The sequence below is a fragment of the Miniopterus schreibersii genome (assembly GCF_964146895.1).
Source record: "Miniopterus schreibersii genome assembly, chromosome: X".
Classification (NCBI taxonomy): domain Eukaryota; kingdom Metazoa; phylum Chordata; class Mammalia; order Chiroptera; family Miniopteridae; genus Miniopterus; species Miniopterus schreibersii.
In genome coordinates, this window is record NC_138104.1 from 6,777,364 (window position 1) to 6,838,311 (window position 60,948).

The 60,948-nt window shown below is 39.1% G+C and overlaps 1 protein-coding gene across 2 annotated transcripts; it reads right to left on the minus strand.

Annotated features, from left to right (window-relative positions):
* Nucleotides 1-7,990: 7,990 nt before the first annotated feature.
* SLC9A6 (solute carrier family 9 member A6) lies at nt 7,991-57,988 on the minus strand. Of its 2 annotated transcripts, XM_081125629.1 has the most exons (17): nt 57,568-57,988; nt 48,760-48,959; nt 47,315-47,392; nt 46,960-47,036; nt 46,542-46,654; nt 43,978-44,083; nt 37,437-37,578; nt 35,562-35,667; nt 35,184-35,272; nt 32,075-32,188; nt 28,582-28,693; nt 27,494-27,647; nt 23,080-23,169; nt 21,891-21,921; nt 19,811-19,890; nt 14,130-14,235; nt 7,993-10,709 (listed from the first exon to the last, which is right to left on the minus strand). In XM_081125629.1, the coding sequence occupies exons 1-17, from the start codon at nt 57,893-57,895 to the stop codon at nt 10,437-10,439; spliced, it is 2,199 nt and encodes a 732-aa protein (XP_080981755.1). In that variant the 5' UTR covers nt 57,896-57,988; the 3' UTR covers nt 7,993-10,436. The 2 variants fall into 2 exon arrangements, with proteins under 2 accessions (XP_080981754.1, XP_080981755.1); XM_081125628.1 differs by lacking the exon at nt 23,080-23,169 and having other exon boundaries at nt 7,991-10,709.
* Between the last annotated feature and the right edge of the window lie 2,960 nt (nt 57,989-60,948).

Here is a 60,948-nt window from a genome sequence, read left to right on the forward strand (position 1 = left end):
TTTATTTACTATAGATTGTATCATTGTAAGTACTAATATTAGATGCTATAAAATTGAGGTAGAAACTGAGGCTACCCTGTTGTTTTTTCTTTAGGTTAAAAACAACAAGAAAAAGTTCTATAATATATCAGAGCTTTGGAAAGGAAGTGGGCAACTACCTCAATACAATAGGTCTCCCCTAAACCTGCTTTTGCTATTCCCTTACTGTCACTATTAGTCAGTGATGTCTCCATATTCCTGGATGCAATGGATGCTCTTCTTTCTTTGTATTACTTCGTCTTTTACTGATTTTGACAGTACTGACCATTCCTTTCTTATGAACAGTCTTTTCTTCCCTTGATATCTGTAACACCAGCCTCTTCTTTCCCACCAACCTCTCTAGTTATTCCTTCTGTCTCCTTTTATTCTACTTTCCATTTAAATGTCACTGGTTTTGCTTGGCTTTTTTTCTAGGACTCTTTCTATTATACACTTTCTCTTGATGATCTCATCCACTGCCAAAATCAGGACCTCTCTCTTGTGCTTCAGGCTTATATACATAACTTATCCTTTAAGGCTCAATTAAACACCACCTTCTTCAGGAACCATAGAATAAATAATTCACCTAATTACAAGTCTGTCTCTACCACTAGACTGTGAGTTCCTTAAGGGCAGGTGCCATGCCTTATTCACCTATGAATTTCCAGTACCTAGGGCAGGCATTCAGAGTTTGTTTAATGAATAAATAATTAGTAAAATCAAGTAGTCTCCTAGGAAAGGTAGAGGTTTGAATCCCATTGCAGATATTCCTACCAATTGTTCAGAAAGAGTAGAGCTCAGTTGCAGATAGTATAGTGTAATGAGAGCAAAGTTGCTGGCTCCATCATTACACAGACCAACCAGCTTTGTCCTGGATCATAACCATAGGCCAACTGTGAACTCTGGCCAGTCATCTTGAAAAGGTGATGTTGGTCCAGAGGAGTGGGTGCAAACACAGAATCACTAACCCAAATGGTGATAGCATCTAGCCAGCCCCAGCAAGTAATCTTCCTCTCTCATTGGTGTCTTCACCTGAACTCTGTAGGGTGAGACTGATGTCAGTTCAAGAAAACTTTGGGGAGAGGGGGAGAAGAAATCTCCTTCCTTAGTGTTCCTAGGGGCTACAGATCTAACACCACCAGCTCCTGGGAAAGACTATGGTGAACCAATAAAATTTTCTTTACAAGTGGAGGGTGTACTTTGTGAGGTTCTGAGTTGAATATACATTTTTAAGTCAGTACATGAGTCCCACAATTTCTCAGTGGAGAAATAAAATTCTTCTGAGGAATGAATGTAATCATGGGTTAATATAAAAGCAATTTTAAGAAATACCTATCAGGACTAATATTATATTTTAAAGAAATGATCTACCTCTCTGAGAATCATCTTTCCCTCAAGGTAGTTCTAAAGTGACTTTTCCCAACGATTCCAGAGGCAAGGAAGACTTCATTTTGGAAACATTGGCTGGTGAGCTGGTGACTCACACCTCAGATGAATTAATAAAAGTTAAGAAAACAAAAACCAGATGTTTCCTTCATCATAATATAGGCGTGTATGATTTCTTTTGTCAGTTACACTGTCAATTGCTGATTTCCTTCTATTGAGGCAAAAATCAATTTTTTAAAAGTTTGTATCCCTGTATATTTGATTAACTTTGTTCCGACAGTTGCTATTTGGCTCAAAGGTCCACAAAGACTGCAGCCCAGGTGCTGACTGTTTCAGCAAGCTAATGGCACGCGGTGTTTGGGAACAGCAGACCAGAAGGCTCTGGATGCTACATTGGATTTGCTAGAGAACTCTTGCAACAGCCTTTGGGGAAAAGCACAGAGTGAAGCAGTCTCCTTGCTCACACGTAATCCTCCCCAGAACCAGGATGGGTCTGGCTAACTAGCCATGGCTTCCTTTCCAGATCCGGTATTCATTCCTTGGCCCTCTACCCTCCTGGAAAATGCTAAGGACTGCATTTTAGAGATCCCACAACATATATTTTCATTCTTCCGGCTAGACCAGTGGAGGATACATAGAAATCCAGAGTGATGCACTTTTAAAAAATTCCTAATAACACCACCCATCCTTCCCTGAGAACTTTGGAAGCTTTCTGCTTTTTTTTAAGGAAGGAAAATTTATTTTTTCCTCCATCCATTGTACTTTGGTTGAAGCACTTCTTTTCCCCAGACACCACCCGTACCAGAAAGCTCCAGATGTTCCTAGATTAAAATGGAAGAATGGATTACAAGTCCTGGTGTTTTTCAAACTTGCATCCTCTCCCAACTTTCTTGTTTGAGGCACTTAGTTCCCTTCTCCCACCCCTCTTTTCCCCATTGGGCTACATTTGCTCTTACCTATGTGATCCAGAGGCAAATTTAGATTTGTACCTTTACTGCTATATGTCTTAACTTCTTTGTCATAAAAGTTATTTTCTAAAATCATAGTTACTACCATTCCACCCACCCACTTGCCCAACCCAGATTTCTGGGAATCATTGTAAATGGCCCCCTATCAATCCTTCACTAGGTTTAATCTCCAAGTTCTGTTGAGTTGGAGTAAATGTCTCTTGCATCTATTCCCTCTTCTCCATCTCCATTGACATTTCTCTAGTCCAGGCCACCACACTCTCTCAGGCCAAGTCTTCTAACCATCATCTGTGTCCAATCTTGCCCCTATCTGGATAATCCATCTTTCTCACTGCAGCCACAATGAGAGTGATCTTTCTAGAACCCAAATTGATAATTGCTCCCATGCACTGTAACTCCCTGGTAATGCAGTGGGCATGACAGCCTGGGAAAATGTCTTACACCAGTACGTAATGAGGAAGTGTTAGTTACAGCTCGGCTGAATTCAGAGAAATGGCAGGGCTTCTCCAGCCTCCTCATCCTTCCCCAGGTTGTATGTTTATCATCTGGGCTTTCCTTCATTGTGGTGCCATGTTGTCTCTGTGCTTGCTAGTCTTCCCCACTGGACTGTGGACTCTGGATCTTGTTCAATTTTGTATCTGCAGCACCATTCACAGTACCCGACACAGAGCAGGCACTCACAACTGCATACTAACTGAGACACCTCTCCCTCCAAGTCAGTGTGTCAGTAACCTACTGCCCCTATAACAAATCACCACAAACTCAATGGCTGAAAACAACACCCACTTGTCATCTAGTTCTGTAGGTCACAAGTGTGACACAGATCTCATTGGACTAAAGCCAAAGTGTCAGCAGGCCTGTGTTCCTTCTGGAGGGTCTAAGGGAGAACCCCTTTTCCTTGCCTTTTCCAGCTTCTAGGGACCACCTTCCTCTATCTTCAAAGCCCGGAATGTAGCATCTCTCTGACCCTGCCTCTGTTGTCACATTTCTTTCTCTGAACACAGCCAGGAAAGTGTTGAGGGCCTGCGTGATTAGATTGAGCTCACCTGGATAATCTAGGAACATCTCCCCATCTCAAAATCTGCTGATTAGCAACCTTAATTCTATCTACAACTTTAATTCCCTTTGCCGTGTAACCTAACACATTCACAGGTTCCAGGGATTAGGGTGGGGGCATTTTTAGGGGCTATTATTCTGCCAACCATAAGCCACAATTGGGGAGGGACCTGAATTCCAAACAGCAACCCTTTCTAATGGGTTTCATACAATTGAAATATTTTTTACCTAATTGGCTACAGTCACCTTTAGATCAAAACCATGATTTAGTCACCTCTGTGTCCCCAGTGCCTGGCGCAGGGCACACAGCCCATGTAAAGTACTCAGGGTCTGTGACCGTAAGTTAGTAAAGATTAGTTGGCTGGAATGTTTAAATAGCAACCCCTTGGTACCACTTAGAAAATGGAACTTTGACTGTTGAGGTTTCAAGAAGGTGTTTAAAAGAACAATTTGGTAGCACGATCAGGGGTCCAATTGTCATTATCTTGCAATCTCATACTAAACAAGCTCTAAGATGGAAAAAATAGGCATCTTCTGTTATCTGACAGAGGGTCTTCCACATTTTTCAAATGAAAACAACAGCTCACATGCTTTTTGCCTGGTCCACATGGGAACACAGCTGTATAGGAAATTCAAATGAACAAAAGAAACAAAATCATGCAATACAGCCTCATGACTCCCAAAGCAACCAAGAATTGAATAGTTCTCAAGCAATTTTTGTAGGATTAGTATTTAAAAACACAGCGAACCACTTCAGTTCCAACAAATCTGGAGAAATTAAACCTTGTTTCCAAGAAGTGCTCACAGAGCCTTCCCTGCACTTTCCCATCACTACAAAAGAAATAACAAGCACAACTCAGCTGCATCTCTTTAGTGGGTCCCAGTGCCCATCAGACAGCACCACGTGGAAAATGAGCAGGCCCAGTGTCCAGCCAGGACACCAAGGGCAGGCCTCCCAGGCAGCAATTGCAGTAAGGGTGCATGGTGAAGGAGAGGGGCTCTTTCAACTCAGCAGACAGAATTGGCCAGAAACTGTCAGGTCTCATGGAGTTCAGGCTGCAGCCATGGCAGCCCCAGCTAAGCCAGTTCTCAGAGTTCAGTCTCTGCCATGGCAACTGCTTGGGACACCTCCAACTTGCTGAACTGGAGATTCTGAAGGAAAGCAGCCCAGAGTAGAAGCATGGTGTGAAAAGTTTTCCATATTTTATTCATCTAGCACCTCATCAGCAAGACATTACAGAATCCTCAACCTCAGTTGCAAGAGACTTCTGAATCCTGGTCAAAATGCTTCAATGTATAGCACTTCATCTGATCCCCCGAACAGGCCTGGCAGCTACTTGGGGCTGGAATCATAACCCAGTACCTACCACAGTGCTGGCACATGACAGTAGCTCAAGAAATGTTTACTGAATCAATGAACTGTCATCATTTTTTAGAGGAAGAAACAGGCTCAGAGGCGTTTAAGTGGCTTCCTAAGAGCTCCCAGTGGCAGACAGGTCTGGGACTCTGGCTTCTATCACTTCTATGCTACCATGCTGACCTTTGAAATCCAACTCAATAAAGGCCAGGAGGATATTTCACTCCTTTTCAACAAACATTCATTGAGTATGTACCCTAAAGCAGACCTTTCCACGACTCTTCCCCTGTTCTCTGCCTGCCTGGCTCCTTCGAGCCTTGGTTCTATTTTTTTTTTTTAATATGTTTTTATTGATTTCAAAGAGAGGAAGGGAGAGGGAGAGGTAGAAACATCAATGATGGGAGTGAATCATTGATCAGCTGCCTCCTGTATGCCCCCTACTGGGGATCGAACCTGCAACCAGGGCATGTGCCATGATCGGGAATCGAAATCTTCTGGATCATAGGTTGATGTTCAACAGCTGAGCCACACTGGCTGGGCAAGCCTTGGTTCTAAAGTTGAGCAAAGCCGCCCACAAGCCCTCCCACACACACCTTGCCCCCACCTCCAACACCCACTACCCTCTATCACATTTCCTGTTTGTTACTTCTTCCAATCTGATTATTTTATGTATATTTGTTTATTTATAGTCAGCCTTCCCTGACTGGAATGTAAGCTCCATGAGGGCAGGGGCCTAGTCCATTTTCTGGTGGTAGCCCACCATTAGATGAGGGGGAAGTGGCCACTGAAATGGAAAGCCAATGTAGATGTTCATAAAAATGTCTAGATCAACAATGGTCTTCTGGTGTGTGTCCAGAAGGAAGGGAATGGGGTTGTAAGCCTGGGGGTGGACTTGGAAAAGACATACAAGCTTCTTTTTTCAAAGTTCTGAAGGGTGTTACACAGAGGGGGGGTGTGGAGTTGCCTGAGAGGTGCAGTGGGAGAGGGCTGAAGAGAAGTTGAGGGGCAGGTACTACGTCCTGTTTTCCACACTAACATGCAAGTGCTATGAGGGGAGCCTGTATGTATTTATTCCTCACTATATGTATATAGCACAGTATTTGGTGTGTTGGTCACTCAATAACTATTTGATCAAAGGTTTTATGGAAGATCAAGTGTAGGTGGAGAGCTGTCACTGTTCACTCTGCCTGGCATGCTCCTTATCCTCACCCCCTTCATCTGGTTGACCCTTTGCTTATTCTTCAGGGCTAAGCTAAAATACCACTTCGTCAGGAAAATCTTCCTTCTTCCCCTACCACTAGGCCATAGTCCCCTCTCACAGCCTCCTCTAGTTTTCCACCATAGCCTTATGGTTATTGTATTAAATGTTATTTGCTGATTATTTAAGATAGATATTTCCCTACAGAAGGCAATCAGTCTTTCTTGCATGAATGATTCCTAATAACCTGAGAAAGCTGTTGGCATTTCCTGTAGACTACACTCTGTGAGAGAAAGGACTATTGTTGTTTGCTGCTGTATCCATTGTGTGTGGCACAAAGTAAGCATTCAACTATTTCTTGAATAAATTAACTTTATAACTAAGAAAGTGCAAAGGCAACTGGCCAATGTTACACAATAAGCAAGTAGCAGTCTGGATTTGAACCCAGGTTTGTGTAGCTCCAAAGCCTGGGGTTTTTCTACTACACCAAACTATGTGGTCACAGTCATTGTTCAGGACAACAAACTCTGCCCTAAGACATGGGCCCCTTGGTGAAGATGTTGAAGGGTGGAGTGTGAAGGCACAATGCTAGTCAGATTGCCTACCCACAGGCTTAGAGACAGTCATGACAGTAAGAATTTGAGAAACTTGCCAACCAGGGGAACTCGTATCTGCAGCCAACAGTGCAACAAGTGGAGGAACAGAGCTGGGACTTCATGCCCTACCCCGGTCTGATAACATACAGGTGGTGGGCAGCAGGATAGAAGCTTGTAGCTCCTTCATCATCCTTCCAGGTATACTTGAGATGGGTTAGCCCGGATCCTGCCACTGAAGCCAGTAGAGTAGTGGTTAACAGTTTAATGTTTGTTTTTTTGTGTTTTTTAAAAATATTGATTTCAGAGAGAGGAAGGGAAAGGGAGATAGAAACATCAATGATGAGAGAGAATCATTGACTGGCTGCCTCCTGCATGCCCCCCCACTGGGGATTGAGCCAGAAACCCAGTCATGATGCTCAACCACTGAGCCACACCAGCTGGGTGTGGTTAACAGTGTAGACTTTGGAGTCGAGACTGGGTTTGAGTCCTTGCTCTTTCACATACTAGCAGTGTGACAACTTCTCTGAACCTGTTTCCTAATCTTTGAAATGAGAATAGAATATCCCCCAAAGCATCAAGATTAAATCAATATGTAGATTTAAAAATACCTCATATATACATTGCTTTATCTAAGAGGGGCTCAGAAAAGGGGAACTACTGTTGTTATCATTTCCAATTTATTTCAAGCCTCATACCTCATGCTGCATCATGTGTGGGGGTACTTCCTATGAAGGACTTTCTGATTAAGTCAAAACATCTATACTTTCAACCTCCTTATGCTCCTGTATTGAGTCAGGTTAACAAATGTGTTGCTCAAATCTAATGTAGAGTTTGATTTAACACAGGGATTTAGTTGAGAAAAGAACCTGTGGTGTGTAGGTCCAGCACTTGCGTCTCTCACAGGACCATGAGCAAGGAAGCTGGAGTGGATGGCAACAAAACACAGAAACAGTGTGGTTGGTGCCATTACTAGAATAGACAAAGCTGCTGTCAGCAAACTTTACCCTGCAAACCTTCTCATGCACAAAAAGAAAGACCTAGATTTAACTTGGAAAAGGAAGTATTTGTGTGATAATGCTTTCAGCCAAATTTGGAACTGCCTTTCTACCGAACTGGATACAGAATGTACTCTCCCCATAGAATGGAACTAACATTTTCATGACATTACCCATTACTGAGCTAACAGGCTACCAACCAGTGCAACAGGATTCAACTGCTCTGAGTCATGTTTCATAAATGGACCAATTGTCACCATAAGTAAATACAGTCAGTCTCACATATAAGCACCAAAAATCTGCTGCCCCATAACTTGCGTTCTGTTAGCTTCGTGTTTGTTTCTTTTTAAAACACCTTTCTTCTTCCTTTTCCACTAGGTATATAGGTAGAAAAATAAATGTGACTTAAACACGGTGAGTGGTTATTTGCAAGGCTACAATTTTTTTAATGACAGATTTTCCTACAAAGAAACCACTATAACATTTGTCCAAGTACTCCAAAGGAAAACAAAAATACATAAAGATTAAAGTCTATTATTGTAACATCACATTGCCAAACACGGACAACTAGGATAAAATGCCAAGGAACCTTAAAAAAAGAACTTTAGAAGATGCAACATTCAAGTCATTCAAACGTGTAGGGTTCACAGAGAACAGAAAAGCAAGTCCGAGAGCAGCTCTACTTGTGCGTGATGGCAACTCAGACTGTACTTCATCTCAGTTCATTCAGGTGTCTAAACCCAACAGATGTATGAGCAGAGTTCGTTTTTTTCCTTCTTTGCTTGGAGATGTGCACACAGATTAGAGGAGAGGAGAATCTTCCAGATGCTGATGTGAGCACAGCAGGCTTGGTTCCCCTTTGATAATATACAAAGGCTGATTTAGTTGACTCAAGCATTAGCAGTTTCTCTACGAAAAAGTCTTATGCATGCTGAAACAGACAAGTTACCGAATTTGTCATGCTAACTATTTACAGTCACTTTCATAAAGTGAACTCGGTAACCCGACAATAAAAAAGGTAGTTGTTAATTTCTTGTATAACCTTTTACAACGTGAATAACGTCATGGGTAAATGACACTGAAGTTCACAGCCCCTCAAGCATACATTAACAAGAAATTTTTGACTGCATGAGAGGCACACATCATATAAAACGCACACTGCACAGAGTTCCTGCATAGCAGGAAAGTCACTACCACTACATAACAAATGGCTCTGCCAACAGTTAGAGCTGCCACTCGAGTGTACAACAGTAGGATTCCCTTAAAATCTCAAGGAGTATTTACAATAGCACAGATACCTTTGGGAGAATAAATATATATTTTTTGGAAAGATTTTTTGTTGGAAAATTTGAACATCATGTAAATAAATCAATTTTTGAACTGGGTAAAATTTAAGGCAATGCTACTCAGACCTGAGGGGGGAAAACCCACAGAAGTTTCTCTTTCCTTCTGAAATGTTAACAGGTCAGAATGAACATAAGAAAGTATCCCCCTTCTGAGCATTCAATGAACCTTTAGGTGTTTTCAGCATCACAAAATAGCATTCAAATTTCATACTCTGAATATGAAATGGGAAATCGTTATGTACTCTTCCTTGAAAACTATAAAGAACAAAACCACATGGCAGCTTAGTTTCATATTACAAATTCACATGAAAATAAAGACAACTACACCAGCACACAGAGGAGGCACCGCCCTTACAGTGGGCTCTCCAGAGCACTGAATTTCTCCTATGACCAACTTCGGTGTAGTGTACAAAGATCATGAATTCATAAATTAACTTTTGACATCAACTACAGACTAACAAATGACAACTACACACAAAAATTTTCAAAAATTTTACATTTTGCTCCTGTTTGTCTGCTAAAGAGCAGTGATTTAAATCGATATAAAAACTTCTGACCACAAAGCTTGTTATACAGATCAAGTACAGAAATCAACAAGTAAGCAGCAATTGAGTTTCTTATTTAAACTTATCTGGTATAGAATATTTACATATTTGGGAAGAGAGACTTGCAAACCACCTTTCTCTTTACTCCCCTCTTGCCCTCTGCCCCCTTGCAGCCCGCCCAGCCCCTCCAAATCAAAATCAAGGGCCCTGAACTGTATAACCTATACTTTGGCTAAGCTGGCTGGATGTATCTCCTTCTATGGTCTTGGTCTGGAAGAAAAGAGACCAAGTCTTAGAAGTCATCTGCAGCCTTCTTTTCCCAACAGCAATATACTGTAGTCAAGGAATCAGTTCTTTCATAGCAAGGGGGAAAAGGGAGCCACACATCACTCCCCAACCTGAATGGGACAAGATTAGAACACCATCAGCCTCTTGCAACACAACAGGCCACCAGAGCAAAAGGAAAGAAAAGGTCAGGACAAAGGCAGCAGCAATCAACATAAGTTTCCCAACAAAGGAACCTCTCCTCCCTGGGCTCCCCCAGAAATAACATTCCTTCTTTCTTCTCCCCCTCCCCTCCCACAAAACAAAATTAATTCACATCACAAGATGCTCCTGTTAAGTGTCAGGTAAATATAAGAAAGAGTAAATTTGTCACTTTTTATATTTTAACTGAGTAAATTTGTCACTTTTTATATTTTAACTGAGACATAAAGTTAACGGAACACACAACATCACTGTGAAAATAAACTTCTCAAACAGATCCAGTCTACACAGTGCAGCCAATAAAACATAAAAGAAGAGTTTGTTCATAATCTGCCTTGTACATATTTATATTCTTTCAATGCCATATAAATAGAATTTATATAGCTTCAACATTCAGACATGCACTGGGAATTTTTAGGTAGTACGAATCTCTTCACAATCACATGTGCAAATTTTACAAATCACTAAGTGAGTATTAGTTAAGTTTAGGCTGGACTGTGTCTCGTATTATCTAACAAATTTAATGGGGGTTCAGAATCATCCATAGGAAGAACCAGGCGTGTTCCCCGAATGACCAGTTCGTGGTCCCCAAATGCAAGCTCCCGATCCAAGGCATCCTCAGAACTGTTTCCCATAAATCTCCTTGGGGCACCAGATGTTGCTGATTCAATGTTCACAGTAGAATCCCCATAGGTTAGACTAATATCACCATCATTGAGAATAAGATCGGAGTCATCATCTTTCAATTGTTCCTGGTTCTAAAAGCAAATAAAATAAGTTGTAGGAATCATTACAGAATTCAAGAAACATTTCCAATAGCAGAATTTTCAAGGACTCCCTATTTAAACCCCTCAGGGGTAGCCCACTGCCCTTAAGAAAAACTCTAAAGCCCTTACCTTGGCCTAAAAGACATTACTGACGTGGGCCTTCAGCTTCATCTCCCACCACAGTCTACTTCCCCAGCCCCAGCGGCCCCACTGTCTGCAACTACACTAAGCGGCTGACAGCTGCTTAAATCTCTCAAGGTTTTTCTTACCTCCTGTCCCCTCTGCTTTCCTTCCATGATGAGCACCTAGTTATCACTGAGGTCTCAGCTTAAAGTCCCTTTCTCCCAGAAGTCTTCCTGGATCTTCTAAGGCTAGCTGAGGTGGCCCTCCTGGGTTCTCCCCTAGCATCCTGTACTTAGCCCTCTCCCTAGAGAGGCACTCACCCTCGTATCATAACTGCATGGACACTGGTCTGCTCTGCACTCTTTCCCCCACAAGACTAAGTCCCTTCTATGCTCTAGTTCAATAACCTAACAGTTTGGGGCACACAGAAAATTCACTAAATGTAAGTTCAATTGATTATTGAATGGATTTATGTATATGAAGCTTTTACTTCTGTATTAACAATACCTAGAAATACAGTATCCCCCAAATATATTGAACCCTCCCTGCATACTTGTCTACCAGATTGATGAACTTTGCTTCTAATGGAAATTTTGTGGCCCAGGGTATAATTAAATAAAATTCCTCAAAAGGGAAAAGAAGTCAAGATTATATAGTGCCATTTTGGTAAAAAATATGTGTGCACAAAAAAGTCTGGAAGGGCATTCAATAAAATGTCAGCTCTGCATGCTAGGGTTGCTAGTAATTTTTATTTTCTTCTTTATGTTTCTGTACTATTTCAAATTTTATAACAAACACACATTACTTTTAAAGATAAGAAAGTAATTTTTTAATGTACAGAGTAAGAATCATTCTAACCACTCATATTGATCAAGAAAAAAACAACAACAACCAACTATGTGACTAATACTCCTTGAGGGAAGTAGAACTAATAGAGACATCTTATATCCAGCTCTCCAATACTATGTGTATTTGAAAATTTTAAATTTGTGTAAGATAGTCAAATAGACTGAGGAGACTAGACAAAATAAAATAAATTTAATTTGCTGTTGCTAGAAATTTGCCTAAATACTCAAAGACAAAGACATATGAATTAAAAACAAACCCATAACCACCAACCAGCCATAATTCCTTCTTGCCTAAACTATTTAAAGCACTAAGCCTAACTAGTGTCTATCACTTAATTCAGCAATGCTCAGAGCAAAGTTCTGTGGAACTTTCAAATGTTAGCAGGGTCTCTTCAGCACCTTCTAATATCTTCATTAAGTTTGAGGTTTGGGGATGTATCTATCAAATTTTAAAATGCATACATGCCTTTTGATCCAGCAATTTAAGCTTTAAAATCTACTCTATATACCTATATATACTTGGGTAAATTTATATGCAAAAGGATATCCACCATAAACACTGCTTGTAATTTTTTAAAAAAAGAAAAGGAAACAACTTAAAGGTCTATCCATAGGAGACTGATTAAATCAATCTTGGTGTAGCCACACAATGGAGCACTATGCAGCCATGAATAAAGAGAAGGTACAGGATCTCATGTACTCACAGAAAGGTAGCCATGACATATTATTAAGCGAAAAAAAGCAAGTAGCAGAACAATATACTGATCATGATCTTATTTGTATAAAACAATAACAAACAGTTATATGTACACATATAAGTTTGTGAAGATAAAATATATCAGGAAGTATCCATAATAAACCCTTAATAAAGACTTCCTCTGAGGGATTTGGGTGGGAAAAGCAGGGCAACTTTCATTTCTCACTTTGTACATTTCATACTGTTTGAAAATTCTTATAAAAAGGGGAAATTTGGACACACACACAGAGAACACCAAGTGAAGACAAAGACAGAGACCTGTGTGATGCATCTATAAGTCAAGGAATGCCAAAGCTTGGCAGCAAACCACCACAAGCTAGGAAACTAGGAGAGGTATGGAGCAGCCCTTGGAAGGAACCAACCCTGCCAATACCTTGACCTCAGACTTCTAGCCTCCAGACCTGTGAGACAATACATTTCTGTTGTTAAACCATTCAGTTGTGCTACTCTGTTATAGTAGCACTAGGAAACTAATCCCACAATGTTGTATTTTGCTTTATTCCACAGGACACACAGTCCTTGTGGAACTCTCCTGGCTTTTGGTGATGACCGAGTGGGTCTCTGGAATCCAAGAGCCTCACCTCACTGATTCACTGACAGAGCTGGCTGACCCCTCTGCCCAGAGCCACATGGGCTCACAGGGCACAGAGAGAATGGAGACTGTGCTTGAGAGGGGGCTTGGGGAATGTGGGAGGGAGAGAAGAGACAACATGGGGTGTTCCGCCACCACACTCCTCCAGCACAATCTGTCAGAAATGACACTCATGACTCAATGTAACACAAAGCTGTACGGTACTCTGCCCTGACCCAGGTGCCATCCTCACTGAGTCTACGCTTCCCCATGCATTCTCTGTGGGGTCTGCGCTAACACACTACAGAGACGGTCATAGGGAACTGGGGGAGTGCATGTCTGCACTGCTTCACCACAGCCTCGCCTCTCTATTAGAGCTGCTGCATCAGAGTGGTCAAAACCGGTGGGTTTTGTTAACATGGGCACTTTATTTGATGCCAAAGGTTATTTCTGAAGGGTTGGGTTAGAAGCAAACATTTTTTAGAAAGAACTTAAAAACATAATGTTCACATTTTAAAATAAAGGCTGGTAGCATTTGTCATTTTTTTCTTTGTTGCACTACTTGCCAAATCAGCAATCATACGTTGGTAGCTGAGAAAAAAATATGGCATCTAGGTTATATCTAGATATGCTCACACCTCCCAGCCATGTGGAACAGAGGTAGAAAAAGCTTTTCTAATATTCAAAAGATGGTAAGTGTGAAATAAAAGACCATCTGTTGCACTTTAGGGGCATCAAAGATTGTTTTATTAATCCCCTCAATATGACTGTGACAACTCGAATTTATAGGTTAACACACACATTTGCCACTGATCTCAGGCCACATACTGCAAATAAATGAAAACCAGCATGGAAATAGTATTTACTAAAATCACCAACAGTAAGATGAAGTACCATTCTAGATGTTACCAAATGATGTTTCAAAGGCTACACATTATATAGATTTCAGTTTATTTTCTGGCTGGGCAAAATATGCTTATATTCCCTCTCATGGGTTTTATACCTTAAAGGCAAGCAAAACAAAACAAAACAAAACAAAACTAGTAACCCAACCACAGAGCAGATAAATTTAATTTAATAAAGAACTTAGGTTTTGGATAAAACCCACTTACTTCATAAGCCTGGGGGCTTGTTAGGCATCTGGCGATGGGTCCACAGCAGGCAGGGAGTGTTGTTGTGAGAGGAGGCCCACTGTGCGTCAGCAGAGGCTTCAGATAGCTGTGCTGGTTAAGGAAGAGCTGCATTCCTTTCTTCGCAAATTTAAAAGAACAACTCATTTCATAACAGCCGCCGTCACAGTGCACCAACCATTTCAGAGGATAGCAAAGGGCTTTCACATATGTAGTCTCATTTCCTCACCACATTATGTCAGTGAGATAGCAAAGGGAGCTTTTATTATTATCATCTCCATATCGCAGGTATGGAAACTGAGGCTCAGAGAGGCCCATGATCTGCCTAAAGTGACACAATGAAGTGAACGAAGCACCAATACTTAAGCCCAGGTTGGTATGATTCCAAATCCTGCACCCTTTCCATCATATCGCTTTTCTTTTCTGATTTTACTAAAACCAAAAGGAAGACAAAAGTACTCTCAGCACCAAAGGAGACACAAAGGAAATAAAAATGGTTAATAGTCAGAAAAGAGACTAAATATCCCAGTAGTAGAATATAGTAATAAAAAGGGTTTGAATCACTTATTGCAGACTCAGCTGGCCTCTTGAATGAGTTGAAACTTCAGTATCAAAGGAAATTCAACTCTAAAAACATTTTTAAAACAATTATGAATCACGAGTTCCTATCATAGACCCTTATTTCACTATTTGTTTATTCTCCAAAAAATAAAAACAAAAACAGATATGATAATATACAGGGGTAGGCAAAAGTAGGTTTATAGTTGTAAGTATGGGAAACAGTTTATTCATTAGTGTATTATTTATGTGTATTACAACTGTAAACCTACTTTTGCCCACCACTGTACATGATACTTGGAAGGAAAAAAGGAGGAACTCACAAGAAAAGTAGGGAAAGGGAAAAAGACACACATATTCCTCACTTTCTAAAATTATAACCTCAGGTTATTCTCAATTAAAAATGAGGAAGTCAGAAAAAAATGTCATGAATTCCCATATTTATAAATTCTAAGTCAAGACTGAAGTACTCTATATAAATGCACTTATGCACTTTATAAAACATCTGGTCACACAAAACCACTGAAAACCTGTAATGATGAATTCTACTAGTACACTGAGTACAGAAACTACCAGGTTTCGGTCTAGTGGTACTTAAAAAGGCAGTATTAAGGCTAACAAGTCTTGGTGTTTAACTCTATATGAACAAATTCCTTAAAAACCAAAACTTACCAAACACTGACAAAAGAAAATCTGAATCGTCCTATCTGTATCTATTAAGGAAATTAAAAACCTTATACAAAACACTTCAGGCCCAGGTGGCATCACGGGTAAAATCTTCCCAGCACCTAAGGAAGAACTAACACCAATCATCCAGAAAATGGAAAAAGAGAAAAATCTCTTCTCGTTTTAAAAAGCCAGCATAATCTTGTTATAGAAACCTGCTGAGACATTACAAGAAAAAAGTCACAAGCCAGTATCTCTCATGAAAATAGACACAAAATATTAGCAAATTAAACCCAGTGACACCAAGTGGGATTTGTTCTAGCAATGCAAGACTGGTTTAATATTAAAAAACCCAATGAAAATCACACGGTAACAGATTATAGGAGAAAAAAAGAAATACACGATCACCTCGATGCAGAAAAAGCATCTGATAATATTCAATATCTGTTCTTGATTTTTTTAAAAACTCTCAGCAGACTAGAAATAGAGGGAATATTCTAAAGTTGAAAAGGATATTTCAAAAACCTCCAGCTAACATCATACTTAATAATAAAGTGTTGAAAAATTTCCCCCCAAGGTTAGGAATAAGACAAAAAGGCCCACGATTATCACTTATATTCAACATTGTATTGGAGAGGTCTGTCTAGACAGCGTAATAAAACATAGAAAAGAAATACAAGGTATTGAAGATGAAAAAATAAAACATTAGCCCGGCCGGGTGTGGCTCAGCGGTTGAGCGTCAACCTAGGATCCAGGCGATCCGGGTTCGATTCCCAGTCAAAAAGAATCTACAATTAGAACTAATAAGTGAACTTAACCAGACTGCTGGATACAAGTTCAATTATCTAAAAATCCAATTGTATACTGAAAATACAACAAACAAGTAGAAAATAAAAACCATTTGAAATAGCATCAAAAATTTAGGGATAAATCTAATGAAAGATGTGCAAAACCTATTATTGAAAACTATAAAACATTAATGTGAGAAATTAAAGAAGGTCTAAATAAATGAAGGTTCATGGATTGGAAGAGACAATATAGTGAAAATGTCAGTTCTCTCCAAATTCATCTACAGATTTAATACAAACCCAATTAAATTGCCAGTGCATTTTTTGGTGAGTGTGTGTATATGAAAATTATAAGCTGCTTCTAAAATTTAGACAAAAATGCAACAGACTTAAAATAGCCAAGGCAATACTAAAGAATAACAAACCTAGAGGATTTCCCCTCTTGGAAAGCAACACTTGTAAAAAGTACAATTAGCACGGCCAGTGTGGCTCGGTGGTTAAGCATTGCCCCATGAACCAAGAAGTCACCGGTCGATTCCTGGTCCGGGCACATGCCCAGGTTTTGGGCTTGATCCCCAGTGAGGGGCATGCAGGAGGTAGCTGATCAATGATGTTTCTCCTCTCATTGATGTTTCTATCTATCCCTCTCCCTTCCTCTCTCTCTAAAAATCAATAAAAACATAAATTAAAAAAAAAATACAATAATTAAGAGAGATTGGTATTGATGTAATAATAGACAAATAGAAAAGAGAATCCAGAAACAGCCCCCACTTATATGGTCCAGTGATTTACAACAAAGGCTCCACTGCAATTCAGTGAGTTAAGGGTGGTATTTTCAATAAATGGTGCTGGGTCAATTGAACACCAATATACAAAAAAGTAGGTCTTGACCCATACCTCACACCGTACACAAATTCAAATGTGATAGCTAAAACAACCACATCATACTTTTAAAAGAAAACAAGAAAATATCTTTATGACTTTGGGATACAAAAGATTTCTTAAGATACAAAAAGCACTAACCATAAAAGAAAAGACTGATAAAATAAACTTCATTAAAATGAATTCCTGCCTGGCCAGTGTGGCTCAGTGGTTGAGCATTGACCTATGACCCAGGAGGTCCAGGTTTGATTCCCAGTCAGGGCACATGCCCGGGTTGTGGGCTCGATCCCCAGGAGGGAACGTGCAGAAAGCAGCTGATGAATGACTCTCTCATCACTGATGTTTCTATCACTCTCTCTCCCTCCCCTTCCTCTCTCTAAAATCAATAAAGATATATATATTTTTTAAAATGAAGAATTTCTCTTCCTCAAAAGACAGGATTAAGAACATGAAAAGGTGAGTTACATATTTGGAAAAGATATTCACAATACATATAACCAACAAAGAACCCAATTCAGGAACACAGAAAGAAATTTGAATCAGTTAGACAAGACAATTCACATAATGGGCAAAAGAACTGAACAGACACACTTCATAAAAGAGGATATCAAAATGGCCAATATGAAAGGATGCTTGACCTCACTTGTTATCAGAGAAATGCAAACTAAACCACTTGAGATATCACTACACACCCATAGGAATGGCTAAAAGTTAAAAGGCTGACAAATACCATGTTTTGGTGGAGGTGTGGGATAACTGGAATTCCCTTAACTTGCTGATGGGCATGTAAATTGGTTACAACCACTCTGGAAAGCTGGCTGGCACTATCTATTAAAGTTAAATATACATCTGCCCTAAATTCCACTCTTAGGTGTCTAACTAAAGACAACTGAGTGCCTGTATTTACCAAAAGATGTATACACAAATGTTTAGCTTTATTTGTAATAGCCTAAAGCTGGAAACAAACCAAATGTTTAGCCATAGTAGATGGTTGGGGAAAAACACAACGTGTAGTATATTCATACTACAGAACAGTACTCAACAAAGGAAAAAAAAATGAATTACTAGTACAGACAACAATATGGATAAACTATACAATGTTGAGTGAAAGAAGCAAGACAAAATAATACACATAATTCCATCTATATGATGAGAAAAAGCAGGTAAAACTAATCCATGTTGCTAGAAATCAGAATAGTGATTGCCCTTTTAGGGGTGGATGGGGAAGTCATTACTGACTACAAGGGAACACAGGGCACCTTCTGGGGTGCTGAAAATGTTTTATATACTTTCTATGGGTGGCAGGCACACAGGTATATACACAGATCAAAATTTATTAAGCTATACACTTAAGATTTATGTACATTACTGTATTTAAGTTGTATCTCAATTATAACAAACAATCTGGCTATACGAAGGAACTGAAATATAGAATGATGAATCATTAATTCTACCAGGGCACTAGGTTTTAAAATTACCAGGTCTTAGTCCAGTAGTACTTAATAGGGTAATATTGAGTCAAACAAGTCTTGGTGTTTAGTTCTATAATGCTCTCCAGAAAAAAAGCTATTATTCTACTCTTTCTCTATATTAGAATCGTTTAATTGTTTGTATATTATGCAGAAAATGTACAGAACATTTTATGCAGGAAACACTAAAAAATTTTTGTTAAATGAGAGGAATGAAAAAGCCTAAAGAGATGTAGAAGTGGCTTATAGCCAAAATGCTGATAATGGAGTCAAAAGGAATGACATAATCATTAAACAATTTTAAAGAGCCAGGATCTCTCTCCCTAATGAGAGTCTTAATACCATAGATATGCATGCATTCTTGTTTCCATACAGTAATTTGAGTATTGTGAAAAGTGAACATAAAAATCTAGTCAACAGAATATAGTAAGTAGTATAGTCTAGTGATTAGTGTTGAATGCATTTTTCTTAAGTATACAAGGCTTTGATCAGAAAGACAAAAGCAAGGAAAATCTTTTTATGTAGTTGTCCCAAATTTGCTTCAATGGAACATAAATCAGGTTTGATTCATTTACTGATAAGTCTCAGCCTGAAAGAACTCCATGGTCCCTTTTTATAGTTTCATTTTGAAATAAGAAATTAATTTTAATAAACAGTGAGTGACAAAATGTTTTTAAAGGCATTATCTAAGCAGGTTATAGACTATAACTTGACCCAAAGTATAGCTATGAAGAAGACTGTTACAACAGGACAAGAAAGAAACTTGGCAAACAACAAAACATGGGCATTTGGAATGGAGAGGAGAATCTGACAGTCTCTGGAAAGGTCAGAGCAAAAAGGCATAGCACTCATTATTGTGGTAGCTAACATTAAAAACTGTGTATTTAACTTTAATCTCATGCTTTTTCCTAAGGCAGCCTTTTCTCTTTTATTCTAGCAAGTACACTGACAAGAACCAATAAATACCTTTTTCAAGATTCACTAAGTTAGCTAAAGGACAACAAATATTAAAGTTTGCTCAATAAATAAACCTATACACCAAAGAAAATCTACCATAAGGACTCCTGAGTTCTTTCACACAGCCAGCTTCTGCAATTCCCAGTTCCTACTGGTTTCACGGGTTTTCAGAGGAATTAATTTGCATGGGTTTTCTTTAACAACCTTCTCCACTACACTGAAGGGGAAAGGGAAGACCAAAGGGTTTATGTTTTGCTTCAGGAAGGGAATGGTCAAAACAGCTGTTCCATTAAATCGTAATTGTCCTTGTCCATACTACCATTTTTTTCTCAATTAAGGATACTTATGATCAAAGTTGTACCATATCCGGAAAAGCCAGGCACTCTCAGCTTTGGTAGTTCTTCTTTCATTTTCAGGAACACCCTGCAAACAAACAATAAAGAACTCAATGTATGCACAAAGATAAAAAACATATATTTGGAGTCACTTCTTTATAGAATCAGAAATATGGCCTATTATGTATGAGATAATCTCCAACCTGGGGAACATTAGAAACTTTTAAAGTTGCTACTATGTTCTTAGAACACTAGCAAAATGAAAGCAAGTAGGGAAACTCCATAGTAAGCGACTGGCCAGGAGGGAAAACTAACAACGTAGCAAGCTAGCCTTTTCGAAAATAGCTTCCAAAAACATAAACTGGGTCCTTATTTGTGATATGGTGTGGTCAGTAGTGGGGTAGTTAGGCGATCTGGTTCATGTCCACTGACAGGAACTAGCTCGGCAAGTCCCTCTCCCTCTGCGGGCCTGCCTGAATTTATGCATGCAATGTGAGGGTTAGAAAATACTGAGGCCCTTTCTAGCACTAGTGTTCTGTGGTTCCAGGATTTTGGTTCCTTCCTGATACTGGATATAAATGAATCTTCCTTTCAATACGTATACACAACAGAAAAATGTTTGAAAACAATGCATGGATTTGTAAGAGCCGAAAAACACCTGTATTTCCTTTTATATCAGTAGGCATAGGTTTATGTGTCTCACTTTCTGAAGAGCAATTAATCTATAAATCTCACGATCGCCTCACCACATAAACACCTGTATACCCAACCCCCACACACTCCATACTTAAGGATACTGATTCTCTGCTCTTCCCAGTGGACACTCACAATATTGAGTAAACAATGTAACAAACCAAGACATCCATAGGGATTTGAAGGCAAGGGAAAATGGTATTTTTTTTCTGTATGTCACAGGTGGTACTCACCAACCTGGTTCTCTCTCTGTCACTCCATTTCCATTTCTCCTCTGTGATGACAGAGGTGACAAAGCAGGTGGAGACTTATGAGGTAGTGATCAAGCACTTGTCTGGTGAGCTGTGTGATAACTACTTTTGTTTGGACATGAAGTAGAAGCATTAAGGAACTATTATCCCTTTGGAAACTACCCCAGCAGCTGAGCACCATGGAAATTTATCTAGCCTGGTTTGCTCAGGTATTTCAAGCCCACTGAATTATATTTCAAGGTTCTTACCAAAAAAGAGGCAAGTACTAAAATATCACATAACACTCATCATTCAACAGCTAACAAAATTAGCATTTAGGAAATAAATCTAATGAATGATTTTTTGAACTACATCCTGAAGACAAATATACCAGGGCTTGTTTCAGACAAGAAAAAGAATTGTGTTTTGAAAGAGATGCTTTCCATCTTTAAAAATATTTCTGTGATTTCTCATCTAATTCTAATGTCTAGGATAGAGTCACATATTTAGTGGTGCTCAGAAACCATTAAAAAGTGGATAGAAAACACCAGAAAAGAGTGGTGAGACTAGAGAAGGCACTAAGTTCCACTGCACTCAGTCTATCAGGTTCAGGTGCAGAGGAACAGCAGAGAAAGTGACACATGGAAGCTTGCAAGGAAAAGTGGGCAAGGCCGAGGCACGGGGTAAGAAAGTGCATTTTCCTGAACAGGGAGGGAAGACTGGCTGAAGATTCCAAAGCTTCTAGGGCAGTTCTCAAGGGCAGCTGCTGGTCATCCAATTTGAAAGTTACACAGGAAGAGCAGCTGGAGTGGGGCTTACATCAGAGAAAAGCCTTCATGCGCAAACCGAAGTGGAAAAAGGCTCCCTGTGCCAGAGCAGTCACTTGAAAACTTGGGAGAGCTTATGGTACTGCTCGTCTCTGCAGCCAAAGCCCAGGTTGGCCCACAGATATGAGAGCTGTCACCCCTGATAACCACACGCTGTCTAAAATTCAGTTTTGTTTCTATGGCCGAGTGAGAAAGGCCAGGAATGATGCCAGTTCAGAGCTGATGCAAATAGGACAGGCTCTCAATAATGGTGGCATGAAGTCTACAGCAGATTGTTTTCTTTCCAAACAACTGCACATTCGACAGAAACGCCAGGGACAACACAAACGCATATTTACCAAATGTTCTTGGTCTGAATCAACACCAACCCTAAAGGAGAAAAACAAAAGGCAAATGAGATATTGAAGCCAAAAAAAAAAAAAAAAAAGTCTATTCACACATGTATGTTGTCAGGCAACCACTTTTTTCAATGCAGAAGCTATGGAATGGTTAACGTTTTCTTGCTTCTCTCTGGTTGTTGATATAAATTTTTGGCTCCTGCCGCTTTCCTTAGCAACAGCTGAGTCCCTAGGCAAGCAGGGTCTGCTAATGAGTATCTTCCTGCAACCCCACTTACCATTTTCAGAACAATAACATTTGCTTCTCTGAATATAAGTCCATTACAAGAGGAGTCAGAGAAAGCAGCATTGCCCCAGTTACTGAATAAGAATGACTGGGCAGTTCCAAAAACACGGCTGGCACAATGCAGTTCCAGCAGGGAGTTTCATGTTTTCGGACCTCTCAGCTCTCATGGTAACATTCTGTTGTGATGACTGAAGAGAGGGTCCAATTACAGGTTGTTTTTTTCATAGGCTAATGGCTAGACATTAGCCTTGGTTCTTCGTAATTCTTTTTCATCTGCTCAGAATTCCTGCTTTCCATTTCCCAGGGAACAGCTTCATTATGAAGAAGTTCTCTTTGACTCTTCTCTATCTCCTCGACACCAGCAGCACTCACCAACTTCGTTCATTCTTTCTAAGCTGTCTCTCAGATCTTTTCTATTCCAACTGCTCATGCTCAGGCCTCCTTCTGACTCATGGGGTCTGTAGCAACTGGATGTAAGGTTATCCAGCTGCCAAGCTCTCCCCTAGATTTCACTGTTTAGAGCATAGACCTCACTGGGTTATTCCCTTGACAAAAAACTCTGAGAGTGGCTTACAACCCTGAGGGTGAAGTCTAAAATCCTTTGTGTGGCATTCAAAATTCTCTACAAAGTAGCACCCCACCACTCCAACCTACCTTTCCCCTTATTCTATTCTACATACTCTCTGTTGCCACACCTGACTAATACTCTCCCAAATCCCTGTCCTCTCCTGAGCCTCCATGCCTCCCCCTCATGCTGTTCCCTCTATCTGAAACGCACTGTCCTTCATTTTTTTACTCCTTTTCTATGACCCCCTCCAAGGAGAATCATTTTTTCCTTTGTGCTTTGACAGCACTTTCTAGAACCTTCTACAGCACTTAACACAGTACAGTATAGTTATTTACCTGTCAGTCTCCCCAAATAGACTGTGAGCTCCTTGAGGGTAAAGGCCATGTCTCAATTCATCTCTGTATCCCCAGAGTCTAGCACAGTACCTGACACACAATAGGTGCTCAAATGTTTATCGATTAAGTTCACTACTACAGACAACACAGAAAAAATAGCAGTGTGAGAAGCTGTAGCAGTAGCAACCCAGAATACAAATAACACCAAAGGGAGGAAAATGATGCAAGACCTCATCTGAAAGGCACTTGAATCATGGTCAAGTACTTGAAAACAGATGGCTATGACCAGATTCATCATTCCAAGAAAGGTTCATTTCTTCTTTGTTAAAATGGCCAGAAGCTGTTCAATATCTTCTTAGCACATTTGTGCATCTAAAGTGACCCCTAGTGGTCTTAGAGCACATTTGTAATCTCAGATGGCACATTATCGGAAGCCAATTCAATATAATAAACATTTAGAGAGCACTTATTATCTGCCAGGCATTGAGCTAGGCACAGGGCATAGACATGAATTAGACATGGCCCCTGCTGTCAAGGAGCTCAGACTAGTGGGGGAAAACAGACACAACTACAGTGTAATCCCCAAGGATTTTGCAATCCGGGAGAGCTGGGCTCCAATCTGACTTCAGCTCCTTTCTAGCTGTGTAAATTTAGTCAAATTATGTAGCCCAATGAAGCATGATTTTTATCACCTGGAAAATTGGGATAATATCCACCACACAGAGTTGTTGCAAGAATTAAATGAGAAAAACGCATCTCAAGATTTTAAAGAGTGTCTGGTACATCATTAACACAAAGTGGTAGCCCTTGTAACAATATTGTTATTACAAGGCTGATTGAAATAAGTGCTGTAATAAAGATACCCAATGTTAATAAAGATACCCAAGCAATTGGAAGAATGGTCCCAATACAAAAGAAGAGGGCAGAAAAGAGGAGGCACTTGAGCTGTGTCATTTCTTGGGAGTGAAAAAGAATTCCAGGCAGAGAAACAATAAGGGCAAATGCTTAGGGACAGAGAAGTGCAAAATATGCTTGGTAAATGACAGGGAGCCAAATGTGACTGTCACAAACAATGAAAGGATGTAGGAATAGCTAGCTGGCTGGGTCTAACTCACTGAGGATCTGTTGTCCATACAATAGCTGGAGTGATGCTTTTACCCTACAAAATAATCATGTTACTCCTTTGCTTTAAAATCTTACAAGATTTCCCATTGTATTTTAAAAGCCAAACTCAATACCATGTCCTTCAAAACCTGAAAGCAGGGATCCACAAACTACGGCCCATATGCCACATCCAGTACACCTCCTGTTTTTGTGAATAAAGTCTTGTTGGAATACTACCACAGCAACTGATTTATACACTGTCTGTGGGGCTTTCACACTAGAGTTGAGTAATTGAGGCGGAGACCATATGGCCTGCAAAGCCTAAAATATTTACTATCTGCCCCTTTATAGAAGTGTTTGCCAACCCCTGCCCCTATAGAATTTTGCCGGCCTTATTTCCTATCTATGCTTCAATCACTATATTCCAGCCACGTGGTTTTTTTTTGTTTTTTTTTTCTGTTCATTAAAGAGGTCAAGTTTGTTCCTGCCTCAGAACCTTCGCACTTGCTTTCCCTTCTGCCTGGACTGCTCTTCCTCCTGCTCACTGTTTAATTGGCAATACCCTGTCCTTCAGGTAGACTGAGGTTAAATGTAACTTGAGAGAGGGGGGGCGGTGAATTTCCTGACCTCCACCTATAAAATGCATTTGATCCCTAGTCATCATCACAGTACCTTGTTTGTCATCATAACATTCAATATCATCTAAAATTGTCATTTTTACTTGATTACTAGTTTACTGTCTGTCTTCTCCCACTAAAATACAAACTTTATGAGATCAGGGACTTTTTCTATCTTGTTACCACCACTGTACCTCTCGAGATCAGGATCTCAACCTTCACATTTTGGCCCAGATCATTCTCTGTTGTGAGGGGCTACTCTGTGCACTGTAGGGTGTTTAGCAGCACCCTGGGCCTCTACTAACTAGGTGCCAATAGCAGCTTCCTGTCTTCGATTGTGACAACAAAAAATGTCTCCAGACATTGCTAAATGTCCCTTGGGGAGAGGGGCAAAAATCACCCCCATCTGAGAATGATTAAGTTAGAGCTTCAAATAGTGTCTGGCACACAGTTAGTGCTCAATTTATTGAATGAATGACTAAAAGGCACATTCGCAATGCTGTGCTAAGAGCTTTACAGACATTAGCTCACAACAACCCTAGGAGGTGGGTACTAACACACACGAGTTACAAATGTGGACCTTGAGGCTTAAAAAGGGTAAAGGGCTTGCTCAAGATCACAGAATTAGTAAAGGAAGGAGCAAGACCTCAAAATTAATGAGCAGGAACTCCAAGTCAAGTCTAATTCTGCATTAATCTTAAACTTATCATCAGCCTCCTCAAAACTGTGCTAGACAAATTTTGGAGTTGGGAAGTGAAACTTAAATTCCAGTCTCTCTTTACAGAGGCTCAAAAATCCCAAAAAAAGAACAACATGAGTTAACCTAAGACTGTAAGGTAATATATATAATTAAGTGCCAAAATATGCTACAGGACAGGCAAGATGGGGCCAAAGAGCTTGCAAGGCTGGTGAAGTGGATTCAACTTTGTGTGAGTAGGAGGTTTTGTGGGTTTGGGGGAGGAGGGATAAGCGTGAATATTTTGTTTGCTTTGTGTGGAGGGAAGAGAACTGATTCTACTGAAACACTGAGACTCCATTTAAGAATATGATTTTTCCAAAATTCTTACATTTAATCTTGTTTTTCTTAGAATAAGGATGAGTCTTCATTTACAAGCTCTTGAGAAAAGGAAGATGTTTAATCCTTCCAAAATTTACCACCCTCATTTCTTTTCTTTATTTCTTAAATATATCTTTATTGATTTCAGAGAGAGGGAGAGAGACAGACAAACATCGATGATGAGTCATTGATCAGCTGCCCCCTGAACGCCCGACTGGGGATTACGCCCACAACCTGGGCATGTGCCCTGACTAGGTATTGAACTACAATCTCCTGGATTCTAGGTCGATGCTCAACCGCTGAGCCACGCCCGGCTGGGCCCACCCTCATTTCTTGATGAGGTTCCTCTGTCCACCATTTAATTGTCTATATGACGTTGAACTTAGAAATTTTTAAGCCTCTGTTTCCTCACTTATAAAATGGAGCTACTGTGATTAGATAAACGTTTAAAATGCACTTAGCACAATGCCCAGAACATAGTAGGTGCTCAAAAAATGCCCAGTCCTCCCTGAAGTAATAATCAGGGTTATATGAACATTATTTTTTATTATATACAATAGCACAGAAATTGTGAGAAAGGCATATGAATAGTAAAGGGAGATAAAGACAATAAAAACCACATTCAAAGTGTGATTTTAGGCTGGCTGGTCTTTCAAATGTTAAAAGAAAGGCATAATAAAATGAAAAAATGGAGAATGGATTCTGTAAAATGTGAAATACTGTTTTCTCTAATAAACCCTAGACATTCTGGAAGCTCAGTAGCTCTGAGGGTCTATGAAGTTTCAGTCAAATGCAGAACTAAAATCTACAAAGGCTTTAGCAACATAGGCTGCCGTATCCATGGAAACAATGCAGAACTCTTGATACAAGGGAGCTTTCCAATTGAATACGTTAATGAGAGTGCATCTAAAATGAAGACCTCACAATCTCGACCTTGGATTGTCAGGTCAGAGACTGTGCTGATCATAAAGATGAGAAATAATGGTAGTATCTAATATTGATTAGGGTTGAGATAAACAGGACTATCTTACAGGCTGCAGAAGAAAAAATTTAATTCAATCTGGTGATATGGATCAAAAAGCCTTAAACATATGCATATCCTTTGACCAAGCAATTCCACTTCTAGGGATGCATCATAAGGAAATAATCAAACAAATGCACAATGGTGCATGCATTTACAAGTGTTCACATTGTTAATGGTAATAGTAATAGCAAAAGCCTCGAATGCTACTGGTTATAGCAAAATCCTAGAAAAATACAAAAATCCAAAGGTAGAGATTTGGTTAAAGAAATTCTGATACATACAGCCATTAAAGTAACGTGATTTACTAACATAAATGCCCGTGCTATATTACATTTAAAAATCAGTTTACAAGAGTACCTGTATATTGCCCCTTTTTGTTAAAAATGTATAGAATGCACAGCAAGAGGTCTGGAAAGAATCCTTCAAAGTGTTAACAGTGGTTTTTGTTTTTCTTTTGCCTAATTTTCGTTTTTCTGTACTATGTTATTTAGTTTTTAAAAGGAAAACATTAACATTATAGATTTGTCAAAGCTTAAAATTTTCTCATGATTAAAAGAAAAATAACCTGAATTATAATTTAATATTAAAATGAGGGCTCCAATCACTTCTTACCTTATATGCAAGCATGACAGCATGGCAGTGGTGCCACCACCAAATACCCACACAGTAAAAAACACAATCAGAAGAGTGGTGCTGAACATCATTTGCCGCGCGTAAGTGGCAGTATCGCGGATGGCCAAGGCAAATGCCATAGCGCCACGAAGGCCTAGAAGGGAATGGGAGAGGTATTTCTTCAGTAAGTCATTACCAATGTGAACTGCGTAAATTCAGAGAAATAAGGCATTCTCAGAACTTAGAGGGGTGTGAACAAATACATAATATATATCAACATACATAAGTACATACAAATAAATGGAAAAAGAATTAGTAGACGATACTGACAAGCATTGGTCTCTTAACAATTTTTTGAAATTTATTTTTGAATTTACATACAGTAAATTCCACCCTTTTGGGTACACAGTTCCATGAATTTTGACAAATGCATAGAGGTGTGTGACCACTAACATAACCAAGACACAGAGCACTTTCATTACCCACCCCCCGAATTCCTTGATTCAACCTCTTCTCAGTCCAACCTCTCCATCACCCTGCCAAACCCCTGGCAACAGCTCATCTGTTCTCCATTGCTATGCTTTTGTCTTTTTCAGAATGTCATATAAATGGAATCAGATAGTATGTGACCTTTTGAGATTAGCTTCTTTCATTCAGCATAATGCCTCCGAGGTTCATCCATGTTGCTGTATCAACAGTTTGTTCTTTTCAGTGCTAAGTAGTATCCCACAGCATGGATGTACCACAGTCTGCTTATTCATTCCCCCACTGTAACAGACAACTGGGCTATTTCTAGAGTTTGGCAATTATGGATGGAACTGCCATAAACATTCACATACAGGTTTTTGTGCAAAAGCACATAAATATCTATCTTCATGTATGACATCATTTCTGAACTGGGAATTTGGAACCAGAACATGACAATTTTCCCATAGAAGGGAATGGGACACTATAAAATTTTTTCTATTGGAGATTGCACCTTCAATGTTTAAGGGAGTAATACATTACCAGCATAGCATTTCTTGCTAAAATCAAGCTGGTATATGCCTTGTGAGTGGTTTCTTGGAGTGGGGAAAGTTAAAACTTACCAGCAAACATCATCATGTGTTGAAAATTTGATCCAATCTTACTTCTTCTACCCAAATTAAGTAAGAGGGACAAGGGGTAAATATTGGCAGCTCTTCCCAGGAAAATAGCAACCTAAAATTATTATAGGTTAAGGATAATTTCTTTTGACTGTATTAATATTATTTAGACTCTGCATTCAAGACGGTGAAAGACTATCTTAGGAAGCTCAGTTTCTAAGACAGTCTTCCAATTTCTCTCACACAGAGCAGTCAAATGAACTTCGTGCAATGATGAAAATGCTCTCTATCTGTACTGTCCAACATACTGAGTGCTCGAAATGTGGCTAGTGTGATCTAGGAACTGAAATTTTATTTCATTTAAATTAATTTAAATTTAAATAATCACAAGTGGTCAGTTGTTACCAAATTGGACAGTGCAGATCTAACATATAGGAAATTCATGAGATGAAAAGAAATATGTTGAAAAGCAGAGATTCTTTGGTATAAACATAAGATTTATTAACATAATAGGTTAATTCATTTTAATTGTCAGTGTTGGTAGGAGGAAGAGTAACACTGGCTAAACTTGCCCTTGCTTCCTCAGAAAAGGGCAGCTCAAGCTCTTCATCCCACTGACATTTCTGCTCGCCCTGATGTGTTCCTTCAAGTCTATAACTTCCACCCTGCTTCAAAGGGAAGGCTTAATGGTAATTGAGAATGGTTTTAACAAAAAACAAACAAACAATTTTAGTGTCTTTTCCTCCAGTTTGCTATCTGTAGAGATGCCTGCTTTACAATTACAATTTTTATTTCAGGAGTTACAATATAATTTTCACCCTGTTTTCTGAAAGGAATATAAAGGAAAAACTATGATTACAAACAAAACAGCCCTAGCTGGTTTGGCTCAGTGGTTAGAGCATCAGCCTGCAGACTGAAGGGTCCTGAGTTCAATTCTGGCCAATGGCACATACCTTGGTTGCAAGTTCGATCCCCAGCCCAGGTCAGGGCACATGCAGGAGACAACCAATCGATGTGTCTCTCTCGCATCAATGTTTCTCTTTCTCTCTTCTCCCCTCTCTCCATCTCCCTCCCTCCCTCCCTCCCTCCCTCCCTCCCTCCCTCCCTCCCTCCCTCCCTCTCCCCCCCCCCCCCCCCCGCACTGTCTCTGAAAAGCAATGGAAAAAATATCCTCATGTAAAGATTAAAAAAAAAAAAAAGTGGGAGGAAATGGCTAGAGTCTGTAAGACTAAAGGCAAAAAGAACTGCACATAAGCATTATATGCTCATTGATAAGCCTCTATCTTGTTTACACCTCAGTTAATTTGGGTCTTTGTCACATGAAACCAAACCTAGATCCTAACTGACATAGCCAGCAAGAGAACAGCTCTCTCTGGTAAGGGTCAATTTTCATGGTAGGATTTTGCATGGAGAAACTTCAATTCCTAACAGACTCAGAAACCTAGGGAGAATATTTAGCCTTGTTTCCAGTTAAGTGTAGTGGGTCAAGGCATGTGACTGCTCAACAATTTCTCAAACACTAGCAGGATATGAAGTTACCAATCTCATGGGAGTCTTCCAGCTAAGGTTCTTCTCTTATTAATAGGGCTTTATCTGTTTTGCCTGAAGTTCATTCCCAAAAGACTAAGACTCTGTAGAATGGCATTTTAGTAATATCTCACTTTCTAACAGAAATCCTAGAGTTTTAATTTAAAAAGTATTTCTGCTAGTCTCTTTGGCAGAATCTGTATTCTGAGGTGTTTTTTAAAACACTTCTTTTGAAAAATCACTAATTCAAACGTCCTTCTCTCTAACCACATTTTTTTTTTTTTATGTCTCATGTTTATCTATCTCATTCAGATAATTCTTCCATCTCACTGGGACCTCCAGTTTAAAGATTCTGCTACTTTCCCCTTAGTCAGTCCTTTCCCTGCTTCACTTCCCTTCTTAACCACATCTTAATAATAGTCTCCAATACCTAACATTCATTTTGCCTCTTTCTGTGCTTTCTTTGCATCCACCTGACAAAACTCCAAACCGAGATGGACCCAACTATCTCTTTCCTCCATGCTTACAGCTAAGTACTCCAGGATGAAGTCATATAACAGGGCAGACTGATTCTACTGCTAATATCTATTTCTCAGACTGAAATGAGTCCCTAATACTGCTCAGCAATCCTACAGCATTTCTTTGGTCAATTCACTGTCCCATTCTCTACAACAACTATTTCTCGATCTTCTCCTTAAAACCCCTGTCACCTGTGGAAACCAGCCTCCAAGATGGTCCTCAAAGATGCCTGCCTGCAACTATTCACAGCCTTGTGAAGCCCCCACTCATACTGCACTAGGGTTCACCTGTGTCCAACAGAATACGCCAGAAGGGATGATGCTTTACCATTTCCAAGTTTAGGTTATAAAAGGCACTTTGGCTTCCATCTTGGGGCTCTTTCAGCTCACTCCCTCTGGGGGAAGCAATGCTGTGAACTGCCCCATGGAAATGTTCACGTGGAGAACTGAAGCCTCTAGCTAACAGTCATGTGAGTGAATTTGGGGTGGATTTTTCAGCCCATCAAATCTGCAGAGAGTACAGTCCCAGCATGATTGCGACCTCATGAGAGATCCTTGAGCCTGAAGAGCCCAGTGAAGCTACTTCTGGTATCCTGACTCTCAGAAACTGTATGAGATAATGCATGACTGTTGTTGCTTTAAGCTGCTAAATTTGAGGATAATTTGTTACATAACAAATAACTGATAGGCCACCTGCTCCTATCTCACTTCCAGCAGATAATCACTTTACAGATTAAAATAGAGATTATCAGTCAGGAACACCATCTTGCAAATGCGCCTTCATCTCTACATAACCTATCTTCTCCTGGAACCATGGTGGAGTTATGCCTTCTCCCAGTGAAGGCCAATGCTCCCCCGCACCCATGCTCTGGATTTCACCTCCTCCTGTCTTCTCATGAGGTTGGCGATACTGATGGCTCCCTTTCATGTACTCAGCTTCTCCCTTTCAAGTGGATTTTAAAGACTCAATGAGAGAGAGAGAGAAGGGGATAAAGGGAGAAAGGGGGAGAAAGAGAGAGGGAGGGGAGAGACAGAGAGAGAGAGAGAGAAGGAGGGAGGGGAGAGAAGGAGGGAGGAGAGAGAAGGAGCCTCCTTCAGCCTTTCACCAACTTTCATCTACTGCCCTGGCATAGACTGTACCGCTCCCCAGTATCTACTCTCTCTTTCTTCCCTTAATAATAGAGGACAAACAGTTTATCTTTAGGAATTTGCAGAATGGTAGGAAACATACTTCTGTCATTTCAATTTATCAGTATTATCTGTGCAATAAACAGAAATGAAAATAGAATAAATAAAACAGAAAAAAAGAGTTAAAATCCTTACTTGTACTCAGAGGAAAATTTTATATATTTAAATGTATTTTTATCAACTGCTCCTCCAGAAAACACATAAGAACCTCAATTTAAAAAAAAAAAAAAAGTTTGTAAAATAGAGCACATAGTAAAGGATACAAATGCTCCTACTACAAATGTTGGGTTAAAGACATGGTTCTGGAAGGTGAACAGTGTCAGTCCCATGTAGGAGAAGATGAAATTCTCTGCCAAGAAATTGAGAAGCTCAAACAACTGAAACGAAATGTTAAAAGGTTAGTCCGGTAAATAAATTAAGTTACATAATTTGAAAACATGAGTATTACTAAGACAATAAAACAGACACTTCACATATGTAAAGTTCATGTATATCCCCCAAAATATGTGATTCAAGGGGAAGCAGGTGTAATGATGACATTTCCAATCCCAGAGAAAAAGCGAGAAAAGTTGCCTCTCACTTTCCCCAATCAGCTTCCCTTCTCCAATCCCCATACCTAGTCATTCTAGTCTTCCTCCAAACCTGGACAATTTTTCTTTTGGAATGTTCCTTGTTGTCCCTGGCACTACCTTCACCTACCTTTCATCACTTCCCATCCATAATGCTACAAAAGGACCCTAACTGGTATCCCTGTCATCCATCTACACACCCCCACCCAATGAATCTCTCTAAATATGGCAATTTCATAGACACCTCCCTCTTCACAGGCTGTAAGATTCAGCTCAGATTCTTTTGTCCTGGCATCAAGTGCTTCATGACAACTCTCATATCGCTGCCTTGCTGTGTGATTTCACTTTTTACATGGGTCCTGGCCTTCATTTAAGGAGTAAGGGCTTATGCATTATTGCCTTGTGCTCTGTACCCTGCCCAGCTGCCTGCCCACTCCCACCTCTTCACACCACTGCCTCGTCAAGTGTTATTAACAGAGTAGGGACACAAGACTTGATGAATGAATGAATTTAAGGCCCTTGAAACCCAGCATCCCTCTGTCCATCTACCATTGCTCTTTAACATGAACCCTCTGCTCCACAAAACAGGGTATTGGTTAAGTCACAACATGGGCTCAGGAGTCAAAATGCCTTCTCCACTTGCTAGCTACATGGCTCTGGGCAAGTTAGTTAATCTTTTATATTGGTGTTGCCTTATTACTGAAAAATGGGAATAAAAATGAAAATAAATAAGCTTATATTTAATTTAAATGGCTTAATATACTAGTTTTATTATGTATTTGTTTAATGATAATAGCTAAACTCTATCCAGGTTTTACTATGTGCCCCATAGTATGCTAAGGATTTTACATGCATTATCTTGTTTTAATCTCACAACTACTCTGTGAGGTAGGTACTATTATTATCCTCATTTTCAAGATGACAAAACGGAAGCACAGAGAAGTTATGTAACTTGCCCCCAGTCGCACAGCCAGCAAGTAGTGGAACTAGGATCGAGAACACTACAGTGACTCCTGAGTCTCCACTTTAATCTACACCAGAGTTTGGCAAAATTTTCCTGTGAAGGGCAAGAGAGTAAATATTTGAGGCTGCCCTGGCCAGCGTGGCTCAGTGGTTAGAGTGTCAGCCTGAAGACCAGAGGGTCACAGGTTCGATTCTCAGTCAAGGGCGCATGCCTGGATTGCAGGTTCGATACCCAGCCCTGGTCAGGATGTGTGAGGGTGGCAACCAATGTCTCACATCCATGTTTCTCTCTCTCTCCTCCTCCTCCCTCCTTTCCACTCTCTCTAAAAAAATCAGTGGAAAAAATATCCTTGGGTGAGGATTAACAAAAAAATAATAATAAAAAATAAAATATTTGAGGCTTTGTGGGTCTCATGGTCCCTGTCACAACCACTCAGTTCTGCCAACGTAGCACAGAAGCAGCTACAGACTATACATTAAAAGATGGATGTGCCAATAAAACTGTTGATGGACACTGAAATCAGAATTTCATAGAGCTTTCATGTATAGCAAATTATTACTCTTTTGATTTATTTTTGACCACTCAGAAATGTAAAAACCATCCTTAGCTCACACAGCTCACAGGGAAGCTTAGCTGACATTTGTCAACCCCTGCTCTGCAGTGCACTGCCTTCCATTTGAGAACGTTAGCTGCCTTTTAATTTCTGCCTTTACTGGTTCTGTTTCCTCTAGGCTTTTCTGAATCCTGCCCAGCTTCCTAGCCTCACCACTTCCTCTATAATAGCTTTGCAGAGCCTCAAGCCTCAAACCATTTCGCCCCCTTCTCTGAACTCCAGTATGATATATAATCTGAAACCTATAACCAGAAGTTCCGTTAGTCTGTTGTTGTTTTTTCATGTACACAAGCCTTGTATCACCAGTAAGACTAGATACTCCTACCTTGTTTTTTTTTTATTCCCCACCTCACTGCCTAGAAAAATGCCAACCCCTCCCAACCAGTTGATTATCTTCTCTATAGTTATTTCACTGAATTAATTTGTAAAAGGGATTTGTAGCCCCAATGTATATCTTTGGAAGAAAAAGCCTAATTTCTTTAGAGGGGTTGGGCCAAAAGCATATGTCATATGCTAAATTTGTGGCACCAGAAGTACTGTTGCTCCTGCTTTGTCATGAGTCCTTTTCAGGCTAATCTCAAGTGTTCTAATCATTTGGCAAAATTTAAACCTTCTATTTCTTGATGCAATCATAATCAAGTATGCATCTGTGTCTATTCCAGACTTTACATATTGTTCAAGTCTTTGCCCCATATACCTCACACGACTAGAAAATGCTATGCCTATTTCCTTTATAATTCCCTTCAGGTACCCTGCACAACTGATCATTCAGTGCCGTATGAAGCCCAACCCCTGATGTTTTCATATTCCAGGGAATTCAGCACCATCCAAGTGCCTGAAGGATGTTAATCTTCTCTGTATCACCCAGCAGTAGATCTAGTCAGATTAGAAGTTAAACTTACCAATATCATACAACAGTAGTTCTAGTCAGACCTGAGTGAGCTTCTAAAACATTCCTCTTAAAAGTCATTATATTAGGAAAACAGGACAGAAAGCTAACTGACACAACCGCAATAGCCTCTGGCTATTCTGCTCACCTACCCCTACCCTAAAAGCTGTCACACCTCAACCTGCCAATTCCATCTATTTCTGCAGTCAAAGAAAGAGGAGCTGGAATGAGTAGACATCATTTAGATGTGATCAAGGATTACTTTTTCAGTGTGAAAACACTTCTGTTTCACTACAGGGAGGAAAAGTTTATTCACAAACTATAAAGTGTCTCTTACCTGTTTAGTTCTATGCTGAGACTCCGTGGACAAATTATTGTATGTATAATGGGCCTGTGTAATGCCACAGAACAACACTGCAACCACTCCTGTAATGACAAAGAGTTCCAAGTTCATGTGAAAGGAGAGTCCCGACTTTTCCACTGAGGCTCTTATTTTACTAAAGTAGATTATATGCTTAGTGTTGACTTTTCAGTTGTGACTTACTTTGAGATGTGCCACTTCCATTGAAAATCTTTTTTACATTCTAAAGTGACAGCATAAATCCCAAGCCTAATAAGAGTGCTCAAATACTAGAGTTGGTCTACTAGTAGAAAAAAATTACTGGCACAGTAACTCTCATTAAGGGTTTACAATCAAAAGGAGAAAGTAACCTACCTGTGAAACCCCATGCTTCGGCCAAGAGGAAGGTACTCCAGGACATCAAGAAGAACAAGCCTGTCTCCAACAACTGGAACTCCCGTAATTTGGTGAACTTTGTCACGTAAGATTGTCAAGGTTGGTAACGAGATCTCACAATATAGGAGTGCAACTAGAAAAAATAATAGTCAAAGCAAGGCAACCATGAAAGCGAAAGAAGGATTCACCAGCTTCTCTAACACAAAAGTCACAGAATAAAATGGCACCAGTGTGCCCAGTTGGTGTGGCTCAGTGGCTGAGTGTTGACTTATGAACCAGGAGGTCATGGTTCTATTCCCGGTCTGCGCACATGCCCAGGTTGCGGGCTCCCCAGTACGGGGCATGCAGGAGGCAGCTGATCAATGACTCTCTCTCATCATTGACTTTTTATCTCTCCCTCTCTCTTCCCCTTCTGAAATCAATAAAAACATATTTAAAATTTTAAAATATAAATAAATAAATAAATAAATAAATAAGGCACCAGTGAAGCAACTCTTAAAATAAGCATCTTATTGAGTGAGCAGCCATCCCTTTCATGAGGAAGTCTTATAGCTTAGTCAATCCAATTGTTTTACGGGTATCACATGCCTTGCCAGAAACCACACAGTAAAGGACTAGTAGAGATGGGAGCAACAGATCAGATACACAACATGCCAACTCTGACTACTAACTTGTGACCCAAAGCAAGACAGCTTCCATATTTACAGCAATTTACACTTATTAAAAATGTCATTCCCATGAGATTTCCTATTTATTCAATGCCGTAACACCTCTGTGATGATGAAGAAATTGAGGCATGTCTCTCATTTGGACTAGTCTAAAAATTATTTGTTAGTTGACAATGGAAGGGCCCATGTGAAGCTGTGACAAATCTAGGGCTGGAATCTACATTCACATCAATAAATATGTACTACAACAAAAAGATTAACAAGATATACTTCCCACCCTCAAGGAACTGTGACGGGGAAGAGATACTATTGGGGCTGGCTCCTTCGGAATTCTTTTTACTGCCCCGACAAGTCTCTTCCAGCACTTCGCTGAAGTATAGCAAACTTACAGATGCTTGAAGAAAGTATTTGTTTTATATGAAACTATCTTAGAAGTTTTAGAGCTGGAAGCTCTTTAGAGATCATCTAGTACAACTGATTTTCCCTGCTGCCCCCGCCCTTCCCCTTCCTACATGGAGGACGTGTGAGGTGAAGTGGTAATATTTCTATACCAGAAGCTCCAGGAAGGCAGAGGCCATGTCTGTCTTGCTTATCTTGGATACTCAGAGCATAGCACCTGGCGTACAGTAGGCAATCAAAAAATGTTTTCGGAATGCATACAAGAATGACTTGCCCAATATTTCAAATAGCAAACTAGTGGCAGTGCCTAGGACTCTGGAGTAGAAGGTTTAAATTGGTGAAAGCTGAGATGAACTCCCATGTCTCCTAGCCCAGGAACCATCTTGTTCAGTTGGCACCATGATTATAGGTTTCCTATTTTTCCTTTGAAACAAAGAGCAAAAGACAGCCAGGCTGAACAGCAACACAGAACCCCCAGAGGCTCTTTGGAATATATCTACCTTTATATCAATTCAGTCTACAACCCTAAAATTTACCCCAAAGGCTCACTGTGCCTAATTAAACTTTTGTAGTGCAAGTTTGAGGGCAGGAAGCCCTACAAAAACCAAATATTTTTTTTTATTTATTGATCAAGATGACTGCCTCATGTTTTCAAACCAAGTGCTTGGTTATAAGGCTAATAGTTATAACATAATGCCAATTATGGAAGTAGTAGAGACCACAGAACACAGCATTCAATTCCATTGTTGAGTTAAAAAAAAAAAAGATAAAAATAATAAAAGGATATTAAAGCTGTCACCACTCCAGTAGCAGCACCCATCGCAAAAGATCCACTGAAGATCCCAAGGAAAATCCCAATAGACTTGAACATGGCTGTGACATCGAAGGTGTGGCTGTTGTCTCCAGCTGGCTGGTATGCCACTATTGAGCTATAAAGGACAGATTGTTCTTACTTCTAGAAGCAACTTTTACTTTAAAAAATATTATCTAAACACAATTACATGAATAAATAAAAACATTATCTAGTGTAGAGATTAAAAGATGAAATCAAAGAGGGGGGGAAAACCCAAAACTTTGGATTCAAGCCCGGCCGGGCGTGGCTCAGCGGTTGAGCGTCCACCTAGGATCCAGGCGATCGGGGTTCGATTCCCGGTCAGGGCACCTGCCCGGGTTGCGGGCTCGATCAATGATTCTCTCGTCGTTGATGTTTCTATCTCTCTCTCTCCCTCTCCTTTCCTCTCTCTGAAATCAATAAAGATATATTTTTAAAAAACCCACAACAACTTTGGGTTCAAATTGTCAAAGTAAGGTCAAAAGGTTAACAAAACACTGCAGTGGCTCAAGCTAACGAAAAACTCAGCTTTTATTTAAATGACAATTACAGGAGGTAGAAGATTTTAAGGCCCTCTATATGAAAATTGTGCTGAGCCTTTTCCTCCAGCCTTCCGATATTGTGCAGTACTATTCTTTTGTGACTTTGTTTAAGACTTACTAATACTGAGTGACTGAAAGCCCTAACATACTAATGTGAACAAACCAATGAAAAAGTACACTTATTTCCAGCAGAGAAATAATACTCGACCCAGTCACATTTTGTTATTCCTATGGGAAAAAATGATGACTGAAGTAGCCTTTCAACTTTTAGAATACCAGAATGGGCCCAATGCCTAATATCTATTCACTCAATGAAATGGACTTTTACAAGAAAAAGGGCTTGAAAAGCCTTCCAAGGAATTAGGATCCACTCAACAGTACTTTTAGCCTACCCAGCTGGATCCTCCACCTCAAATATCTGAAAGAAAGTCGCTCTGTAAGCAGCCAAGAGAGGCAATTACAGGAGACACTCTTCATCTTGAACTCACAGTCCAAGCCTGGTCTAAAATGCTTTTAAAATGGTCACCCCAGGAAAAAGAAATGGCTGAGAAAATCACTGTTGCCAGCAGCTCTCTGGCAAGAGTGCCCACCATTACTAAATCAGTTCTTATCCCAGTAAATTAAGGAACCAGTATTCTTATAAAGATCCAGACTCAAAGACATCGTACAAGTCTGTCAAAGAAAAGAAGGAGGAAAAAGCCATGTTCCTAAGAATATAATGAATTCTCCCTGCGGTTACTGTGATGTTTTTTCTGATTTAAGGCTACAAAATGGGCTTGCTGTACCATGCACGCCAAGTTCTTTCCATAGCTCACCATTTAAGCTAAAAAAAACCAAAAACTAAGACCAAACTAAAATTTCCTAATTTTACCTATTTTATTTAAGTATAGCACTAACATCAATTTCTGGTAATGGCACCAAGAAATTTCTGAGACAATCTCAAATGAAAATATTTAACATTTGTGTTTAAATGTTCAAAGTGACCAGATCATTTTGGGACCAGTAGATTTGGTATTGCTTCAAGAAATACAAAATGGTCTTCAATGCCACATTTTCTTACCTACACATAAATGGCCCCACCACCATAAATGAGATCTGATCACATTATAACATGAAAATATAGCAGCTGGCTGGAGAAAAGAAAGGATATTGCTACAACCTCCTTTGTCCCTGGTGATAGTTTTCAAAATGCTGGCTGGGACAAATATCTAACGCCATGCCTCCTGAGACTGCCTTCCCTGGGTTAGTTCCTGTACATTCAAGATTCACATTACTCATTATTTTATGCTTTAATCACTAAAATGCATGAGAACACATGAAAAGCATGGTGGGTTGAGAACAAGTGAGAGGTTTATTTTCTTTTTCAGTCAAACACTGGCCTCTGGATTGAAATCCTAATTCGTGTTTTCTACATCAATCAACATTCTGTCTTGAGGCAGTGACATTTTTATGAATACTTTTTTTTAAAAATTCTGAAAATAATACAATGTACAATTGGAGAGGGGGAATCACTCCACCACTCCACTACCCTGACAGATCTATCTTATTTTCCATCTATATCTTCCACCTTTTTGTAACATGCATGCTGTTTCATGTTTAGTTGTAATCACAGTGAACATATGGTTTTAAATTCTGCTTCTTTAACTGACAATGGCATAAGAATTATTATAGTCTCTCTAACCTTGGTTTTTAAGACTTCAAAATGGCCCAAATGTAAATGACATAATTTATTTAACCATTTCCTCACTGTTACATATTTAAAAGTTGTGTCTAATCTTTTTGTTTCTATTAATAAGTGTAAAAGAACATATTTTTAAAAAATCTTGGACTATATCCTTGTGCTACATTCCTAGAAATAGAGTATTACTACTACACCTATAGCTCTTTTTATATGCTGCATAAGTGCTTTCAAATAAACCTGTATTACATTTTTGGAGGGAAATATGGCTCTATCTCTCAAATTTTTAGTGATCCTATCCACTGGCCTAGAAATTCTACTTCTATATGTTTGTTGCAGTACTGTTCACAATAATACAATAATACAAAATGCCAAATGTTAACAGGAGATTGGAGAGATAAATTTGTACTGCATCCTTACAATGGCATAATAGAGGTATTAATATAGTACAATGTACAAGTGAAAAAAGCTAGTTACAGAAAATATGTATAGTATTATATCTTTTTTTGTTTAAAAATGATTAAGATATTTATATGTATGTTAATATCCTAATGGAAAAAAAAATCTGGATGAAAAACTTAATAGTGATTATTTCTAAGAGCTGGAATTTCAGAAATTTTCTACCTTCTAAGTCAAATGCTTTGAATCTTTGTTACAAATGTATTAATTTTGTTATTATAAACAATGACAAAAGATAAAATACAAAGGAGTAGGTGATACCAATGTCAATGTTAACACCAATGTACGCGTGATCTAGTTTTACGACACCAGGGTTTCTCAATCTAGCATTATTGATATTTGGGGCCAGATAATTATTTGTTGGATGGTGGGTGCTGTCCTGTGTAGTGAAGGATATTTAGCAGTACCCCTGGCCTCTACTCACTAGATGCCAGTAGCAACCTCCTCCCATTCATGACATCTAAAAAGTTCCCAAACATTGCCAAATATCCCCTGGAGGGGTGGGGTACAAAATTGCTCCCAGTTAAGAATGATTGCACTAGACCATTAACAGCAGTAACTACTTTCATTAACAGTTTTTTCTTGTTAACTGAATAGATTAAAATGGCCACATATTTTAACATGTATATCTCTGATAATTAGAAAAGTTAAACAGTTTGCCTGTCATATTTGTTTACTCACTATAATTTCTCTTTTATAAAATGTAAATGACCCTAATACATATTTTAAACTAGTATGAATTTAGGTCTCCAGACTGATAATGATATATCTATTTAACAGAATACTCTGCAACTTAGACTTTATCTTTAACTGGCTATATATCCTAGACTATATAAGTACATATAGATCTACCTCAGACAGCAATGTATGGGGGAACCAGTTTCACTCCACCCTCACCTCACCAGATTAAAAGTATTAATATTAACCAAAAAAAAGTACTGCTAATCTTACAGGTCAAGAAACAAACAAAAACAACTTCCAACATACATTTCAAGAAGGGTTGTGTTAACCTGCTCACTGTCAAACAGAAGTCCTTCAGAAAGGGGTTCCCCACTTTATGCAAGGCTGCTTTATAGAATATATACATTAAAAAATCATCACACTAACAGAACTCAACACAAATAGGCTTCTATCTAACATACTTTAAAAATCAAATGAAAGATGGTAATATACATATCACTGAGTACTCCAGCTAGTTACCTCTCACAGCCAGCAATACAACTGGTTTCTCTTAGGGTTTTGGGCAGAAACTCATTTGCTCACCTCCATTAAGACACCTACACAGCTCTCCATTTCCCTGATATGATATTCTCCAGATATACAGTCCTCCACCAGAATTCCACCAGACTATGTAATGAGTTAATTATCTTCTATGAATCTATGAATCTAGAATAGTACTAGCTATGTACCATCCTTAGGAGGACTCAGAAAAGAATCACTCAAATCATTCTCTGTAAGGCTTATATTCTCTCCCAGAACCTGTTTAAGAAAGACTACAATAGAAAGAGGATTATGGCCCTTGTGAGGTATTTTTCCTTTAACACTATTCAACTATTCTTTCTCAAATTTGCAGGAAGTAAGTTACTTTACTAATGGAAAAACTAAGGCACAGGGCATATCAACTTAAGATAGAGACCAGAAGAGAGATTTTTTTGACTCTTCATCCAATAGGCAATAGGGAAGGAACGCTTATCAGTAAGATGACTTAGTAGCAGAGTAACGTTCTAAGCTGGGGAACCGATGCTGAAAGTAACTGCTGCTTCTTATTCTTTTCACCTGGTGATTGCACAGGCTCCCACATGCTGAAAGCTTCAATAATCTTAGGAGCTTCATTAATTTTTATAATACCTAAGTTATAACCACACCATCCATTTCCTTCTCCCTTGAAATAACATAAAACTTTTACTTTGCACGTATTGTCACTGAAGGTACATACATTCTGCATCAATATTAGTTCTAGCCTTTAGGCTTTATTTCTTAAATGAAATTTACATTAGCTGTAGACAGCTGAAAAAAAAAAAAAAAGTCTGGCAATAAATATGGCAGAGGAATGGAATTTACATACATCACATTCACCAGAAAGGATTTGATCTTTTGCATATCTTTATACACAACATTTAAGGGATTAGTGTTACCTTGCAGAAAGGATAATTTTCCACTTTGCAGTAAGGCAATGGGGCCACTCAAGGTATGTAAACCAGAGTCAGTGACTGATTACTCTTTTGTAGTTAATAAAGTGTAAATTAAGGCGAGAAATAAAAATAAAGAGAAAATGTGGGCTTTTACTTTTCTCTCATAGAAAGTTCTGGTACAGAGTACAGACAAGTATCTACAGGGTTACATATTTGCTTAGTAGGAGTGGGTTGGCAGGATTGAACTCCTCAGAGGTTGAGACCCCTTCTTTCACCTGCAAACACCTTCTAATAAAATGTTCAGTAATTTCTATAATTAGATTCAAATACTGCTCACTTTAATAACTGTCTTTAAAAAAAGAGTATTAACACTTCTAAAAATTAAAAAAATGTTTCTGAAATGATTATATTAAATAAGAGAAATACAAAGTAAACTACAATGAGAAATTTCTCAATCATCAAATTAGCAAAAATACCAAAGTCTTATGAATAGTCTGCTGGTGAAACTACAAGGAAATAGGCAGTCCCATAATTTAGTGTTTGAAGTGCAAAATGGCATAATCCCTTTGGTGGTCAATTTAGCAATGTCTAACAAAATTACAAATGTATTTACCCTTTAGCTCACTAATCTTACTTCCAAAAATTCATCCTACCAATACACCTATGCACGTATAAAAGAGTTAAGTTCAAGTTTAATCACTGCAGCATTATTTGGGATAGCAAAGGATTTGAAAACACTTTATGTCTCCAACTGTAGGAGACTGATTAAATAAACTATAGTTGGCCCGGCCAGGCGTGGCTCAGCGGTTGAGCCTCGACCTAGGATCCAGGCGATCGGGGTTCCATTCCCGGTCGGGGCACATGCCCGGGTTGCAGGCTCAACCAATGACTCTCTCATCATTAATGTTTCTATCTCTCTCTCCCTCTCCCTTCTTCTCTCTGAAATCAATAAAGATTTTTTTAAAAAAAAACTTTAAATAAATAAATAAACTATAGTTGAGTTCACAGTATAGTACATAGAACACTATGTAGCTAAAAACAAAGAATGAGAAAACTCTCTGTTTTGATATGGAAAGATTTCCAGGGTACAGTTATATAAGAGGAAGCTAGGTATAGAACATATATAGCATGCTACTTTTAAAATAATAAGAGGCAAATAAGAATACTTATTCATATGTGTGCTTGCATTTGAATAAAGAAATATTGGGATACACAAGAAATGAAAATGGTAACCTATAAGGGACTCGGGGGCCAGGTGGGTGAGAACAAGAGGAAGAATCTGACTTTTCAACATTTACCTTTCTATATAGTTTTGATTTTTGAATCATGTGAATACATTACCTATCTCAAAAGTTTACTTTAATTTAAAAAATAAAATTTTCATATTATAATGATGAAGCGATATAAAATTATACATATACTACAATCACAACTATGTAAAAATATCATGCGTAGAGAAAAGAATAAAAGGAAATGTCCTAAAACGTTTACAGTAATTGACTTTAGGTATTGGGGTACATTTTTATTTTCTTCCTTTTGCGTCTCTGCATTTTCTGTGTTATCTATAAATAAGCATTTTTCAAGGAATATTTCCATTCATAATGCACTTCATTCAACAAGTGACTCTTGGCTCCTAGTACCCTAATGTTCAATATACAGTATATAAAAAGAAAACAAACACTTACGAAGACAGCACTATGGCAACGGCATCATTGAGGACGCTTTCACCAAAAAGAAGTGCATAAAGTTCAACATCAACTTGAAGCTCGTGGAATATGGCAAGAACAGTCACTAGCAAGTAGAAAGAGTCAAAGGAACATTTAGACATTACAGCTATAACGTATTCCCCTCCATAGGTGATTATAATTGTTATTTAGAAATTCATTTCTTTGTCTTACAATTCAATCTTAATAAACATTCTCTTACCATATTAAAGATTCAGTAATTTTATGTCAATATTTTTCTTTTCCCTAAATGTGTACCTGCAATATCTCCTTTCTCTTTCTTACAAACAGCTGAAAATAATCCTGGAAGACTTAGTTGGCCTACATTCTTCGTGCAAATGCTAATAATCATGTCTTGTACATTTCTTTTCCATAAGGAATGTATTCAGAATTCCTTATAGACCAGGTGATCATTAATCTTTGCAGAAGAATATTATGAAAAGCATTTCCTGCTGCAAACTTTATTTTTTCCTTGGAGCCTTACAAGTCACTTCTATTTGACTTGTAAATTTCAAGCACACTGGGTTAGCAAAGACAGTAGGAAATGAAAACACAAATTTGCTCTCTGACCAGAATTACAGCTGCTATATTTAACTTAATAAGAAGCCAACTATCATGCTATTACAGCTTGAGAAGAAAAAAATACCTTTGATATGAGAATTCTTAGAAAATCTGATGAGACTGAAGTTGCGTTATAACTTTAATTGCTGAGTCACATACAGCTCACTCACTAAATAAACCCAAGCCGACATGAAAGATTGTTATAACCGAAGATGGGAGAGCCTCTTCAAATGCCAACCGAAACCAAACCAAACAAAACAAACCAGGAAAGTTACATTTAAAAGATATAGTTTCTTTTGCAAAGAATTTCATCTGGAATATACTGATACCAAAGCTTACTAAGGGAAGGCAAGAAGGACAGGAGCAATGATTCAGAATTTTAAAAAGAGAACCTTCTATCTAGTGAACAATTGCAAAATAAAAGAATTATTACAGGGCATATGCCTTTATAATTCAGAATAAATATAACTACCCAACTTTACATAAGCAAAAGATTTTTGCTTGGGCCATTCAGGCAATACTACCAAAACAAAACCAGAAGGCTGAAGCAATGCAGCCAGTCCTATTGACTTAAATTTCTCAGAGGCTTTAAAAAGTTGAGGACCTTCCTTCCAGTAAGGACACAGAAAATAGAGACCACTGGCTCCTTGCAAAAACCATCCATCTTCACACTGGTAATGGAAGTTAAGGAAGCGATTTGACTTTTAGTTTTAAAAATGCTAAACTAGGAATGGGTCAATGGGGAGAGAAAGGGATATCTGTACTATTTTGAATAATAAATAAATAAAAAGAAAATAAAAAATAAAAATGCTAAACTATGCAGTATATCTCTAAAATGTCTTATCTTTTAAAATAATCTCTTATAGAGTGTAAAACATATTTTCCTACTTCCTATAATTCCCTGTTATCAGAGTTAACACAGAAATTCAGAGATAACCTCAGGATCCTATCTTTAATTGTTCTGGATGGCAATAGGTGATTAACGTTCAAGGTCAAAACGTATAACAGAACAAACCTCTACTTAGGTCCTAAAGTCTAGTAAAAGAAAACTTGCATCCTTAGTTCAAAAAATGCAACCTAGCCCTGGCCAGTGTGGCTTAGTTGGCTGAGCATCCTTCCATGCTCCAAGAGGTCACCAGTTTGATTCCCAGTCAGGGCACATGCCCAGGTTATAGGCTCAATTCCCTCTCATTGATGTTCCTCTCTCTCTCTTTCTCTCCTTCTCTCCCTTCCTCTCTCTAAAATCAATAAAAACATATATTTTTTAATGCAACCTATGTTCTTATCTCTACTTCTTCAGCCTACAGACTCTCTGCCCAATTTGTAGCTGTTAAGCCCACCAATACTATATTCAGAAAACTACGACCTAAGTCAGTACAACTAAATTCATTCTTCAGCTGTTCTAATATCAAAATTATTTTATAATTATAAGGCAAACTTTATAAAAACAATCCTTTAATGTACAGTAAAGCCCACCAATGACCCAAAATCACACTCGTAGTAGCACAACTGCCTTCTAACAATCATTTAAAAACATATTTTCTTACTCCTACATGCAGATAGCTGAATGTAAAGAGAAGGTTTTTAGGGAACTGCTCTTCTAGAAGCTTGAAAGAAAGTACATAATTATTACCCATTTTAATTAATCTAGTTCATCTCCCATACCTAATCACTAGTAATAGAGACCAACCTAGAATTCTGAAAAACATATCTTATAGCCTGTGTCTAAACAGCATCAGATTGTGGAACACTAACAGGCAAATGTAATAAAGTAAAAGACAAAAATGTGTGCTTAAGCCAAAAGGACCCATGAATTTCCGTTTTTCCTCCACAATTGGAAAGTACAGTACTATGGGAAGTACCCAATCATGAATTCTGCACCTCAAAGGAAGAATTATCCACATATGCTTTGCCAGCAAAACACTATTCCTTAAGTACTTAAGCACGTCTCATGTAAAACATACCTGGATCAGTTGCTGACACAATAGCACCGAACAGCAGGCAATCTGTAAAGTAAAAATCTCCTGCAAGTTGTCCAGTTACTTTCATCAGTGTTACACAGCCATACATTATTGACCTGTTCGATAAACATATTTCTACTTTAGAAAAAAAAATCAACATTAAAGAAATTAGTATATAGTTAAGAATAAGAAGATGAGTCTACTGTAATACTTTTTGACTAATCCCAAATTTAATTCATGTCATTTAAATATGGTAATACCCTGGCCTTAAGGAAAACTGAAATGACTTATCTATGTGAATGCATTTTACTGAAAAAGTCCTTAGACACATTCAGGAATACAATACTGCATGAATCAAATATGAGTTATTTTTAAATTATAATTTGAAAGCTAAAAAGTGTTTTAAGCTTCAAGTACTTACCCAATTACAAAACAAGAAATCGCTGTTCCAAGAAAAGCATACGCTAGAATAGACCCAAGGTTTCGAAAGAAATGTCTCTGACAAAAGAAAAGGTTACACTATGTTAGAATACTCACCAATTATTTGAAAAAGAAAAGCTTTTCTATTCTAGTGTGTTGTGCTAATATTAAATGTATTATTCATGAAAGGAAATAAGAGAAATCACTTTTGTACAGGCATAAATTTCAGCATTTATAAAGGAGACAGAGAAGAGAAGGGAGGGAAACCTGTAAAAAACTCTTTCTGAGGAGTCGAAGATGACAAAGCCCACAGAGTTTAAGGTTGTTCAAAGTATATGAAATACAAAAGCACTTACTCTTTTCAGACTATATCCTGCATAAAATATGATAGGAGGAAGTAATATGTTGAAAAATACTTCCGGATCAAAAGTAACCTGTTAAAATAAAGAGTTCTTTTAGATGAATTCCCTTAGAAGACTTCATATTATATTATCATAGTATCAAAAGGAAAAAAAGAAATGTAAAACTGGTGAAAGGCAAGAGTCTTACTGTGGTAACTGAAAAATATTTCATATAGGATATATGCTGTTTCACTTCTCAACCAAATGACAAGGACATAGGTTTGGAACAACCAGTTAAGCCAGATATGTGGAAAATGTGTTAAATTACTATATTAAAAACCTTACAAATAGGAGAAAGCATGAAATACCTTTGCTTCAAATGACACCCCAAACTGGCAACATAAAATATGGGGGTACAGCATTATGTTTGGCAAGAGGAAACAGACTTCTTCTTGCCTAGGTAATAGCTAAAGGTATATAACATAATATTATAGTAAAAAGTTTCTGTACAACTCATTTCTAGTCCTGACAGTCCATTTCTTTTAATATTTATTCCCTAGAATAATACAGATGCCCCCTTCTGTTCATAAGGCTCTAGTAGGATTTGACATAAACACAAAGCATCTACACACATATCCATGCTACAAGTTCATTTACTAGAACTTTTAAGGAACTGGAATTTTCCACAGATGGAAAGAACTCTTGCTGCAAAATAAACCTGAAGTTCATATAAAATTTTTAAAAGCATTCGAGATGCTCAGGAGCACACTCAAGTAGTTATGAAAGCCAAGTCCTGCCGATGTAGAAGACAGCAATGGAGGCAAATGGCCAAGAGTGGGTAGAAACAAAGAGACCCTGAGAAGCTTCAGGAATAGAGACTATGAGGGTAATAGGAGAAAGCAGCTTCAAGAATGTCTGGGAGCCAGTTAGACTGCAACCCAACTTCCTACATAAAGCTTTATACACAGCATGGTATAATAACTGACACTCAGACCGAAGCCCCTGAAGTTGTGCCAGATTATGAATCAAAGAAAGATTAAATTGTCCTCAGTATAGAATACCATCAAGGCAGGAAAGAATTCAAAGAGATCTTAATAGAATAATTTATGTATTGTCAACTCAATGTGCTACAGTACTATAAACTCTAAGATCCATCTGCAAATTGAAAGAAACAGTTAAAAATTCTGCTTAACTCAATATTGGTCACCATTTATTACAACTGCAAACATCAGAGTGAAACAAAAAGGGTGATAGTACTTAGCCTCAATCAGAAAATGAAATGTACAGACATGTTTATTACTCTGCATTACATTACATTCCTTGAGGTTTTACTCCATTTTAAAAGACTAATTATTTTAAATATCATTAAAAAATTCATTATTTATTTTTCTCCTGAATCACTTTGCTCCTAGTTACACACTTTTTAAAAAATAAAAAATTCCCTTTAATTAAGAACTTACCTTTCTAAGCATGTCATTATCTTGAATGTTATTGAGTTCATGTGAACTAATTTCTCCTTTCAGCATATACTCATAAAATTTTCCACTAACATTTACCAATAAGGTAGTTGGGCTTGACTGCACTTCACAGCTCAGGGTCACATTATTTACATCACTTGGAACATGAATTCCATATCGAAGCACAAGGCCCACTAAAAGACCTGGAAATAAAAATTAAAAAAAAATATTAGCTCTTCTTTCAGACAGAGACTACTTGTTTTATACTCTACACACATTTTTGAATACAAAACAGAAAATCTTTTATGATAGTCCCCTGTGGTTCAGAACCAATTTTTAGACCGAATGCAATTATATTTTAAAGTATTACTAAATTCGCAAATCTAAGAGCCCAATATTCATATAACCCAGTGAGACAGGAGGCAAAAACATTCCCTAGGGTAACAGCACATATCATTGCATTTCTAGATCAAGATATGAATAAGTGATTAGGAAGGTAACAAAATGAGAAAATACCTTCAAATCATCTGTACCCAGAATATGCTCCAAGGTATCACAACCTGACAGTGAAATCATGTTAGAAATGTGTTTACCATCAATTCACAAGACTGTTAAATACACACACATCTCAAGTTACTCCTAAAACATGGGGCTGGCCAAATAATACACACTTAACAAATTAGGAAGTCAATAATATTTGTAGATTGATTGAGTTCTCCTACTATTAAAAGGTCGGACTTTAACTTTAGAATATATGCTTCAAAATCAAAACATAGAATAGAAGTCCTGAATCTGGCACTATGATATCAACATATTGCTAGAATTTTACCTGGATCATCATATTGATACTCAAATATGCACAATGTTCTAGGTACGACAAACCTATATTGACCAAACTGTTTAATAACAGCTTTATTGAGCTATAATTCACAAACCATAAAGTTTACCCTTTTAAACTGTACAATTTGGTGGCTTTTAGTATATTCACAAAGTTGTATATTGATCACTACCATCTAATTCAAAAACATTTTCATTGCTCCAAAAAGAAATCCCATACCTATTAGCAGTCACTCTCCATTTCCTTTACCCCAACTCCCAGCCCCTGGCAACCACTAATCTATTTTCTCTATATATTGATTTGCCTATTTTGAACATTTCATATAAATAGAATCCTACAGTATGTGACCTTTTGTCTGACTTCTTTCATTTAGCATAATGTTTTCAAAGTTTATCTATGTTGTATCATGAATCAGAACTTAATTCCCTTTTATGGTCAAATAATATTCCACTATATAGATATACCTCAACTGCAAATTAAACTTCTGGAACTTTCTTTTAACTCCAAGATGCACAATATACCCCTATTAGGTACATTTTACCTTCTTATCTCATTTCACTCTAACCAGCCAGCCATTCTTTTAATACAGTACGTGAATGGAGTACTAGCCTAAGTAGGCACCCAGGGTTCAGAGATGAAAATAAGATCTTTCCTCCAAGTAGCTCTCAGTCTAGTTAGCAAAAACAGACTTAATAAACAATAACAACATAATATATATGTATACAGGCATTATAAAAACAGAAAAGAGGTACCTAACTAAGCGTGAGGGAGTGAGACATTAGGAAAGTCTTTCCAGAGGTGTCACCTAAGCAGGCAACAAAGTCAAAGAAAGGTGTTCCAGGTAGGTGGAATAGTAGTACATATCCAGTCAAGGAAGAGTTAGAGAATATAGATCATTTAGTGCATCACATGCAGTTCACTATGGCTGGAATATAAAGTGACAAGAGTTGAGGTGCTAAAGATCAGCAGGAGGTGAATCATAAAAGACACTGCATGTTGAAAAAGGGAGTTTAGACTTTATCCTAGAAGCAAAAGGAAGTCATGGAAGGGTTATAAGCAGGGGCTTGACATCAGATTTCTATTTTAGAAAGACTGGTATAGACTACAGAGGGTCAAAAATGTCAGCTAGAAGGCCACTGAAGTCATTCAGGCACTGAGTTTAGGGTCTAATATAAGAGAGTCAGGACAGGGAGATTTTTAGAAGCTATTATCTTTCAAAAGGATTTGGTAACTAAGTAGACTAGGAGGAAGGAAGATGAAACACAGAGCAGCCTAAACTGACCTGGCAACTAGGTGGGTAAGCTGGCCTGAGCAACCAGGTGGATAGCAGGGCCATTCAGTGAGACAGGCAACAGATTTGCAGGGGGAAATGCAGAGTTGAGTATTGGACATGCTAAGTTTGATGTACCTGTGACACATGCACAGTTGAGTATGTGGGATCTGGAGCTCAAGGAAAGGGGAGGGGTGTCTTAACTGGAGATGCACACTTGGCAGTCATAAGATGATAGAATCAGGTGCAGATGAAATTACCTGGGGAGCAAATAAAATGGGAAGAGGACTATGGATATAGGCCTGGGGTTTTATCTCAAGATTTAATAGCCAACATTAAAGGGCTGGTAGAGGAGGAGGAGCTGATGAAAGGATATAAGAAGGGAAAGCCAGCCCGGCTGGGCATAGCTCAGTGGTTGAGCGTTGACCTAGGGTCCAGGAGATCGAGGTTCGGTTCTTGGTCAGGGCACATGCCTGGGCTGCAGGCTCGATTTCCAATGACTCTCTCATCACTGATGTTTCTGTCTCTCTCTCCCTCTCCTTTCCTCTCTCTGAAATCAATAAAGATATATTTTTTTAAAAAAAAGAAAGAAAAAAAAAAGAAGGGAAAGCCATAGGAGTAGGAAGAAAAGAGAAGTGAGAAAACTGCAAATGCTGCAGCAAAGTCAAGAAAGACAAGCATTAAAGAGTCCATTGGGGTTGGCAACAAGGAGGTCATAGGTGACCCCGGTAAGAGCCATTTCAGTGGAGTAGTCAGGGCAAAAGCCAGACCAGCATGGGAAGTGATGAAGCAGAAATAGGAGGTATAAGAGCAGTAGTTAGTCAGGAAGGGTGAAGGGACTGGGGATGAGGGATCCTTCTAGTCAACTTATAGCCACTCATTTTTTTTTAAAGTGAGAAGCAATGATTAAATGGTGAACAGTACAATGGCATCAGCTTTATTTTAAAATCCTCACCTGAGGACATGCTTAGAGAGAAGGAGGGAGAGAGAGAAACATCAATGGGCTGCTTTCTGTACGCACCCAACCAGGGAGTCAACCTGCAACCCAGGTGTGCACCCTGACCAGGAATAGAAAGGAACCGGCAACCTTTCAGTGCACAGAACCACCAACTGAGCCACTCTGGCAGGGCTTAAAAAAGATTTTAACAAAGGTTCAGATTTAAAATAAATGAATGATACCCCTTGAAAATATCTAACCTACGAAAAACAAAATTAAAAAGTGAAAACTGGGTATCCCCAGTGTTTGATAAATATAACTTGGGAGAGAAAAGGCTATAGATCCACAGTCAGTTCTGTCTATATGATATAGTAATAGCTCTTTTCTCTACTACCTCACAAGAGCTCTTAATTAAGAGGCTTAAAGTTGTCCCTTTATATATGTGCAGAAATCAGTTACGCTACTACAAACACTAATAACAGCAGCATAAATTCTTTCCATGTCCCCAAGCCTGATTCTGTAAGAAAAAGTACCCAATGATGAAATGTCACTGGGAGCCTCGAGGAAGGCTCAGCACTTGGAAAAATTTGAGACATACACCTTGGCAGTTAAAACACCAACAAGGAGAATAATTACTTAGGTTGGAAAAAATCAAGATCCTTTTCGTACAGCATCAGGCATCTGAAAAATGGAAATTTCTTTGAATAAAGTTGACAGATCAAGTTAATTTGGGTTCTGTGAAAGGTCAAGTCCCAATCATGGAGTTAAAGCAATTCTCAGTAAAGAGAACCTACAGAAAAAGAGTACTTTGTTAATGGGACAAGTCAGAAACCTCTAGCCTCCTACACAGGCAGAGGCACAAAAATTATTGATATCATGAAATTTAAAATGAGCACTAACAGACCATAAAGAATACAACTTCAAAGAGATATATTCCACAAAACATAGAGGTCCCACTCCTCTTACACATTCCTGACGCTCTTATGCTAGAAACCCTCCCAGGGTTAAAGAGCCCAGTACCACCCAAAGGCCCCACTACTGGTTTTCCAATGGATTTCAGCCCATTCTTCCAGCTTATCACACTACAAGCCTCTGAGTTAAAAGTATGCAAGGGATATCACTGGGGTGTTAAATGTGGTCAAAATTGATAAAATTTCCACATATTAAAAAGGATATGTGTATTATGTATATACTTATATATGTGTGTGTATAATATTTATCTACTTCATGAAGAATGCTTAGATTCTATCTTAAAAGATCACTGAACTTCAAGATAGGCAAAAAAGTCAAGGCTTTTTCTTTACCTCTGGCCAGTTTTACATGTTTTTATTCATCTATCTGTGTCCTACAGATCCTCCAACCTTTATCTTCCTTCTCAAGTCCTCAATCTCACTGCCTGTTTCTGAGAAGCAGGAGGCCATTTGATACAAGCTGCCTCAATTCCAAGCCTTTCCATCTCAATATGAGCTCATTAATCTTGCACTTCCCTCTCTGGAAAGATCAACCTCTTTTCTAAGAGAATCCTTTCACCTGGGACCTTAAGCCAATCCTATCCAAACTGTCACTGCATATATCGTTTGATCCTCATAACCTTATGAAATAGACACTATTATGAGTCTCTCCATCATTATTTCTTCTATAAAATGGGGATAAATGACTTGCCCAAAATTATTTGGCATTAAGTGACAAAGACAGAATTGAAATCTGGGTTTTCTCTTTCCAAAGATGCTATGATTTTCTAATCTCCTCGCTCTCATGTCAGAACTACTTCTCCAGTGGTTTAGATCTCCATTCTCACAAAGCCCTCCCTCACAATCCACCTCCAAAACCTATTCGAATTTCAGTAATATCTCCCTATATATGTTATCTCATGAAATTTAATGAAGTATGGTGCAGGAGCAAAAGCATAAGTTTGGAATCAGATAGATGGAGGAATTCTGACTCCATCAAGTTCTAGTCTGTGCACAACCTTAGGGTAAATAACCTCTCAGGGAACCTCAGTTTTATTAAACATAGTTGATCATAATACTAGCCTGTTTTGTCTTCACAGGTAAGTTTTATTGTTTTAACATGAGGCAATGTGGCTAAGGGCTAAGAGAATGAGGCTTTTGAGCCAGACTGATGGGGTTTGAATCTTGGTTCAATACTTACAAGTTACTTGACTTCGGGCAGGTCATATATCCTTTCTGTCCCCCAATTTCCTCATTTGTAAAATAGAGAAGATAATAGTATCTACATCACAGGGTTGTTATGAGGTTTAAACGATGGGATACTATAGAGTGCCTAGTAGTGTCTAATACATTGCACACTGCTCAATAAACATTACCTATTGAGTCACTAGATTGTAAGTGTTTTGTGGGCAGGGATGATGACTCACATCTGTATTTCCCATAGTTCACACATCAAAGGCACTTAATATTTATTAATGAATCACATAGGACTCTAGTTGCTGTAAGTTTAAGGCAAAACAAATATTTCACCCCTATCTTGCTTTTTATACCATCTGTAAGCACACTGCAGTGAGTGATCACTTTTCAGACTTAATTGACTACCCTGACAATTTTTACTACCGGCGACTCACTTTTTTAAAAAAAAAAAAATATCTTTATTGATTTCAGAGAGGAAGGGAGAAGGGGAGAGAGGCAGAGAAACATCAATGATGAGAGAATCGACACTGGTTGGCTGCCTCCTGCACGCCCCAGACCAGGGATGGAGCCCGCAACCCGGGCATGTGCCCTGACTGGGAATACGAACCTCAATCTCCTGGATCCTAGGTCGATGCTCAACCACTGAGCCACGCCCACCCAGGCCCAGCAACTCACTTTTAAGCTTCTTAAGCAAACTAACCCAGTGAACAAAACACTTGGGTGCTCTGACATTGTAGAAACTGACCACATTGACAATTTAATAATTTTTAAATCTTGCTTCTCAGAAAGATAAAGGAGAGGCTTATTTTAAAAAGCATTTCCCCATGATGTAGGTAGCTAAATGGACATCAAAGATATAAAATCATCAGTGGACTGGATCTTAGAGGTCTGGACATTCCCAGAGTAAGAAGCCTTTTCACCTGGAAGACAAGTTGAAAATTAGAGGTCTTAAAATCACATATTACCATAATAGCCAGGATGGCATAAGAGTAGCAAGAAAAGGTAAATGGCAGACAGTAATTAGGATTAGAAAATGTCAATTTCCATGGCACTGAAACTACTTTGACTCAATCCCATCTATTCTCAAACTGGACTTGGGAGTTAGGGGGCTATTCATCCACAATCCCCACAGACCATACTAAAAAAATGAAACAGGCTAAAGAACGCCAAGTTGTGGCAAATCAACCACTCTTCCACTTTATATTCCACAAGAGATACCCTTGTTTTTCCTTCACAAAATACTATCACTAAGGTGCTGCATTATTTTTATTAACTTAGGAACACCAGCAAATGCAATTAGTAATCCTACTTTTCTACTTCAGCCCAAGAAGTAGATGAAGTTAATGATATCAACTACCAAAGAGCAAATATGTTCTGGTCAATTCTAAGTCTCTGTTTGATTTTTTAAAAAATACTGCTCACCTCTTAACTTACAAGACTGAGCAATTAAAAGAACCGTTCTGAGTCTAACCTGAGAAAATGAAGTTATACCATCAATAATAATAGTATCACAGCTATCATTTATTGAATACTTACTTAGGAGTCAGGCACAAGCTAAAAACATTTCTTCCTCACATTAATCCTACTATCATTGTTTCCAATTTATAGATGACAGCGTAAGAGGGTAAGGGACTTGCCTAAGATCACACAGAACTATTGGAACAGTGGGACAGGAACCCAGGGGTTGGCAAATTATAGTGCCAGTCTGTTATTACATGGCTCATTTTCATATTCTTAAAGGTTTGTAAAAAACAACAATAAAATGAAGAAAATCCAACAGAGACCTATGTGACGTACAGAGTTGAAAATACTTACTATGTGGCCCTTTACAGAAAAAAATTTACAGACCTCTGCACCTTTAACCACTATGTCATACTCTCTCTCTATAAGAAACAGGTTTCTGTGATGAGTTTCTTATTTTAACACCGTAATACTCATTTGACATTTAACTGAATTTAAAATATAATTATTTCCTTTATATGACCCATCTACCCAAGAAGGATAAGCTCCTTGGAGGCAGGGATCTTCTATTTTTTGTATTTTCTGTGCATAAAACACAGGCTGATTAGCAAATGTTTGTTGAAGATAGTACATAAAGCACACACTGTTTTCCAGAGAAATTATATAGAGATGCACATAGCTTATCCAGCCAATTTAGCTTAAGGGATGCTACAAATAAAATGCAAAAAAATACATGAAATACGAAAACCATCTAAGATGTCTAAAAATTAAGAATCCTAGGAAGCAGAGATATTTTGCACACAGGCTTAGAATTGTATTACCTTACAAATAAAAATAAGCCTGAGTTCATGCATTTTCTTGATGCACACAACTACCTTTCCTTGCTACCCTTGAGATGCACAATCCAGAAGTCTGTATTTACTGGGAAAGGGTGTGTGGGTGTGTGTGTGGGGAAATGTCTTTTTGTGCCAAGGCTTCTTCTACGTATATGCAAGTCTGAGAAACAAAGCTCAACAAGCTCATCAGTTTAAGCCTGTTCTAAATGAAGACAATCGTCACAACACAGAAAGAATTGTTTGTCCTCCAGAATCTCTTCAGCCACACACACCCTCACTGGCATCTTAGCTTAAGACAGTCAGCAATATGCATCTTTTCCTCTCACGAGACCCCAGCACAGGCCAAAATGCCTCTCAGCCCCTGGTTTGATTTGCCCATCTCCCCTCAGGACCAAAAGAATAAAAATAAATTAATATCCTCAAGGAAAAGCACACCACAACACAAGAGCTGAAGCCATTTACTCAATGATCTGTCAATAACCTTATGCCACCAGCAAGTCATACTGCCTATATGTGACGTTCCTAATTACTGTCTGGCTGCACAGTCCCTATCATTAGAGTACAACACACTGCTGGGAGATCTTTAACTCTTCCTCGTCCTCTCCTCGGTAAGCTCGAATGGAAAGGGTCAACCATCCGTATATGCATATCAGATTTTACAAACATAGTACAATACATCCCGACGTCATTAACAATGCCTAAGCCTTCTTCAGCTTCTTTCTCGTTCCGGTGTTTACTTGGGCTACAGGAGAGTAAGGTCTTCATTTTCCCCCACGAAAGGACAAGGCATAGCAAAAACTGGGTGACGGAGAAAGGTGGACTCTGGCTCCAAAGAACACCAGGTTCTGAGCAGTGGAGATCCTGCTGCGGCTTCAATGGACCCTAAACCAATTGACACCCCAGAGAAAGGGATCGCTACGCTGTCTTCCCCTCCCCCAGTCCCCAGCCAAAGCCGAGACACCGCACCCACTCCCTTCCAGTCCTCAGTCCGGGGTCCGAGCCGGCAAGGCAGGGGGTGCAGAAGAAAAAGGGGGTGGGGTCGGAGGGAAAAGGTGTGGACAGGCAGAGGAAAGGGCGGTGCGAGGCGGCGAAATGGACTGTGAGGCTGAGGAGGAAATGGGGTGAGGCAGAGAAACAGGGGGCATAGCTGAAAAAAGGGGGCGCGGAAGAGAGACAGGGGTGGGGGAGGGGGAGAGGCAAAAAATGGAAGGGTTCAGAGGGAGAACTCAGGGTAGGCCCAGAGGGTCATGAGGGGAGACCCAGCAGCCGGCGGGCAGAGGAAGGGGGAGCGCCAGGGGCGGCTGTGGGGATGAGGCACTTGCCATAAATCATAGCCAGGCCGGTCTCGTGCAGGAAGCGGGCCCGGCGGTGCTTGAAGAGCCAGATGGTGAGGATGGTGAGGGTGAGCAGCAAGATGAAGATGAGCAGATTGGCGCTGTCCTGCCGGTGGCTCTCCTCAGCCTGCTTCTCGGACACGATCTCCTCGTCCATGGCTCTGGTCGCTCCGCCACTGCCGTCCGAAGCCCCGGCCCAGCCAAAGACGCCCAGTGCGAGGAGCAGCCAGAACGGCCGCGCGAGCCTGTGGGCCCGGGGAACGTTGTAGCCAACACCGCGGCGGAGCGTCGACCGCGACCAGCAGCGCGAAGCCATGATTCCCCCCGCCCCCGCCCCGCTCCTAGCCTTGCTCCTAGCCCGACTCCTCGGCCCGTCGCCGCCCGCCGTCCGACCACTCCCCTAGGGCTCACGGGAAGGGGGCGGGGCCCCGAGGAAGCCCGCCCAGCGCGCTTCGCGGCAGCTGCCACCCCCCCACCCCCCCACCCAGCGGCTCTTAAAGGGCCAGCGATACTTACAGCGCGCTCCGCTGGGTCCCTTCGCCCTTCGGTCCCGCGCAGCACCAGCTCCTCCCAGCACCAAACACGCGAGCTAGGGCGCTGCGAGGGAATGAAGGCCGTCGAATCTAGCCCACCGCCTTCTGGAAAAGAAACCTGGGCGTAGCATAACCAAGCAGCGGCAGATTGCGCTAGGCCTACTTTAGAGCTCTCGGGGGAATTGATCTTTCATAACCCCTCTCAGTATTGTCCCCCAGTGTCTCTTAACAGGATAAGAAGTTGTCCCCATGAGAGTGGCCTAAATCTGCATCTCTATAATTTAAATCGGATTCTCCTTGTTCTGTCCTCATTGGGAAAAAACAACACTGTAGTAGTCCGTAAAAGAATGGACTCAAAGGACTTATGCGTGTATGTATGTTTGGTTTTCTTTACATGTAAACACCTGACAGAATTAATCTCTCACATTGGGAAGCTATGTAGAGAAACTCATCAATCTCACAAAAAAGATTCATTCAGTGTGTGCTCAAATTTTCCCATTCTCCAAACACTCCCCTTCCTTTCCCAAGAAATCTTTTGTGCTGTGGCCTGGTCTCTCCCTCTCCTCTTGCTCCTCTTTCCTGTTGTCTTTTTTAAAATTTTATTTATTTATTTTTTCAATTATAGTATACATTCAATATTATTTTGTATTACTTTCAGGGGTACAGCATAGTGGTTAGGCAATCATATACTTTGCAAAGTGTTGCCCCAAAAACATTTCCAGTAGCCACTTGGCACCATACATAGTTATTAAAATATTATTGACTATATTTTCTATGCTGTACTTCACATCCCCATGATGATTTCATAACTACCATAACTTTTCAATCCCTTCACCTTTTTCACCCAGTTCCCCAACCTCGCTCCCTTCTGGCAACCATTAGTATGTTCTCTGTATCTTTGATTCTGTTTCTGTTTTGTATGTTTGTTTATATTGTTCTTTAGATTCCACATATAAGTGAAATCATATGGTGTTTGTCTTTCACTGTCTGGCTTATTTCACTTGGCATAATACCTTCTATGTCCATCCATGCTATCCCAAATGGAAAGATTTCATTCTTTTTTATGGCTGAATAATATTCCACTGTATATAAATACCACAACTTTAAAAAATATATATCCTTATTGATTTCAGAGAGAGGAAGAGAGAGGGAGAGAGAGAGTTGAAACATCAATGATGAGAGAGCCGTCATTGATTGGCTGCCTCCTGCATGCCCCCAACTGGGGATGGAGCCCCAAACCCCAGCATGTGCCCTGACTGGGAATCAAATCACAATCTCCTGGATCCTAGGTTGATGTTCAACTGCTGAGCCATGCCTGGCTGGGCCATACCACCACTTTTTTTATCCACTGGTCTATTGGGTAGGCACTTGGTTGCTTCCATAGCTTGGCTATTGTAAATAATGCTTCAATAAACATAGGGGTGCATCTAGTCTTTCAAAGAAGTGTTTTGGGTTTCTTAGGATATATACCTGGAAGTGGAATCACTGGGTCATAAGGCAGTTCCATTTTTAATTGTGGAGAAACCTCCATGTTGTTTTCCAAAGTGGCTGCACCAATATGCATACCTACCAACATTGCACAAGGGTTCCCTTTTCTCCACATTCTCACAAACACTTGTTGTTTGTTGATTTATTGATGATAGCCATTTTGGCAGGTATGAGGTGATATCTCATTTTATTTTATTGTTGACAGTATCACAGATGTCCCCCAATTTCACCCCCTTCACCCCCCTCCTCCCAGGCCCTGCCCCACCCCAGGCCTTCACCACACTATTGTCTGCGACCATTGGTTGTGTATATATGTATATGAGTTGGTTAATCTTTTCCCATATCCATCCCCCTCCCCTCTGAGATATGTCAGTCTGTTCCATGCCTCCATGTTTCTGGATCTATTTTGTTCCTCAGTTTATTATGTTCATTAGATTCCATTTATGAGATCATGTGATATTTGTCTTTCTCTGACTGGCTTATTTCACTCAGCATTTTAATTTGCATTTCTCTGATGATTAATGATGTTGAGCATCTTTTCATATGTCTTTTTCCCATCTGCATGTCCTCTTTGGATAATTGTCTAATTTAGGTCCTTCGTGCACTTTTTTAAAAATAAATGTCATACAACTTTTATTTATTTTTTAAAAATATATCTTGATTGACTTCAGGGAGAGGAAAGAAGGGGGAGAGAGAGACAGACAGAAACATCAATGATGAGAGAGTCATTGGGGATCGAGCCCGCAGCCCAGGCATGTGCTGTGACCAGGAATCGAACCTCCATCTCCTGGATCCTAGGTCGATGCTCAACCGCTGAGCCACGCCCAGCCGGGCCCTTTGTGCACTTTTTAATTGGATTGTTTGTTTCTTTGGTGTTGAGAGGTATGAGTTCTTTATAAATTTTGGACATTAACCCCTTATCAGATGTATCATTGGCAAAAATCATCTCCCATTCAGTGAGTTGTCTTTTTCTTTTATTGATGGTTTCCTTCGCTGTGCAAAAATAAATTTAATTTGATGTAGTCCCATATGTTTATTTTTTCTTTTGTTTCCCTTGCCCGAGGCGATATATGAGAAAAAAATATTACTAAGAGAAATGTCTGAAATTTTATGCCTATGTTTTCTTCTGGTTTTATGGTTTTGAGTCTTACATTTAAGTCTGAATCCATTTTGAGTTTATTCCTGTATATGGTGTAAGAAGGTGATCTAGTTTCATTGTTTTTGCTCTTATCTGTCCAATTTTCCCAACGCCATTTATTGAATAGGCTGTCTTCACCCCATTGTATAGTCTTACCTCTTTTGTCAAATATTAATTCACCATATAGGCTTGGGTTTATTTCTGGGCTCT

Bases quoted from the DNA above. Each gene is read 5' to 3' on its own strand.
- SLC9A6 (XM_081125629.1), bottom strand. From the start codon at position 57,895: ATGGCTTCGCGCTGCTGGTCGCGGTCGACGCTCCGCCGCGGTGTTGGC. The intron at 44,084-46,541 runs GTATGTTTTACA...TCTACTTGCTAG, and splicing joins TGTGTCAGCAACTGATCCAG to TGACTGTTCTTGCCATATTC. The intron at 32,189-35,183 runs GTAAGAGACACT...ATTTCGTTTCAG, and splicing joins CTCAGCATAGAACTAAACAG to TTGTTTGAGCTTCTCAATTT.